The sequence below is a fragment of the Heterocephalus glaber genome, unplaced genomic scaffold (genome assembly GCF_053883595.1).
Source record: "Heterocephalus glaber isolate CG9 unplaced genomic scaffold, H.glaber_assembly_v1.0 deba00001060, whole genome shotgun sequence".
Lineage (NCBI taxonomy): Eukaryota > Metazoa > Chordata > Mammalia > Rodentia > Bathyergidae > Heterocephalus > Heterocephalus glaber.
The window spans coordinates 1,864,814-1,927,607 of record NW_028258185.1 but is presented as its reverse complement, the minus strand read 5'-3'; the positions used below and the strand labels follow the sequence as shown (position 1 = coordinate 1,927,607).

The window sequence follows — 62,794 nt, the reverse complement described above, 5'->3', positions numbered from 1 at the left end:
GTGGCTGCCTCACAAGAGCAAGGTCCTGAGTTCGATCTCTGGCACTAAAAAAAAAAAAAAACTCTTTATGAATATAGCCATATGACATCTGGAGTTTGCCTTCAACATAATTTGGAGGAATGGGAGGAGCAGAGATAAGACAAGATAACAAATCGGTAGTTGAACTGGGTGATTAGAACAGAGGTGTTCATTACACTATTCTGTTTTTATAGGGGGTTTTTGACATTTTCCATGCTAAGACAGTTTTTAAAGAGTCTCTTCCCCAGAAGTTAATTATGATACATCTCTCTCTCATTAAATAAGAAGTTTTTGTTTTAAACATTTTTTTTTTCTTTTCAGGACACTCACATGAGAACATCGTTGCATACAGACTATGCAACTGACCAGAACTTAATAAGAGTAAGAAGTAAGTTGGGGAGCAGGATCAGAATACAAAAATAATTTGACAGTTTGGAATGGGAGCCAAAACCAAGAAAGATTTGATAGAGATTAATATAAAACCCTACACACGTATTCAAACAAAGCAGCTGTGCAGCTCAGCATGGAGACATGGATCCCAGGGTGAGTCAGCAGCCAGAAGGGGCTGCCAAAATCATGAGCAGGCAAAGCCAGAGGATGCGCAAAGAGAAGCCCTGGGCCTACTCCTTCCCTCTGCTAGTCTCACTTCACCTGAAGGGCTGGATCTTTGGCATCCAGAAGATTCTAAGGGAAAGCACACAAGATGGGAGGGATATCCCAATACAGAGAGGAAATAGAAGTATTCCACCTGGAGAAGGAATCTGAAAAAGGTAGAACCATCCTCAGACATATGTAGAGTCTCAGTCACAAGGGGACTTAAGGCTTCTCCCTGTGACCACAGCGGGAAAACCTTGTACCAATCAGTGGAATAACAAGGCAGGGCTCTGCTTGCCATTCTCTCTGACAGAGCAGAGTTCCCACACAAGATCATGGGCTGCCACTCTGGACAGTGTTGTACAGAACTGTAGGTGTCTAAATGAAGACTCCACTTGATGGCTTCTGAAGTTATCTCTAAGCTTGAGATCCTAATTCCTCAGAAATCAATTAACAGTAGTAACCCTAGAAAGAATGATGGTCATATCTCCCATTTATTAAGTACTTATCACATTCTAGGGACTGTGCCAAGTTCTAACATGCATGATATCATTTCATTAGACCATCAGTCAGCAGATGCTTGGTGCATGCATATTTTATGTCCACTATTGTGTAACACACAAACATTACCTGACATGGTCCTTTTCTTTAAGGAGCTTATAACACATATGCTGATCAACACTTAAGGAGCCACCACTGCTCAGGCTAACTACACCTTTCTTCCCCATTATAAATAAACAGCTTTTGCTTTTTTATTTAATTAAATTCTATTATTGGTACATTGTAGGTATACAACACAATTACATTTCTCATTGGGAATTGTACTTTTACATAATGCATCTTGGTTCTTATTTTTTCCCCATTCCTAGCCCTCCCTTCACGCCCTCCACCCTTCCCTATTTACAAAGACTTTATTTCCATTGTTTCCATTTCTCAGCATTTTTCCTTTCCCTTCCTTCCTTTCCCCTTCCCCACCCACTACCCCTACCCCTTTGAACCTTTTCTTCCTATTTTGCATTATCGACTATTCATTCTAATCATTGGTACATTTTAGGTATACAATATAATGACATTCATCATTGGAAATTTGCACCTTTACATAGTCTCTCTTGGTTCTTATTTTTCACCCTTGCCCAGCCCTCCCTTCAACCCCTCCAGTCCTCCCTATTTACAAAGATTTTGTTCCTATTTTGCCATTTTCTCATATTAATCCCATTCCCTTCTATCCTTTCCCCTAGCCCTCCCACTTCCTTCCCCTTTGCCCATTTTCTTCCTATTTCACATTACCTATTATACATTTAGTCCTTATTTACATTTTCAGTTTCTCACACCAGAGAAACTATTCAGTATTTATACATGTGTGTCCTATTTATTTCACTTAAGAGTATTCCCTCAATGTGCATCCACTTAGCTATAAATGTCTCTAATTTCTCATTTTTTATGGCTGAGTAGTACTCCATTTTATAAAAAAACCACATTTTCTTGATCCAGTCTCCAGTTGATGGGCATTTGGGCTGTTTCCAAGTTGTAGCTATTACAAACTGTGCTGCTATGAACATGGGCGCACATATATCGCTGTGGTATGATTCTTTCAATTCTTTGGGGAAGATCCCCAGCAGTGAAATAGCAGGGTCAAATGGGACTTCCAGTCCTAGTTCTTTGAGGTATCTCCATACTGATTTCCACAGTGCTTGCACCAGTCTACACTCCCACCAGCAGTGGAGCAGGGTTCCTCTTTCCCCACAGCCAAGCCAGCATTGGTTATTGGTTGATTTCATGATAGCAGCCATTCTTTCTGGAGTAAAGTGGAATCTCAGCATTGTTTTCATTTGCATCTCTCGAATGACCAGTGATGTTGAGCATTTTTTCATGTATTTATTTGCTATTTCTACTTCTTTGTCTGAGAAATGTCTGTTCATTTCAGATGCCCATTTTAGGATTGGGTCTTTAAATTTGGGAGTTCTGATCTTTTTAAATTCTTTATAGATTCGAGATAGTAAACCTTTGTCTGAGGAAGAGCAGGTGAAGATTTTTTCCCACATTGTGGGCTGTCTGTTCACACTGCTGGTGGTTTCCCTTGCTGTGCAGAAGCCTTTTACTAAGAAGAGATCCCACTTGTTGATTGTTTGTGCTAGTTCATGGGCAACTGAGGTTTTGTTCATAAAACCTTCTCCTACACCGATGTCTTCAAGGGTTCTCCTAATCTCTGTTCCAATTGATTCAGAGTTGCTATTTTAATACTTAGATCTTTAATCCATTTCGATTTTAGTTTAGTGCATGGTGAGTGATATAGATATACTTTTAATCTTTGGCAAGTTGAAGCCCAATTTTTTCCAGCACCATTTATTAAAGAGGCTATCTTTCCTCCAGTGAGGGTGTTTGGCTCCTTTATCAAAGATGAGATGGCTGAGTGTGTCTGGCATTGTTTCTGCATCTTCTTATCTGTTCCACTGGTCCTCAAGTCTGTTTCTTTGCCAGTACCATGCTGTTTTTATCACAGTAGCTTTGTAGTATAGTTGCAGGTTGGGGATTGTGATACCCCCTGCCGTGTCTTTGTTACCTAGAGTTGCTTTGCTATTCTGGGTCGCTTCTTGTTCCAAATGAATTTTTGGATTGTTTTCTCAAGGTCCATGAAGTATGCTGCTGGGATCTCAATTGGAATTGCATTAAATCTATATAGAAGTTTTGGAAGTATGGCCGTTTTCATTATATTAATCCTTCCTATCCAGGAGGAGGGGATGTCTGTCCATTTTCTGATATCATCTTCAATCTCTCTTTTCAGAGTGCCATAGTTTTCAGAGAAGAGGTCTTTGATTTTTTTTGTTAGTTTGATTCCTAGGTATTTCAGTTTTGGGGATGCTATTGTGCAGGGAATTCTTTGCCTATTTCTCTTTCAGTGAGTCTGTCATTTGTGTAGAGGAAAGCTATTGATTTTTGTATGTTGACCTTGTAACCAGCTACTTGACTGAATTTGGTTATTAAATCTAGAAGACTTTTGGTGGAGTTCTTGGGGTCTTCTATATAGAGTATCATGTCATCTGCAAATAATGATAATTTGACTTCTTCATTTCCTATCTTTATTCCTTTTATTTCTTTCTCTTGTCTAATTGCTGTGGCTAATGTTTCCAGAACTATATTGAACAAGAGTGGTGATAGTGGACATCCTTGTCTTGTTCCTGATTTTAGTGTGAAAGATTTCAGTTTTTGACCATTTAGTATGATATTGGCTGTTGGTTTTTCATAGATGGCTTCTATCAGTTTGAGGTAGAGACCATCTATTCCAATTTGTTGTAAGGTTTTTATCATAAATGCATGTTGGATTTTGTCAAATGCTTTTTCTGCATCTATGGAGATAATCATATGCTTTTTGTCCTTGGCTCTATTGATATAGTGTATTACATTGATTGATTTGTGTATGTTGAACCATCCCTGCATCCCTGGGATGAATCCCACTTGATCAGGGTGTATGATCTTCTTGATGATCTTCTGCATTCTGTTTGCCATTATCTTATTAAGGATTTTTGCATCTATGTTCATTAGTGAGATTGGCCTATAGTTCTCTTTTTCAGTTGGGTCTTTCTCTGCTTTGGGGATCAAGGTGATGCTTGCTTCCAGGAATGAATTTGGGAGCATTGCTTCCCTTTCAGTTTCATTGAAGAGTTTAAACAGTAGTGGCAGCAGTTCCTCTCTAAATGTCTTGTAGAATTCAGCAGTGAAGCCATCAGGGCCCAGGATTTTCTTAGTTGATAAGTTTTTAATTACATTTTCAATTTCCTTGGTTGATATTGGGTTGTTCAGAATATTTAGGTCTTCTTCATTCAACTTTGGTAATTCATATGTATCTAGGAATCTGTCCATTTCTTCTGTGTTGTCCATCTTATTGGCGTATAGGTTCTGGAAGTAGGTACTGATGATCGTCTGGATTTCTGCTGGGTCTGTTGTAATTTCACCCTTTTCATTCCTAATTGCATGGATTTGGGCCTTTTCTTTCCTTTTTCTGACAAGGTTGGCTAAGGGTTTGTCAATTTTGTTGATTCTTTCGAAGAACCAACTCTTGGCTTCATTGATTTTTTGTATCGTTCTCTTAGTCTCCATTGCATTGATTTCTCCTCTGATCTTTATAATTTCCTCCCTTGTATGAGCTTTGGGGTTGTCTTGCTCTTCTTTTTCTAGAAGCTTGAGGTGCAGCATCAGGTCATTTAATTGGGCTCATTCTGTTTTCCTAATATGCATATCCACTGCTATGAATTTCCCTCATAAGACTGCTTTCATTGTGTCCCACAGATTCCGGTAGGTTGTATTGTCATTGTCATTTAATTGAAGGAACTGTCTGATTTCTTCTTGAATTTCCTCTGTGACCCATTGGTTATTCAGAAGTGTGTTGTTCACTTTCCACGTGTTTATGAAAGTTTTTGAGTTTCTTTTGCTATGGATCTCCAATTTCATCTCACTATGGTCTGATAATATACAGGGGATAACTTCAATTCCTTTGCACTTACTTAAACATGTTCTATGTGTGAGTATGTGGTCTATTTTGGAGAATGACACATGTGCACCTGAAAAGAATGTGTATCCTGATTTTGTGGGGTGGAAGACTCTGTAAACATCTGTTAAGTTCATTTGTTCAAGAGTTCGATTGAGTTCTAGTATTTCATTACTTATTTTTAGTCTAGTTGATCTATCTATTTGTGACAGTGGGGTGTTGAGGTCTCCCACTACAATTGTATTAGTGCATATATGGCTTTTCATGTCTGTTAGTATTTGTTTTATATAGTTGGACACACTAGTGTTTGGTGCATAGATATTTATGATTGTCATCTCTTCCTCTTGGATTCTTCCCTTTACAAGGATGTAGTGTCCTTCTTCATCTCCCTTAATTAGTGTTGGTTTGAAATCCACTTGATCTGCAAAGAGGATAGCTACTCCTGCTTTTTTTCAGGTTCCTGTTACATGGAGTATTGTTTTCCACCCTTTAACTTTCAGTCTATGTGTTTCCTTTTGAATTGTGTTTCTTGTATGCAGCATATTGTTGGATTTTGCTTCTTGACCCATTCTGCCAGTCTGTTTCTTTTGATTGTTGAATTGAGACCATTAACATTGATGGTTATAACTGAAACGTATTGCCTTGTCATTGCCATGACTTTTTCTTTTTGTTGGGTTCTCCCCCTTTCCATTTAATTTCTTGTCATGCCAGATGGGTTCATTCTGCTTTGCTTCCTGGGGTTGTGATCCTCAATGTCTGTTCCTAGGATATTGTGTAAAATTTTCTGGAGTGCTGGTTTGGTATTCATGAAGTTCCGAAGGTGCTCTTTGTCATGAAAGTATCTTATTTCTCCATCAATTTTGAAAGATAGCTTTGCAGGGTACATCACTCTGGGTTGGAGGCTGTTTTATTTTAGGGCTTGAAATTTGTCACTCCAAGATCTTTTTGCCTTGTGGTTTGTGTTGAGAAGTCTGCTGTGATTCTGATGGGCTTTCCTTTGTATGTGATTTGTTTCTTTTCTCTGACTGCTTGTAGAACTTTGTTCTTCTGTTGTGTTTCTGGAATCTTAACAATTATATGCCTATGTGTAGATTTTTTTTTATCAAGGCTATTTGGAGTCCTATATGCCTCACTTATCTGTATGTCAAGTTCTTTTCCCCTGCTTGGGAAGTTTTCCAGCATTACTTCTGTGAAGAGTTTTTTATGTCATCTGCACTCTCTCCTCTTTCTTCATTGACTCTGATCAGTCTTATGTTATTCTTCTTTGTATCATCTAGCAGCTGCTGGATTGATTTCTCATGTTCCCTTATAATTTTGAAGCAATTTTTCTTTTCCTGGTCACTAATTGCAATCTTATCTTCTATATCTGAAATTCTGTCCTCCTATTGGCTTATTCTGCTGTGTAGACTTTCAATGGAGTTTTTCATCTCCTGGGAATGTATTTGCATCTGTTTTATGGATTCCATTTGTTTTCTATGTTGGGATTCCATCATATTCCTCAGCTCCCCTCTAGATTTATTAATCATGTCTTGCACTAGGAGCACAATTTCTCCTGTTATCTGAGAAATTATTTCTGATTTCATTTTTTCCAGATCCTCTTTTGTTGCCAGTTCAGTGGATCCAGGTGGTTGAGTATCAGAGTGTTCCATCTCATTTCCCTTTGGGGTTGCTGTAGGTGATCTGGAAGTCTGGTTTTGAGACTTATTTACATGTTTTCTCATTTCAACTGGGGGGGGTTGCTGTTGGCGCCTGCAAGGATCACCTCCTCTGAGCTGGGAGAGGTGGGACAGGGGCCAGGAGCAGTGGTAGGGATGATGGCCCAGAAGACCCTTCCTCTGGGCCAGGAGCGGCAGGACAGAAGGCGGCCCAAAAGCCCTTTCCTCTGGGCTGGGGGCAGTGGGAGGGATGGTGGCCAGGAAGCCCCTACCTCTGGGCTGGGAGCGGCAGGACCCAGTACCATGGTCTGGTGGTCCAGTGTCCTCTGTGTCTTTGTAGTGTGAACCAGGTGGCTATCTGTGATGGGCTGATTTGGCGTGTTCTGCATGACTGGCGACCTCGGTAGGGCGTTGGCAGACCTGCCTGTCTGCGGCGGGCTGATTCGGCGTGTTCCGCACAGCTCTTGTCCCTGATTCTTAAACACATATGTACCCAAAACCCAGGACAGAGCTCTGCATACATGACCTCAGAATGGGGGTCTGATAGACTAAGTCAGCTGCCACTCATATGAATGGGTTCCTTCTCTGCTAAAGATGTCCACTTGTGTATGAAACTCATTTTGAGCATAGGAAATGAACAGATAACCCAATTGGAGCCAAGTCAACTGGCAAGGAATTTGGGGAGAGCCACTCTTTTCAAGGCACATAAGACATTATGTGAGCTAAAGTTTAAGCAAGAGCAATTCTATTCCACCTACTGAGAAGCTTTTTGCTTACGTAATAAGATGTTCAGAGGAAGGAGGAGACATTTTTTGTACACCCAGGAAGCAAACAGTCTAACACCATCACCAGGACAAGAGACAGGCACAGATGCAATCAGAAATAGCCACAGTCCTACTGGAGTTACAGAAAAGGATGAAAATGGGAATTGTGGAGGGGAGTTGGTTAAGGAAGGCTTCCCAAAGAGGGAGTCTTGAGCTGAAAATTTGGTGGAAAGGACATGAAACATCCTATGTTAGAATAAAGAAGGTTGAAGGACCCAGTCTGTGCAGCAAACATTACAACTTTATTTGAAGCCAGATCATCAAAAGTTGCTGATGGGGGCTGGGGAATTAGCTCAGTGGTGCTGCCGCCTGCCTCGCAAGCACAAGGTCCCGCGTTCAATCCCCGGAACCAAAAAAATGCTGATGGCAATGAAACAAAGTGTGTTATATGCACAGATGCAGGGGAATGTGCCAGCCTAACTCACAGAGTGGGAAGAAATTATGCTGGTCATAACTGCCTGGCAAATCTCAATGGGTCATGAGGTTGGAGGTTGGTGTCTTCTCTCCAAAGACCCACAGAGTGTCTCACATCTTTCCTTGTTCCCATCCACCCCTACATCACTGCCAACATGATCTTCTGCAAATAACATGTTCAAGATGCCACTCTCCTACCCAGAAAATGACTGGGCTACCTATCCTGGCAAAATGAGCTGCTCTCTTGACCCTTAATACTTCCTCCCCTGCTCTTTTTCCTTCCTCCCTTCTGATTTCACCATTTTAATTCTAAGGCTCTTTCATTTCATCCAAGCCAATCTCCTAGCACCATGTCTGTGAGAAGTTGGGCAGAATTACTGCTGAGGTTTCTTCTCTCCCCAGGAGTCTGAAATACCCACCTTCCCTGGCCATCATCTGGTCAGTTCCGCCTCTGAGAAGATGACCCATTCAGCATCCTGGATTCTCTTGATCTTCTCAATCCCAGTAACATTCCCCTCCACTCTACCTTAGCCACACACTCCAATGCCACACCCTGGATCATCTCCAAAAATTGTTACCTCCTGGAAGCTGAAACCCCATTCTGGCCATAACCTCCCACTCTTCCAGTTCTCTCTCACCTATTCCTACTCTTCACTTATCAATACTGTCAATGTCTCAACCTGTTCATTTTTTCCCAATCTGTCTTTTCCTGCTTTTCCTAACTTATACATTATTCATTCATTCATTCAACAAATACTTTTTAAGAACCTATTATGTACTAGTCATTGACAAAGTGGTGGGGAGTAATGAAAAAAATATATATCCTGTCTCATCCCTGATTGAGGCACAAATAGTCTAGAAAACATCTGAGCAACTGTCTTGCTAGCATCATCAGTTCCCTTAAGCCTCTATTGTTCAACCATCAGCCTAATAAAGCCCAATCTCTAGGTTGAGACTATACCCTTCCTTCCCCCTCCTACCACAGAAGCTGAGCACTGCTGGGAGGGAGATGACATAAGCATCTTATCTGAGACACATAGTCATGACCTCCACCCTCAGCTTGTGCTCAGTCTCTCCTTGTCTTACCAATTTCTCAGCTCGCTACTCTCCTCCACCCTCTTCTCGTTCTCTACCTCCTTACACAGAAGATGACCTGGCTTCCTACTTCCTATATCAGAATCATTGAAACTGTTAGGCATGATCTCCCCCTCAGTATCCCTTCTGTGACTTCACTCTTACATGCCTCCATACCCACCTTATTTTCTTTTGGTACAAGCCTACAAGATGTTCTCCCTGCCTGGATCCTCTAGTTCTTGGCTCCATCAATTTTCCTCCTCCTTCTCCTATCCTCAGTCCTTCCTCTCATGTACAAGTCTTTCCCACCCTTAAAGTACCTCTCATGATCCCATGTTATTGTTTGCTCTCATCCTATGTCTCCTTCTCTGCTCAAATGGGCAACCCACACCACCTTGTCCACCTCCCCACCTTGAATCAACTTCTGAACCCCACAAAACCTGGCTCTGTTCAGAGTCTAGTCATCATGGCCACTACGGAGAGTGCATTTCTCACTGATTTTTAAACACTAAATCCAATAGACACTCTTCAGTGTTCATCTGCCTGCTATCTTTGCTGCAGCAGATACATGGTATAAGCATTGTCACCATATGTAAACTAGTATGTTCAATATCACTACAGTAACTTCCATGAATTTGTTTGTTTGTTTGTTTATTTGCTTGTTGAGACAGGGTCTCACTATGTAATTCAGGCTGGACTTGAACTCACTATGTAGCCCAGGCTGGCCTCAAACTCACAGCAGCTCTCCTGCTTCAGCCTCCCAAGTGCTGGAAATACTGGCACGCTCCACCATGCCTGGCTCTAATTTGCACATTGTTAAGCCTACTTTCCTTATGGGGACACAAATCCAAATAAATAATTTCCCAGTCTTCCTTTCTGGTGAAATTTGACATTTTTTATATGACGAATAAACCAAGGATAGGTCCAGCTTGTACATGATGTGAACACAGTTCTCCTTGCTGATGAGAGCACACATGTGCCATCTCTTGCAGGCTGACGTTAATCTGAATCCATGAGATTCTATGGGACCCTGAGCCACTGGAGAACAGATTTAGAGATGTTGTGGTACCTTTACTGTCTCCTTCTGCAAAGGCACTGCTACCACTGCCCTGAGTAGTATGGAGTCCAGTTGCAGAGACTGGGAACAGCCTGGCATAGAGGCTGGGATAGTTATTCTCTCCAGACATCAGGGCTCAGAATAGTGATAAACTGACACAAAACCACTGGAGCCACCATGTCAGCCATACACCTTGTGTTGTGCATAAGAATTTCAGGCCAAAAGTATGAAAGGAAGCTAAAATCCACCCAGCTCACACCCTGGTCACCAAGAGCTGAGTGCTCCAGCATGGACTGTGTCCACCCAGAAAACCACAAACTCTCCTTTTACTTTAAACAAAGTGCTATTTTTTGCGAACATAGGTGTCTATGAAACTGTGTCTACAGAGTAGATACCTATTTCTAATTCACAGAAAGACCAAGGGGACCAAGAAGAGTTCAAAACCTCAGTTTGACATCACAAGTCTGAGAAGGAGGAGAATCTACTACCAGAAAACCTTTTCTCCTATATATCATGGGTCTTTGTATTGTACAGAGACCAGCTAAGTTTGATCCTGGCTCCCTACCTCCACGTTACATGCTCCTGAGTAAGTCATTTAGCACACTATGCCTTGGTTTTCACCTAAAAGATAAAGAAAACAATAGTAGTCCTTCATGGAGTTGCTGTAACGATTAAACTATTTTAGGACAGATCTTGGTATATAACAAGCACTCAGTATTCTTTAGCTCTTAGTTAACAGTGTCATCCTTACGTACAGTGACAGAAAAATATCTCTGAACATCAACCAAATGACACACCCTATTGTCAGCAAACTCTTATTCTCCAAAGTTTTTGTGTGAAGGCTGTCCAGTGTTTCCTTTTATCAAAAAGGCAAATGTGAAGGCATGAGTGCATGCGCACATGTGTGTCTGGGTGTGGTGAGTAAGGCAAGGATTACAATCAGCAGCCATGCATGCAGAGAGAAATTTTCTGTATTAAAAACCATACCTAATTCTAACTAAACAGCAAAGATTGTGTAAAGCTAGAAAGAACAGTTAGAATTGCCTCAAGTCCTAGATTGTCTCTGTACTTCTATTCCAAAGGATTACTGTAGGCTGGCTAAGATCCTGCATTTTAATTACTAGTTTCTGGCTGGCACTATGTCAAGGCACAAGCAGGTGAAACCCCAGCACATCAACTCCGAGAAGGACCAGGGCAAGCAGCCTCCACAGCATCTGACCCCAGAGCTTGCAGATACGGCCCCAGCGGCGCCAGCGACAGGGGAGCCGGGTGTCCCAATGAGCCACGCAGGGAATGGTGATGAAGTGGATGGAGACAGAACTGCAGGAAAGTGGCCTCGACGGGAGGAGACCCACGTCTGTGACAAGTGCTGTGCCGAGTTCTTTATTCTCTCTGAGCTCCTGGGACATAAGAAAAATTGCACTAAAAACCCACCTGTCCTCATCATGAATGACAGCGAGGGGCCAGTGCCTTCTGAGGACTTCTCCCAAGCTGCATGGAGCCACCAGCTGCCCAGCCCAGGCGGGAAGGACGGCCACAGGGAGAGCAGCGGTAGCTCCGGGGACGCGAAGGAGAAGCTGGGCGCAGAGCCTGTCCTGTACTTAAACACACAGACGGCTCTGCCAGCCGCCCCATAGGACATAAGCTTCTTACCCAAAGGCAAAGTGGCCAACACCAACATGACTCTGCAGGCGCTGTGAACCAGCGCAGCACGGACGCGCCCCCCACGCCCGTGCCCGGCCCTAACAGCATCGCATGGGTCCTGGAGCAGATTTTGTGTCTGCAGCAGCAGCAGCTGCAGCAGATCCAGCTCATGGAGCAGATCCGCGTCCAGGTGAACATGTGGGCTGCACATGCCCTCCACTTGCCTGTGGCCGGGCCGACGCCCTGAAGACCTTGGGCAGCCATGTGTCCCAGCGAGTGTCGGCCACCATGGCCTTTCTCAGCCAGAAGGCCGGAAGCCAAGGCCTGTCTCTGGATGCCTTGAAACCAGCCAAGCTACCTCACGCCAACATCCCTCCCGCCCACAGCTCCTTGTCCCCGGGGCTGGCGCCCTCTGCCCTGAAGCCAGATGGGACTCGGGTGCTCCCCAATGTCATGTCTCTACTCCCAGGGGCTTTGCTACCTCAGGCCTCAGGCTCTGTGGTCTTCCAGAGCCCTTTCTCCACTGTGGCGCTAGACCCATCCAAGAAAGGGAAAAGGAAGCCCCCCAACATCTCCGCGGTGGATGTCAAACCCAAAGATGAGGCAGTCCTCTACAGGCACAAGTGTAAGTATTGTAGCAAGGTTTTGGGGACTGATAGCTCCTTGCAGATCCACCTCCGCTCCCATACTGGAGAGAGACCCTTCGTGCACTCGGTCTGTGGTCATCGCTTCACCACCAAGGATAACCTCAAGGTGCACTTTCACAGTCACTCCCAAGTGAAGGCAAATCCCCAGCTGCTTGCCGAATTCCAGGACAAAGTGGTGGCAGGCAATGGCGTTCCCTGTGCACTCTCTGTCACTGTCCCCACAGATGAATCAAGTCTCTCTTTAGACAGCAAACCTGTCCTTGTAACAGGGACCCCTCCCGTAGGGCTACCTCAACATATCCCCTAGGGGACTAACCCCAAGGACCTCATGGGTGGCCTGCTGCCCAGCGACCTGCAGCCCGGGCCTTTGCCAGAAAGTGAGGGTGCACCCACACTGCCTGGGGTGGGGCCCAACCATAATCCCCCAAGGGTTAGTGGCTTCCAAGGGAGTGGGCCCCATGAGCCAGGGTCAGAGATCCTGAAATTGCAGCAGCTTGTAGAGAATATCGACAAGGCCACCACCGACCCCAATAAATGTATCATTTGCCACCGAGTCTTAAGCCGCCAGATCTCCCTCAAGATGCATTACCACACACACACCGGCGAGAGGCCATTCCAGTGTAAGATCTGTGGCCAGGCCTTTTCCACCAAAGGCAACTTGAAGATGCACCTTGGTGTCCACCGCACCAGCATGTCTGTGAAGACGCAGTATTCGTGCCCCATCTGCGAGAAGAAGTTCACCAACGCGGTCATGCTGCAGCAGCACATTTGCATGCACATGGGCAGCCAGATCCCCAACACACCCCTGCCGGGGAATCCCCGTGACCTTGTGGGTCCCGAGCCCACCATGCTCAGGGAGAACAGTGGTGCGGGTGCCACCTGCCATGACGATGTTGTCGAAAGCATAGATGTAGACAAGATCGGCTCCCACGATGCCCCCTGAGGCTCCTCCAAGGTGCCCGCTCCACTTCCCAGCACCCACATGCCATCGCCCACTCTGGGGTTCTCAGTGGTGGCTTCCCAGGATGCCCTAGGGAAGGTGGGCCCTGCCCCTTTGTGCCTGCAGTGCCAGAGCAGCCGAGAGAATGGCTCCATGGAGAGCTACGGGATGACCAACGATGACTCCTTGCTTGGGGGCAACCAGGAGTATCAGAGCCGAAGCTCAGATGCTGTGGAAACCATGTCATTCCAGCCACTGTCCCCAGCCAATAGCCAAGCGGAAAGCATCAAGTCACAGTCCCCTGATACTAGGGTCAAAGCCGAGAGCTCTGAGAACAGCCGCAATGAGATGGAAGGTCATAGCAACCTCCCATTGACGTTTATCCGAGCACAGCCCACCTATGTCAAAGTTGAAGTTCCCGGGGCATTTGTAGGCCCCTCCACCATGTCCCCAGGCATGACGCTGCTGTTGGCCGCCCAGCCCCGCCGGCAAGCCAAACAGCACACCTGCAAGCGGTGCAGGAAGAACTTCTCGGCTAGCACCCTGCAGATCCACGAGTGGACACACACTGGAGAGAAGCCTTTCGTGTGCAACGTGTGCAGGCGAGCGTTTACCACCAAAGGCAATCTGAAGGTCCACTACATGACCCATGGGGCCAACAACAACTCGGCTCACCATGGGCAGAAGCTGGCCATCAAGAACACCATGGCTCTGCAGGGTATGGATGGAAAGCGAGTGCGGGAAATGTTTCCCAAGGAGATCCTGTCACCCTCAGTAAGCGTGGACCAGGTGGTGTGGAGCCATTACACCAGCATCCTCAATGGCGGCCTGGCCATGAAGACCAATGAGATCTCTGTGATCCAGGGCAGCGGGATCCCCACCCTGCCCGTGTCCCTGGGGGCCAGCTCGGTCGTGAGTAACGCCACTGCCTCCAAGATGGACGGCTCCCAGTCTGGGGTCAGCGCATTGGCAGAAAAGCCAGGTGTTACTGACAGTGTTGCCAAACACCAATTCCCTCACTTCCTGAAAGAAAACAAGATCGCAGTCAGCTAAGCTCAAAGAGAAGTCCGGTGGAAAGAAAATGCAGGCAATCTCCTGTTTGCTTTTTTCTTACTGATATGCAAATGATGTTTACAGTTGTGACCCAACCTGGGGTAATCCTACAATCACAATTGTTGCTGTGCTGCTTTGCAAAACAAAAGAAAAAAGAACAAAAAACAAAACAAAAAACCCCAGAAAATTCATACCAAAACAGACTACATTTTTTTTTAATTTTTTTGGAAGAAGCGGGTCTTGCAAAATAGCTTTATTACTTGCAACAAACTATATACGTAAAAGCTTTGTACAACCTAGAGTGACTCTTTCCAAAGATTGTCACCTGTGTCAAAGTGTGCCAGTTGGAACTTACTGCCCCACAGTGGAAAAGAGGATGACTTAGCCTAATTGTGGGGGTGAGGTACGGTACACTTCCATGCTGACTCTATGCGGGTAATGGACAAAGGTCTGCCATCTATTTAGGGGCCAGTTCGATGTGGCTCCCCCCAACCCCTTACCATCTTTTGTTTCATTTTTGTTTGTTGAATACACTTAAAAGAAAAAAAAAAACAAGGTTGCAGAATTAACGAAATTCCTTCAACCTTAGGACCTTAGGTAGATGCCCTCATGTGGACTTACTGTAGTCTGTAGGGAGCCAGTGTACGTGTTGCTGCTTATTTGAATACAGTTCACCTGGAGCCCCCAGAGTGCCCACTTCGCCCCCACTTCACAGATGCCTTCGTCTTCTGGCACCAGGAGAGGTGGGCGCCTGAGCCAGAATTCTCAGGTGACTTGGGATTCGCCAGTGCCGGCTGTTTTGAAGAACTGCGTTTTCATTCTTGAAACTCATGGAAGATTGAAACTTTATATCACAAGTTCACATGTTTGTTTTTGTTTTTAAATGGTGCAACTTAAGCCAAGTAATAAGGAAGATTTTTTTTTCCCCTGCTTGGGTATCACACGAAGGCTATAAAGTTGGAACAGGCAAGTCCTAGGTGTGAAAGCTTTAATTTATCTACCTCATTTATTTTTTATTTTTGTAGCCATAGTCTCTATTTTCCTATTTGATGACAGCTGAAGTATTCCAGGCTCCATATTAAACCTAAGAGTTGATATACCATGGGAACAGCTGGATGTTCAAGATGTCTTTGATTCCTTTTTTTAACCCCCTTTGTACATGTAATAATATTGAGCAGATGGTGAAACGTTGCTCTAGCAGTTTAATGAGGAAGGAGGAAAAAGACCCGGCTGCTGGTAGAGAAGTCTTTCCCACTGCTGAAGCCCCTGGTTGCAATGTGGATCGAGACTGTTACGCCAAGTTCTGTCGCTTAGTTATCGCACCTGACTTTAGGGTCCAAAAAAGTGTTTTTGCCAAGTTGTGCCTTTCCTTTTGGAATTGTAAGAGAATACAATAACAGTACCTGTTTACACTGTGAAGTGCATACTGTTACGAGAACACCCCAGTGGCTTTCTCACTGTTGAGCTCAGAAAGCCTTGTGAATGTATGATCTATGGAGGACCCCTGTAGTTGTACCTGCTGATGCTGTCCGTCTATTGGAAAATAAATTTTGAATGCTCCCCCCCAAAAAAAAAATAATAATAATTACTAGTTTCTCAGAACTAAACATGCATAAAATAAATTTATGGACAAACATAGACTATGTGGACTTAACTGTAAGTAATTCCACCTTTGACAAGGTTGCTGCGTGTCTTGAAACAACCATATGATGGTCCCAACAGTGGAGTGAGATGGGAACTCCAGAGTACGTACTTGATAACTGTTCTCCCCTGTTGCCAGGTGGATTGGGAGAGGTCACCAGAGCCGCCTGGAGGCAGGGAAGGCAAATTTATCTTGGTCTGCTGGGGGATGAACCAAAAGGAGTCACTTCACAGAACTAGGACTCCAGAGTTCGGTCCTCAGAGACTCCAGTGGAAGAAAGAGCATCCAAAATGAACAGAAAAGGGCAGAAAAGGCTGACTCATCCCTATGGCAATGATTTATTGTTAATCAGATGGCAGCAAGCCAGGGAAGTGCATGCTGCCACAATCCCTGCAGAATTTCCTCATGAATTTTTCTGTACGTACAGTGGGCTGACTGCCTCTGGTTCTTCACGTCCAAGGTCTGCAAAAATCCCCAGGCACCCTCCATTCTCCCTAGGACACCAACTCCTACAAGAAGACCGACAGTCTTCCCACCACAGACCAAGCAAGCAGCCAGCTGGCCAGCTCCCTCTGGCCGTCTCAAGCCAGGTTTCCAGGAAGCAGACTCTGAGACGGAGTCTCATGTGCAGGAAGTTCATGAACTCTTAGGATCAGTTTGTAAGAGAATGAATGAAGCAAAATTGGGGCTGGGAGGTGTTGTTAAGCTGCTACATGGTTAAGTTGGCTGCAACAAAGATCTCAGCCAGTCCCATGGAGAGTAGGAGCTTGAGATCTGCCATGGGGAGTGATCATATTCTTATGAAAGGCAGCTTCACTTAGCCAAGGCAATTTCTGAAGAAGCACTCTACTATGAGTAGTGAGGAGCCCACGCACCCAGGAGTTGGGAGAGTGAATGCTGAATTCTCAAAAGGATGAGAACCCACTGCTGTATTCACTTCAGTCCCTTAAGCCTAGGGCCACTGCTAGTGCTGTTTCTCTCTTGGCATCACCCCATGCTGTCCTCTCATCTAACACTTCTGACAGGATTTTGGATGTGGCTCTCCCCCACAAACTTAGTTCTTCCCTGCAGTCCCTTTTCTAATTCCCTGCAAACCTATTTCCCTGCAATCTACTCTCCCTCTCCCTGCGCTAGCTTCTATCTTTGTGACTCCATCTCAGCTATTCTCAACATCTTTATAAGACACTAATTCTGGCCCAATTATGAATGTTGCTGAGATTCTGGATCTTGAGTGGCTCAGGTAATGTTGGAGTCCTTGCCTTGGACATCCAAGAGAAAGAGCAGCAGCTTCATCCAGAACCAAAAAATGGGACCAGGATAGATGGGATTGGGTGCTGGCTGGCTTGCTGGAATCTATCATGGATCCAAGATTCCACTCCCTAGAGGAAGAGGAGCCATCCAACGAACACCAGGACCACTGGCAAGAAGAAAAGCAAGGGCCAGAGATTTAGCTCAGGTAGAGTGCTTGGAGGGCATGCACAAGGCCCTGGGTCCCATCCCCAGCATGAAGGGGAAGAAAGAGAAAGTGGAGGAGGAGAACAAAGGGTTGGGGAGGAGGAGAAGATGGTGGAAGGGAGCAAGACAGAGTGAAAATTGAAAGATTGCGTACAGAGGTCCATCATCAGGCTCCATGAGGGACTTTACCCCAGTCCTACTGACACTCAGATTATGATGCTGATACAAAATCCTCTCCATCCAGGTCACCCTCTCCCTGTGAACTCCTCTTGTCTTTGTCTCTTCAGGGGGATTCAGATCTAATTAGACCATCCAGGTGTGGTCTAAATAATATAATCTGTCCTGGGAGCCTCTGCTGAGTTTGGGAGTGGGAGAAACCATCAGTTACTCTCTTTTTGCTCACAATGCTGATGGGTCTTTTACTTGAGACCTACCTCAGGGCTGATCACACGGAGATAGCCAACAGAATGTGTCATTCTTTCATCCAGTCAAGACAACATAGCATTAGTTGGATATGGTATCACTTTCATGGAGCTATGCATTTAAAAGAGTTTGTTTCTAATATGTTTTAAAACAAATGCCTAGCTTTAATAATCTATGACAAGAACATACAGATTACTAGGAAAAATAAAATGACCACTCAAAGAGACAGTGGACTGAATAAATGAAGGGACGGTTCACCAAAAAGTGAAAACTGAGTAGCTATATGCGTTTGGGTAATGCTCAGTTCCATTAGGAATTAAAGAAATGAAAAATAAAATCAAGAAAACTGTCGAAAAACAGTAAAACTACATGAGACTATGGGGAACCAGGAAGTCTTATGCATTACTTGTAGAAGTATACATCGGTACAATCAATGTCAACTTTCTGGAGAGCAGTTTGACCATAAAAATGGAAATTTTTAAGTGACCCAGCAATTCCACATCCAGAAAACTATCTTCAAGAATAAATAGGACTGGAGTGGTGCCCATTCCTGCCATTTCAGCTACTTTGGAGGCTGAGGCAAAAGTCCTGAAAGTTTAAGCCCAGCCTGGGTTACATGGTCACTTAACAAGCCCCTGTCTCAAAACAGAAAATTGAAAGGGCTGGCAGTGTTGCTCAGTGATAAAGTCCCCCTTGGTTCCGTCATCAGTATTGGGGGAGGGGGGATATACAAGTGTTGAGAAAAGTCATGCTCATTACAGGAATGTTTTTTATAGTGGAAAAAATAGAAATAACATATCCTTCAAAATGTGCTATATTCATATAATGGAATATTATACAGTCATTATAATGATGATCTTGGCCATGGTGACGGGTGACAGGGAGTGTCACCTAGAGGTCAGTGACCCTGGCCAAACTGGGCATGGGGCACAAGTAGGACCGTGGTACGCACAAGTGCAGACTCCATCAAGCTGTGAACTGGCAGAGGCCTGTACCCCGCCGCAAACTGGAAGTTTTCCCCCGACGGTGTCAGAATGGATGCAGCATCGAAAGTGACGGAAGCCCCGGAGGAAGAAAGCTTCACTTTTTTCATCTCTTCAGCGACAGAAACTGAATTTGATACTGTGGTTGGGTCCATAGAGGACATTATCATGGATACCAAGTTTCAGATACTGCAGACAAGTTTCATGAACAAATACTACCAAGAGTTTGAAGACACAGAAGAAAATAAACTCACCTACACACCAATTTTTAATGAATATCTTTCTTTGATAGAAAAATACATCGAAGAACAGCTGCTAGAACAGATTTCCAAATTCAACACGTCAGTTTTCACAACAACGTTAAAACACCGTAAAGATGAAGTGGCTGATGACATATTTGACATGTTGCTCACATTCACGGACTTTCTGGCATTTAAGGAGATGTTTCTGGACTACTGAGTAGAAAAAGAAGGCCGAGGACTAGACTTAAGCAGTGACTTAGTGGTGACTGTGTTGTGCAAGACATCTGCCAAGCCAGCTGCCCAGAACACTCTGCAACACTAGCTCCCACCATTAGACAATGGGAACTTTCCGGACATCAAAGTAGGCTGGCAGAGACTTCTTTTAATGGTAACAAGAGAACACGTCTTGGAGGAACTAACTTTGTTCAGCAGCTCTTCACTAACGTTAGTTACTAATGGATAAAAATATACACCTGACCCTCCAAGGACCTCAGCTTTCCCTTAAACACCTTCTTGTATTCAGTAATCTCCGTGGGCCTGCCAAAGTAGATACACTTCTCAGGTATTTTTGCAAGTCAGACTACTCTGGGACACTTGGAAGACTCCTTTCCTTGGTGTATGAGTCCCTGTGTTGACAACGTGGAAAACATTAGTACCAGCCTTCCCTGTCCCAAATACCACAGGCAGGCTTTGCATCAAACTTCATGTGCTCACAGCAGTCACTTGGGTAAGAGCTCCAGTCCTTCAACCCCAGTGACCCACCTGTTTGAGTATTTTGACTACTTGGGAATGTTTACCTAGGATATTATTCAAGCCAGCTTACCCCTGTTTTGAGATTTCTGAAGCTCTTATTTTCTGCCCAATATTATGGGAGGGGGAGCTAGTCTTGGCTATAAGAATCAACTGAAAAGTATATCCTTAACCAAAAACTACCTATGAAAATCAACTCCTGGTCTCGGGATTACAGTTCCTTTATCCCTGCCTTCTCCTAGTCCTGGTGTAGTCCCACTGTTTCTATAAAAGCCTCTTTTCTTTTAAGCATCATTTTTGTGAAAGTGTTTTTACTGATGAATACTAAAGCTAATACAGTAAACTAATCTCAGAGCTTTGGGAATTATCCACTTAAAAATCTAAGTATTAAATGTGTGTACTTTTTATTTGCTAATGCTATGAAGATAAAAATGGTGGCTTCATTAAAATTACCATTTTTCCAATGAAAGTATGTTGTCTGCTAGAAATTGACCAAAAGGTAGCCTCTTCTTATAGCATGCCAAGTGTATTTGGGTAAGTTTGTTTAAAATCTTTTCTGTACAAATCATTTTGTTAGGTTTTTGGTTGGGTAAGGATTGGTTTGCTAAAATTGTGATTCTTAAAGCTCTGCAGTACCAACTCTATCCCTCTTCCTGTCGAAAACTTTCCTATCAAAAAATGGCATTCCACTGGTCTGACTCAGCTTGAGTATGAGAAGATACCAAAGAGCTCTAATGGTCATCTCTCTGGTTTTGGTTTAATAAAATGTTTGAGGGCCGGGGATTTAGCTCAGTAGTTTCACCGCCTGCATCGCAAGTTCAAGATCCCAAGTTCGATCTCCAGTACCAAAAAAAAAAAAATGTTTGATAGGACATTACTGATCAGAAAAAAATGTATGTTACACCTCTAGAAAGAAGAAAAACACCATAGCTTAATTCCCAATACGCACCTTTAATTTCTTTTTTAAAATAAGAATCTGTACTGAAAAAGAAAATGATAGTCTGCATATACATGTTATCATGGAAATATGTTAATTGGTGAATTTCTTCCAAGCTAAACTGTAAATTCTATGAGAGCATAAACTATATGTGTTCTTCTCTTTATCCTGGGGCTTGGCACAGTGTCAGGAAAATGATAGATAATCTAGTTGCTGAATGAGTAAAACAGTAATGACACAGTAAAGACACAAAAAGTTAGGTTTTTTAAAAGTCCAGTTGGAAAGCAGTATATATTGTAAGACTCTGCTCTGTAAATTATATAAGTACATATCTCTATGTATATGTGCCTGCACATCACATGCATGAATGTAGGAAAATGTCAAAAGGTGGCAGAATATAAGGAAAGAATATTTTCTGTTTTATTTTGCTGAATTTTATACATTTTTGCTATACGTTGCTTTTATAATCTAGGAAAAGAACTTTTAAAGAAGAGGGGGCAGAATGAAGAATAAAAAAGGATAAAGGATGGAAAATAAAGAACCATTTGCCACTATGAGATGAATTTTTTTAATCCTAAAGACATGACCGGTAGGATTTGAAGTGTCAGTTTGATAAGGCTCCTGTCACCTCCCCTGTCCATGCCATTGAGGTAAATATCTACTCTGCCAGTGTTGGCTCCCTTCAAAGATAAAGAACCGCCCCCCTTTTGTCTTCAAATTGGAAATGGATTTGAGGAATTCCACAAAGCTGAGAAAGTCCAGAATTGCCAGTCTTCCATAGGCTTGGAAATATCCCATCCTTTCCAGCCCGTAGCTTGGCCTCAGATACAACGTCCTTCCCCTGAAAGCTTCTGTGGGACTGCTCCACTGGCTTATAGTATGTCTCAGTCTGTGTCAGGAACATGGAACAGGATGCTGGTCAAGGAATTCTCCTGGGATTTGGTCTGACAGCTGAACCCTGTCCCCTTGCCCTTCCTGTACTCTGCCCAGACTCTCCTTCCCAGGCCTGCCCCAGGCTTCCTCTCCAACATGCCATTCTTAATTTACCCCACCCCCAGTTCCAAGCATCCTTCAGTCTTTCACTTCCTCCCTCAGTAGCTCCCTCCTGGCAACGGTTCACAGGAGTCAACTTTCAGCTCTGCCCTGCCCCGCAGTTTGACATATCCCAGCTTCCTTCCAGTTTGAGGGAAAGGGGGATCTCACTCTCCTTATTCATCTCTATTCATTCTAACTTTAACTGAGCTCTACACCCCTGTGAAGGTCCCTGAGATAGCACCCATGACTGAGTTCTTGATACAGATGGATAAAGAGACTGAAGTGCCTGTCCCCTGGCCCAACTCCTCCAGTCTAGGGAGGATTGGGTTGGATCAAGATAGTCTGTTCCTGTTAAGCTGAGCAGCACATGCAGCAGACCTTCCAGAGTGTTTTCCTGGGGGTTGGTGATGATTCTTACAGTGTCCCTATTTACATTTTCAGTTTCTCACACTAGAGAAACTATCCAGATACCTATATTTTTTAATGCCATCCCCTGCTCCCATTCTCTAATATCTGCTTTGTTGGTAATGAAGGCAATATTAACTTTCCTTTTGTTTTGTTTTGTTTTGTTTTGTTTTGAGTTCTGGGAACCAAAGCCAGGACAAGTGCTACCATCTCTAGCACACCATTTGTTCTTTTTGAAAATTGGCTCAGAATCTATGCAGAAGAAAGAGGCTGTTATGTGTTGACCCTTTGAGATCTGAGGAGCTGTGTTTGCAGAATTTCCTGTCTGGCTGGGGCGAGATGGAGCAAAGAGGCTAAGGTCCCAGTGGAATCTGTTTGCTCCACTTCCAAGGCCAGATCCTGGAGGCTTCCTTGTAGGCAAGAGGGTGGGTGAGACGATCTCCTTGGGAGTGGGAAGGTCCCCAATTTAACAACATGAACACTCTACGGCAGACCTGTTATAGAACCCAACTAAGTGGATAAAGGAGAAACCAAGGCTCTTCAGTGTTCCTTATTATCACCACTTCACTTCTAGAACCTGATTTCCCTCTACTCTTGGGCCTTGGTCTGTTCTTTGACTCCTTAAGTGAAAGGCAAACACCAGAATATGACATACCTGCAATTTATTGGGGAAAAAGATACAATGTACTAATCACTAGAGGATCCACAGCTCAAGGCATTAAAAGGACAGAAGTGAGTGGGGATATGATACCTAGATACGGGGAGGGTCCCCTGAGAACCAACAGCTTAGGGATCTTGACCTTCCCCCTCCAGCACTGACCCCACCATACTGCCTCCCCACGCAGTTCCAAGCCATGAGAGGGAGGTGGGCCAGGCCAGATGGCTCAGATGGTCCTTGGGCCCCCAAAGTCAGGGCCCACTGCAGGGGATCTTTCAGGAGCATTATCATCCCAGACTAGTTGCTAGATCTCCTTGGCCTAGGAGAGGACTTATGGATGGAGGAGCCAGGAGTTCAACCCCTTCACCAGGAAACTTGAGGGAAAGCATAGTTGAGCCATGTGCATCCATTGATGCCAAGCAAAGAGTGGAAAGTGCAGTTGGGGACAGATAGAAGCAGGCGGGCATGGAAATTGGGCCTGAAGGGTCACTTGGAGCATTGCTGGCTGGAGCTGGTTGTCTGAGAGAAGTGGACACCAATGTTGCCTCCATTGCCAGGCTTGTAGCCACTGCCTACAGAGTTCTGGGTGCCACCAGAGCTGAAGCCTATTCCACTCTGGCTCACAGAGCTGCTGCCTCCACTGCCAAGTCTGCTCCCACTGCTGGCACTCTGGTAGCCCCTGTTGTTGCCCCTTCCCCCACTGCCACTGCCACTGCTGCCTGCTCTGTAGCTGCTGCCACTGCTGCTGCTGCTGCTGCCTCTGGAGCCACTGCTGCTGCTGCTGCTGCCACTGACCCCTTTGAAGGCTCCACGGCTTCTTCTAGAGCTACTGCTGGTGCAGGTGACATTGTTGACCACAGCTGCAGGAGAATAGACACTGCATTCAAGTAAAGGTTTGGGATCCAGAGGCCCTCCCCTGCTCAGGCTCAGCTGTATAACGTACAGCCTCAGTTTACACATAAAAAGAGTGAACCCAGCTCTTGGGTGCCCTTGTCTAAGAATGGGAACCAGATGCATCCACAGAAATTTCAGGTTCTTCAACCTATGGCACACCCCACAACCACAGGGGCTGGAGCTTTGGCCCTTGAGACTGCCACTTACACAACGGACAGACTGTGTGGCCATGCCAGAGATCTTAGCTGCCTTGCAGTGACCTCTTAGATGAGTCAAGCCCTCTTGCCTGAAGATCAGTTAGTGAGGACATTTTCAATTGCCCATTTTACATCCCAGGGAAAAGATTTTTTAATGCGTTACTTACACATGCTCACAGCATTCTGACACTCTCCAGACATCCTGAAAAAGAAGAGATGGAGATGTGAATTATTTTTGCAGGGAGTCAATAGCCAAACAGCTGAGGATCCTTAACCTACATTTTCCCATGTACCTTACTATGGGTCAGGCTTCTGGGGGAAGAAAGACTACACCAAGAGTTTGTCTCCCTAGAAAAGGAGGCTGACCCACATCTAAAACATCTAATACCTCTGCCAAGGGTACTCCGTCTCCCCATCTTCCCACCCTCTTTCCCTTAGCCCTAATATCTGCTCCAAACTACCCACTCCCTCTTGATTATCCCATCCTCACCTTTCACCCCCACTGAGACAATTTTCCCACCCTAACACACCCTTCCCAGTCTTTCTGAGATTTTTAGTCCAACTTTCCTTTTCAAGAAGCCTTCCCCAGTGAGCTCTGGCAGAGAGATGCAGTGGTGGTGATGGTGGTGGTTGTTCCAAGTGGAGAAAATAAGAGAGAGGCTGACCCTCAACACATGATGAATTTCAAAGTGCCCCTGCTCTGCCCACCATCCTGGGCTTTGGTGTGGCTCATGGAGCAGGCCTGTCAAGTGTCTGAGTAGACATGGCCTGAGTATACATGGCATGGAGCATATGTATGTATCAACCACTTGCCCATATGGACTCGGCTTCTGGGATGAGGGGTTACAGCACTGTCCATGCTGAACTCTCCAGTATGGTAGCCACTAAGCACATGAAGCCACTTAATTTGAATTCAATGTCAATTTTAGTTCCTCCATTACACTGGCCACATTTGAAATGAAGTGGCTAATGGTGACTGTACTGCACAGCACAGGTATAGAACATTTTCATCATCTCAGAAAGTTCCAGTGGACAACTCTGATCTATAACTCTTTTTTTTTGTTTTGTACCGGGGATCCAACTCAGGTCCTTGCGCTTGCTCAGCAGGCAGTGAAACCACTGAGCTAAATCCCTGGCCCCTTAACTCTTATCATAACTCCAAAGCACTTTTTCTAACACATTGTACATAGCAAGCATCAATAGACATATGTAATTCAATATTGATGTCCATGATTAATCAGAGAATTAGATGGTACCAGCTGATGAAAAGTAGTAAGGTTTAAATCCTTAACTTTGTCATTCAGAAGACTCTTTGCCCTTTGTCTCTTCTATCATCTTGGCCCTTTCTTCTTCTCCTTCTCCTTCCCCTTCGCCTTCTCCCCCTTCCCCTTCCTCTTCCCCTTCTTTTTCTTCTTGTTTTTTTTTTTTTTTTTTTTTTTTTTTTTGAGGCAGGATCTCACTCTGTAGTTCAGGCTGGCCTTAAACTCACTATGTAGCCCAGGCTGGCCTCAAACTTGCAGCAATCCTCCTGACTCAGCCTGAGATTACAGGCATGCGCCACTATGCCTGTCCCTCCTCCCTTCATTATTAAAGATCACTCTAAAATCGTATCTGAAGGATGCTGAATCCACAGCCCCTCACCTGCACTCCTCGCCCTCCAGCAGCTTGCGGTAGGTGGCAATTTCCACATCCAGGGCCAGCTTGACATTCATCAGCTCCTGGTAGTCACATAATAACCGGGCCAGGTCATCCTTGGCTTTCTGTAGTGCAGCCTGTAAGTCTTGGAGCTTGGCATTGGCATCCTTGAGGGCCATCTCCCCCCGTTGCTCAGCTTCTGTGATGGCTGCCTGCAGGTTGGCATTCTGGGATGAAGGGTAGGAAGAGTATTAGCATAGCCACTAAGAAATAGGAAACAAATACCTGGTTGTTCCTGTGAGATCTCTTCCCCTCATCTAGCAATCTTCCTTCCCTTTCTTAGACATCCCAATGGAACATGCTCAGAAAAACAATGTTGCCATTGGTTACTTCATCCTTGGTCCACTGAAATCAACTCATGGCTCATCAAGAAAAGGAACACAGATTGGCCTTCCTAGGCTGGCAGAGGTCGTAATGGGTTGTTAGACAGTGATCTTTCTTGCAAGACTGTCAGGCTCCTTTGCCTAATTACTGCATTCCAGTGATAAAAAGAAGCCATCAAGATTATGTGAAGAGTATGATAAGTATCTCTGCTGAGGGAAGATTCTGCACAGAGCTTCCTAGGTAAGACCAATACCACAGTTGCAAAATTTGCTAGGCAAATCAGCATGGGAAACCATCTCTCCTTAGAGAGCACCCCAGGAGGCCTAGTCTCTGAGTGAACATCTGGAAGAACAGAGATTCCCAAAGACTGCTAGTCCACAACACCATGGAAGCATGTGGCACAAGAACCCGGCTGGTACTTCTCTTTCTCCCCAGGCCCAGAAGGCCTCCAGGATTTCCTGATTGAGCCCAGACCCACCTGCTTCTTGACATTCTCAATCTCTGCCCGCAGCCTCTGGATCACCCTGTTGAGCTCCTGGATCTCTCTCTTGGTGCTCCGCAGGTCATCCCCATGCCTGCCAGCCGTAGTCTGCAGCTCTCCGAGCTGACAGAGGACAAAGCAGTGAGCACGCCTTTGCATAGCATTGGCCTATTCTTGATGAAGGTCATCAGGACCTAAAACTAGAGTTTAGGGGACGGGGAAGGTTCCCACCTTGGTCTGGTACAGCATCTCAGCTTCAGCCTTGCTTCTCTGGGCAATCTCCTCATACTGGGTGCGGACCTCAGCAATGATGCTGTCCAGGTCCAGATCACGGTTGTTGTCCATGGACAATACCACAGACATGTCACGGACATGGCTCTGCATCTGGGACAGCTCCTGCCAGGAAAATGGATGGTCACTGGCCCCAGAGGATGCTGGAAATCCGCTACTAGCAGAGATACCCCAAGAATGGAGCCAAGGAGTAGGATAGTTAGAAAAATATGCTTACATTTCAGGCCAGGCTAGAGACTAAAGAATGCAAGACAGCAAGGCTAAAAGAAAAAGGAAATGTGCAAATATGATCAGGTTATTGGCCTGAAAGTATCATCCAGTGAACTCTGCTGTGTAGGTCTCCAAGGAACCACAGTAGGGAGGGGTATTATGAAGAAGCTAACCTAGGAGCCAGAGGGGAAGATATAGAGCAAAATGGACTGAGACAGAGAGGGGAACTGGCCCCAGAGACCCAGAATACACAGGCTGGGGGAGCTAAGTTAACATATCCTGGGTGGAGCAGAGCTGAGTACTGAGCCGTGTTCTAGTGTCCTATTACTCAACCATCCTCTAAAGTTACACTTGGGAGGCAGGTTTGGGAAGATGCCAATGGGCAGTCTCTGGAGCTTAGCAAACCAAAGAATCACCATGTCATAGAGGGTCCTCGGGAAGTTGACTTCATCTGTCAGGCTCTCCACCTTAGCCTGCAGCTCCACTTTACTCATGTAAGTGGCATCCATATCCTGAAAAAGATGGCAGAAACCCAAAGAATGAGCCTCTCCCACCCACAGACCTCAACTCCTGTGTGTCCCTCCCCCAGCCCCTCTAAGTATGACTTCTCACTTCCCCTTTTAAAAGAAAGAAAATTCAAAGTGGTTTTCTTCCTTTCAATAACTTTGACAGATCAAATCAGTTCTGTAACAAAATACAAACCTTATCAGCCAGGCACAGAGCACCCATGTAGTTTGAGGGTAAAAAACATTTACCCATATATATGTGATTTGGTTATATAGTACCAAAAGCCCAACCTCCTGAATATAAATGAGGGTGTTTTTACTACTTCATCTTTATGATGATATTGGTTTAAATAAGCAACAGTTGAATATAGTTATTAATAATATCTTGGATACATGTGAAGGCTGAAGATCCTGATTAATGCTACACATAAAACATCCATTATTCGTTCATATTACTAATTAGTTCATTAGTCACAGTAGAGTTCAAAGATGTCTTCCCCACCAGCAATGTACTCAGAGCAGTTTCCTTCTTCAAACATTTCCAAAATTGTAAGGAAAATATCAGCCGCATCCACAGCAGCTCTGTGGATCGGTGGCTCTGCTCCCTCCATGCGGAGGAAAGGAAGCTTGGTCTGCTCATTCTGCTCACCCACCTTCTTGAGCCCCACAAACTCATTCTCTGCCACAGTGCATTTGTTGACCTCATCTTCATACCTGCAACAGAGAGAGACACATATCTGGACAGTGACATTTCAGAATCTCCTCATCCAGAGACAAGATCTGCTTTGTGGGTGTGCGACCTGTGCACGTACACAGACCCCAGGGCTCACAGGTCCTCACACTTGGTTTAATGCTCTGTTTAAACTTGAACTTCTTCATAATTTCTTAACAAGGGTCCTGAGTTACCATTTTGCATTGAGACCTGAAAATCATGCAGCTGATGCTTTCCAGAGTTCTCTCAGTGCTCAGGCTGCTGCCTCACCTTTTTCCCTCTAAATTCAGTAGACAAGCTGAGACATGGGCAGTCAGGATGGGGGAAGATGTCAAGGAGCGAACTGCCTTCCTGGGCTCTTAGGTGGACTTCACAAAACACAACGTGCACATAGAGGACCCAAAGGGATGTTTCCTCCCACTGGGTATTTCTGTCTGTTTGCTCTGCTTTCCTTAATTACAAAAGTTTCTTATAGGAACTTGGGGTAAGAATGAATGCATCGAAGTTGTAGGATCTCTGCCTGTTAAGGACTCTCCTGCCATGAGTTTGGGTTTCATGAAGACTGGAGAATAGGAACCATTCCAGGAACAAAGCTGTTTCTGTGATTTATGAATGGGAGTTGCCACTGGATCCTCAGAACCCAGAATGAAGCCTGCCAGAGAGCCAGTGGCCACCAGCTTGAATAGTGGAGTTGGAAGGTGACCTCGCCAGAGCAGCTGTGCCTGTCCCTATGGGTCCTGACCCTGCGGATGTCAGGAGTCCCCTCTCACCTTGAGAGGCCCAGTTCACCCTTCATGGACCAGAAAGAGTGTGAATTGTAACTTGGAACCTGCAGGAGGAAGCTGACTGAAGCTTCAGATACAGGGGATTGGATGTGACACATTGCAAGAGCACTTTACAGTGTACAGCCCTAGACTCTCTGCCTAGAATCCCAGGAGATGGGAGCAACAGACTCCTGGGGCCTGTCCACACCTACTGATTCAGAGTATGAGGACTGGAACAGCGGAATATGCACTTTTGACAGCTTTCAAGGAGACTCCCATGTAACATAAAGTGTGAAGGCTCCCCATCCTACAGGGTTTAACTTTTGGGAAGACTCCCATCCAGTTGGGCTGGTAAAGGAGAGGGCCTGCTGGAGATTGAAAAATATATAATAATCAGCCCCACCCTGTCAACTCCTTCTGCTAGGTCATGCCTGCTCGATAAAGCCATCTAAGAGTTGACTGAAGGCACAGTCAGGAATCATTGAAATCCCAAATTAGCACCACACCTTCCTGTTAATCCCCCAGAAAGGGAAGGAAGAGAAACTCCCCCGTTGGAGCCCTTACTTCTTTTTGAAGTCTTCCACCAGGTCCTGCATGTTCTTCAACTCTCCCTCCAGACTCCCTCTCTCCCCCAGAAGTGAGTCCAGGCGCTTGCACAGGGAGCTGATGTGAGATTCAAAGAGAGGCTCCAAGCTGTAGGGGATGGAACCAGAGCCCACGGTCTGCTGCTGGAGCAGCTCCCACTTGGTCTCCAGGACTTTGTTCTGCTGCTCCAAGAAGCGCACCTGTGTCGGGGGAGAAGGGAAAAGAGCCCCCTCGGTTGGGCAGGTAGAGCCCCTATCCCAGAGAAAATGTGGAGAATGAACCCAGTTCTTCAATCCACAAGTGCCTCTATGGATGAGAATGAGAAAAGACAAAACTGTGCTTTGTTGAGTATTTATGCTATTACTTGCTATTCTCACATATTCTGTCTCATTTACTCCTACGCCTACAATCACTTGTACAAGAGGTGGTATAATCCCCATTTTACAGACTAGGAAACTGAGGTGCAAAAGCTTAAATTGCCAAAGTGGCATAGACACTGAGTGACAAAGCTAAGAGCTAACCTAGGCCTATCTTAAGTCTTTTGGGACCTTTCAGAACACAGCTAAAGGAAGTTAGCATGAAGTTATTTTAAATTGTTTTTTTAGATGTCAGCTTCTTTCACCTTCATAAAAGTGATGAAAATAGTTCACAAGGTCTAACTTTTCCCTAGATGTTTCACATAATAAGACCTCTTTTCAGGTACTCAGATTCCAGCTGACCTAGGTCCACTTCACATCCTGGTTTGTTCCCCCACAAACTACACACAACTTTCTCTGCTCCAGCATGGGCAGCTCAATTTAACAAGGGCTGAAGCACAGTGTCATTCAGGAGGTAAGCCATCTGCCAGGTTGCATCATGGAGGAGAAGTCCTGGGATACAAGATTTGCACTGATGCAAGATTGATTCCCAGCTATTTTGGGTTAGCAAGAAATTGCATCTCAAGAAGAAATGAAAGTGAACTCTACAGATTTTGTGGCTATGACCTCATTCTTCAGAGTGCTAAGAGCATGCCTGGACCCTCACCTCATTTTCCCCCATCTCATCTCTAGGGGGAAGTTAGGACCAGGAATCCTTTCCACACTTCACAGATAGAAAAATGGCCCAAAAGGCAAGTGCAACATGCTCATTGTTCTGGGAGGAGCGAGGCCCAACTCTCACTGTCTAGCCTGGTCTATGCAGGACACATTTGAACACTGTCTAAAAGTTAAGTTCAAAGTCCTAGCCTAGAAATGGGTGCCCAATCAGTCCCATTACCTTATCAATGAAGGAGGCAAACTTATTGTTGAGACTCTTGATCTGCTCACGCTCCTGGGCCTTTACTTGCCCAATTTGGGGGTCAATCTCCATATGGAGGGGATGTAGGAGGCTCTGATTGACAGTCACTTCCTGGATTCCCCCAAGAAAGCAGCCGGGGCCAAAGCCCCCAGGCCCACCAAAGCCAACAAGACCACCCAAGCCACCAGCCACTCCAAAGCCACCAGCTCCACCAAACCCACTTCCCATTCCTCTGCTACCACCAAAGCTACTGCCAAAGCTGCCTCTGTAGCCACCCGCAAAGCCACCTCCATAGCCACCCCTGAAGCCACTGCCACAGCTGCTGTGCCCTCCACCAAAGCCACCAGCCTGGGAGCCACCGGCTGCCACACTGATAGAGATGCTCTTCCTGCCACCCAGGTTATAGAGGCTGCAACTGCCAAAGCTGCCTGCTCCACTCTGGAACCCACAAGCCCCTCCACCAGAGCCCCCAGTGCGGGCCACACAGCTCATCCTACTGCCACCAGAGACCGCAGCCGAGTGGCCAGAGAAGCCCTGGCTCCTGCCTCCAGGTGCCTTGCAGGCTTGTCTGTTCATGGCGAGGAGCTTGGAGATGAGCTAGTGACCCTTTAGCAAGAGCTGAAGATGAAAGTTCAGAGACAATAGAGTAGAGTGGCCTTTATATCCCAGGCCATTTGGCTTGGCAGAAGGAAAAGCAAGCAATTACCTGAGAGTCATCTTGGGTTTGGTTTGCCTTGTAGGCAATAAGTTACTTCTTGGTTCCCAGCACACCTCAAACATAATCCTCTGGACCAAAATGGCTTTGCTTTCTTAGGTTAATCACCCAAACATGCCTCAGTTAACAAAAGATGGAGCTCTCCTCCCTTCATGTGATTTCCTCCAGGGTCTTTAGGAACCCAAGGAGCATCTGATCCAGCAGGATGAACTGACTTTAGACCCCAGAGATTAGCAGCCACTGAGCTCCATGACACAAGCTAAAGGCCAGGCAGCCACTTCCAGGTGGGCTGAGTCCTTCCCTGTGGTGCCACCATGCCCAAGGGCTCCAGCAATGGCTGAGCAATTTCTCTCATTGTTAGGCATTATTCCTAGTGGCATGGCACCTGTGCCCAACTCTTCAGAGAGGGCCTGGGGTAGAGCAGGAGATAAGGGGTGTACTGATCCCATAGGATCCAATCTGCTACTACTTCAGCCAAAAGGATCCATCTAAGCAGGCCTGAGAAGTGCTGCTTATGAGAAAGAAACTAAAGTAGAACCAATATGTCTGGACCCTGGGGAAAGCGAGGCTCATGATATGAAGCAAACAAGTGTGATGCTTAGAAAGAACAAAGGGACATGTACAGAAGAGAGGTCTCAAGCCAACTCCTATACTCACCATCCTAGACAGACAGAAGTGATTTCTACATTCAGAAGCAAGGGGAGACAGAATAGAGGGACCCTTAAGATGGCTAACAGAGTCAGCTCATCTTAAGATGAGATCTGGAGGTAAGGGTCTCCTTCCTGCTCTACTGCCTGCTCTATCTCCATGTCCCTATTTTCCCACCATGCTGGATTTTTCCCATCATGGCCCTGATCACTTGTCAGTGCCCCTCTAGGCCTTGAGCTCCTCAAGGGAAGGGCTTGAGTCCTCCCCATTCTTCTGTCCAGCTCCTAGCTTAGGGCAAGTATCCCACAGATATGTGTTGACTGAACATAAATATCTACACACAGTTCCCACCCTAGTCCTGTGAATGAAGATTTCCAAAGAACTTGGGACCTTGATGGCAGAATGGGGACACAGATGAGCTATTGCTCTAACTTCCAGGAACTCAGCTGTCTCCCAACCCCACAACAACCCACCTCCACACCCAGCCACACTACACATAGCAAGAGCAAACTCCCTGGTTGTCATCCATATAGAAGCCTTCACGTGGCACAACCAGAGCAGGAGGGAGTGACTTTAGACTCCCCACGAAAGAGGTGGCTGCTGTGTCTTCAGAATCCCTGTCAAACTGGCAGCTGGCACTCTGTGTTTCTGGGATAGTTTTTGGACAAGCCAATCTAGGACAGATGATTGGTCTGAAAATTGTGCAGGACCTCAAGCTGAGTGATTTCAAAGGCTCTGCTGTTAATTCTCACTTCTCTGCTCCGTGGCTTGTTTGCAGCCCAGCTTTACTACACACTAGTTCTTTGACCTTGGACGAGCTACTTATCTTTAATGTGTCCAGTTCATCAACTGTAAAATGGGACCGATAATAGCAGGTACTTCATGGGGTTTTGTGAGCATTAAACAATAAATATAAAATGCTTAGTGTAAAGCTGGACACATAATAAATGCTGTACAACTAGCTACTGTTAGTTGTACTAACATCTAGGGCATCTAGTTGTACTGTTAGTTGTACTCCATCTAGGGCAGAGAAGGAATGGTTATGTTTGACCCTGGCTGTTCAAAGGGGGACTTCGCACCCCCAGGAAACTCACCGCAGAATAGTAAGGAAAGGAAGCCAAATATGAATGGAGAGTAAGAAAGCACCTGGAATAAGAGAAAGTGAGACTATCAGTGGAATGGTATAGAGTTGGGGAAACTTAGACCATGGTATAACAGATTTAGCCTGTGTTCTAAGCTGTCAAATTATTTCCTACCTCACCGGTTTGTGATGAGACTCGTGGAACCTACTATAAGTAACAGTCTTTTGAAAATTACAAAATGCCACACAAAAATAAACATGGGGCTTTGTCCATGCTAGGCCAGTCCCTCCTGGTGAAATCTTTATGTATATTTTTGGGAATTCCTTTAAAAGCAGCTGTGGTCTAAAAGAAAGCTGTCATTAGGGCCAGGGATTTAGCTCAGTGGTTCCACCACCTGCCTAGCAAGCAGAAGGACCTGAGTTCGATCCCCAGTACCAAAAAAAAAAAGAAAGCTGTCATCATGGAATTCAGAAGACCTGGGCTCAAGTGCCATACCTACCTCTTACCACATGATGACCTTGGGCAAGGTACTTGACTTTTTATCTTTCCTTATTTGCAAAAGGAGACATTTACCCTATGTACAGGATTTTTTTTAATTTAAATGCATAGTGTCCACCAATAAATGTGTGATGTTTTGGTTTTTGTTTGTTTGTTTTTCAGTCCTGGGTGTCAAACCCAGGGCCTTTCCCATGCAAAGCAAGCACTCTACCACTGAGCTACATCTTTGGCTCTAAATGTTTGGATTTTAAAATCAAATTATCCATCTGTAGACAATATACAAAGGGGAATCTGTGTCAGGTCCTTTGCGACATTAACTTCCACCCAACCATTAGGTGCCAGTCCCTCCTGGTGAGGTTTTACTTATATTCTTCAGAATTCTTTAAAAGGAGGTCAAGTCCCCTCTCTGGGGGGGTGGGGGGGGAAGCTCAGCGCCAAGGCTGTAGCTCAGTGGTTCCGCTACCTGCCCTGCAAGCACAAGGACCCGAGTTCGATACCCAGTACCAAAAACAAAAAAGCTGAGCCAGCTTCACCTGAAGCCCCAGGTGAGAGACCAAAGCAAACAAGGATAGACATCAGCATCTCCCATTCCCTTCCCCTCCCCCAGGTTCTAGTGCTAAGGCAGTGGGTGGCAGCCCCCTGAGTGTGTGTGGCTCATTGGTGTCACCCTGGCATGTGCTGGAGGAGCAGGATGGAGCGAGGTGATGGGCAGATCAAAAGAGCACATGTTTGGGTTGGGTTCCCCTTATTTGTGTCACTTGAGCTTGTCAAAGCATTACCTCCTGACTTGGCAAGTCAGAGTGGTGTTCTCAGCAGTTAATGAAGCTTCAGAAAATACCCAGAGTTGCTGTCAATGGCAATAGTTCCTATTCTATGTAGGATCTTATAGAGAAGTAGTGTCTAAGTGCGTTGCCTGCTGCCAGCAGTCTGAGTGCTAATCCTCACCTACCAGAGCCTTCTGTGTGAAGATTTCCAGGTAGCTGAACACTCTGGGCTCTTACTTCTTCACACATAAAAAAAGGGAAAGTGTCACCAAATAGTTATTTCCTCTAACAAAACTGCTCTCTGGTATTCAACTCCAGTAATAAGGCTTAAGAGTTGCCTATAGTATAATTGTGAGTGGAAAAACGAATCATGAAACAGTAGCCATTTCCCCTAGGTCAAAGTGGGCAGGCAACCTTCCCCACCCAGACTTGCTGAGGATAAGGGGGCGATGGTCACTGCCCCTTCATACGCGTAGATTCACATATCCCACGTCAAGATAACCACCGATTTGCTAAGAGAAAGGAAAAATATGAAATAAAATAAATCTGGGTGTACAACACCTAGGCTAAAAATTAATATTCTTTCTTCTTTTTACCATGTTGAAATAAAACCTACAAACTACTAGAATAACTACTTAGCCACCACATAACAAAAATGTCACCATACCAAGCTTTGTTTATAACTAAAGCTTTTTAATGAAGTAAACATCTAAGTACAATTAAATCCTCTTGTTTCTAAGTCTTACCTGTTAACAATCACAATTTATTCTAATTATGTCCTAAAGTACACTTCAACTCACCCCTAAATCTTTGCCTGGTTCTTAGGTCCCTCCTAAGGCTTGTCTAGGGCAGAATTCTATCCCCAGGACTACCTGATTAAACAGTTCCATGTGAAATAAATTCGGAGAATGAAAATTCTATACCCTGTCTTGGGTGTTTGTTTGTTTGTTTGTTTGTTTTTACTATGAGGGCTGAACCCAGAACCTTCACCTTCACATTGAGTTTGTTTGTTTTTGTTTTGAAACAGGGTCTCACTAAATTGCCCAGAGAAGCTCAAACTTGTGATCCTCCTGCCTCAGTCTCCTGAGGAGCTGGGATTAAAGGCCTGCTGACTCTTGAGATTTTAATAAATCTCAATAGAATATGAAAAGCCCTTAGAAGTCCTATAGGAAATAATCCTCTTACCTTTATTTAATCCAAGCTTCTCAAACAAATTTAACAACAAATCTTTCTGTCTTAACCCCTACTAGCATGCTGTTGAATATACTTAGGGAGGCACTAGTCCAACTACCCACCCAGAGCAGATGAGAATGACAGACCAGCTGGGGAATATAAGCATAAGGTCGAGGAGATTTGCCTCATCCCTGTAGAGAAGGATTTGCTGCAAGTGAAGCAGCAGGAAGCTGAGAGCAAACTGGGGCCTGGGCTTGAAGAAGCAGAGAGAAGGGCACTGGGACACTAGAAAGTGTGCAGGTTCTCTAAAGACCGACTGTCAGGTCCATGCACATTTCTCACCAGCCATGGACATTTCCAGGTCTTTCAGAAAGCCATCAGCATGCTGGGTTTTCTGGAACTCTAATGGCTGGCTGCCTCTCCTCCATCTCTTCCTGTGCAGCCTGGAAGAGGGGGAAATATGGAGATCTTGGAGGTAGACAGGCCTGTGAATAAGTCTCAACCTTGCTACTCTCCGAGTGCGTGGACTCAAGAAAGTTGTTTTACCCTCTGGCTCTAAATTTTCCATTCAGAAAATTGGAGTTAGCATAGCCTCCTCACAGGGAGACAGTGGGGACTGTTGGAGGTGAAGTTGGAAAGCCTTCACGAAGCACAGATGCTTGGCATGTGGAGCCCTTGTGATGATGATGTTGAGTTCTGTAGCCAAAGAGTGGGGAGGAGTTCTGAGAGGCAGCCCAGTTAAGGGTCAATGCAACACTGAAGTCTGATTTTTGCAATACGTTGCAAGAAATCATAATGTCTGTAGTAGACATTATCCTCTTCCACGCCTAGCCAAGCCACTTCTCACTACATGGGCTCATCAGGAATGCAATCCATCAATCGACAAATAGTTAAACTGGGTGCGTGCCTGTAATCCAGCTACTCAGAGGCTGAGTCAGGTGGATTGTAAGTTCCTTATGAGCCTAAGCAATTTAGCAAGAACTTGTCTCAAAATAAAATTTTAAACAAGCCAAGAATGTAGCACCTAGGTTCAATCCTCAGTACCACAAGAAAGAAAGAAAGAAAGAAAGAAAGAAAGAAAGAAAGAAAGAAAGAAAGAAAGAAAGAAAGAGAGAAAGAAAGAAAGAAAGAGAAAGAGAGAAAAAGAAATAAAGAACTGCAAACTTCCCAGAAGTATGAGGATAATATTCTAGTGAAAAGAAATTTCCCTTTTCAAATACTTACTTCTATCATGTATCTGTGAAAAGAATATAAAAAACATTTAACATTGATGGAGCACCTACCATATATAAGGCACTGGCCTAAGCTGTTTACAGCTATCATTTCTGTCATAAAACTTCACAAGGTTGAGCTGGGCATTTAGCACATTGGTTCCACCACCTGCCTCACAAGCGCAAGGACCTGAGTTTGATCCCTGGTAACAAAAAAAAAAAACCCACAAGGTCAAATCTTTCATTCACATTTTACAGCTAATTAGCTTTTCCAAGTGAATTAGCTTAATAAGTTGAGATTTTAATTAGACTCCAACTCCAAAGCCTGACATAAATCTATGGAAACTCTATTTCTGTGTGGATTTCAGCAAGTCAAAACACATCATCTCAGAGTGAAAAATTCACTTTGACATTTAAAGAACTCACCCCCAGTATAGAATGGTTAGATCTGCCTTGAAGTATCAGCTTGTGTTCATGAAAATAGATTTAAACCTTATGAATGCTTCTCTGGCATCAAAGAGAAATACCCATCATTCTCAAGGTACTTCCTTCCTCCTTCGGTGTCTCCTGCTCCTGCAGCTGGAGAGCAGAGCTTCGGGGAGTTGAAGGCATTGCACCCACCCTCACTGGCCTCTGCTGAGGAAACCTCTCTTGCTCACATATGAACATCAGGTTTGGTTTGCAGCTCCCTGTACTCCAGAGAGCTGTTAACACCACATGCCAGGGATACAGAACATACCAGAGAGGTATGGCCAAGAAGAAGCTGGCCAACCCCTAGTTGTCAGGCTAGCACAGTGGTTACAAGTGTAGGCTTTGGACTTGAGGCCTAGATTTGCCTCTTCCATTGGGCATGTCACTCTTCCTCTAGCCCCAGTATCCTCAACTAGAAAATGAGGATAATTACTACCTACCTCCTATGGCAATTGTAAGGATTAAATGAGATGACATGCAAAACACCAGTGTATGACTTACACCAGTAACAAAACTTAGTTGTTAATTGTGTTGTTTTTGTTAAGTATGTCAGGGCAGCAATTCACCCTACCCTTTTGCAAACCTCATTAGCCCAGGGAAATCCACAGTCTCTGCAATGTGCCAGGCCCCATCTGGTCACAGGGGGCACAAGGATGAGTGAGGTGCATCCATGTCCCTTCAGGAAACTTCCATCCTGGTGTCAAGAGCAGACACTGAAGCTTGTCATTTTGAGAGAGCATGACACACGATAAAAGGGAGTAAATAAGTCCTGGGAACCCAGGAAGCAGGCATTCAGCACCATGGAGATGAAGACAGGGCTAGGGAGGCCATGCCGAGCAATCTCCAAGGAGTAAGTGATGGAAGGTGGAGTGAGCATTTCTGGCAAAGGGAACAGAGTATCAAATTCACAGCTGCATAAACCCACAGGATGATACCAGAACCACACACCCATCAAGGGCCATTTGCTCAGGTCTTAAAAGTCCCCACCTAAAGCCACACCAATTTCCTGGCTTGTTTCTTATGGCTTTGTCCAGAATAAAAGGACATGTCCATTTTAGAACAATCTTCTCTCAAATCCAGGATTTCTCTTGCTAAAGATTGGCTCCCAGGGAGCGGGTTGTGGGATGGCCCCTTGCCTTGGTGGAAGGTTCTCAGCAGCAGCACTGTTGACACCTTAGGCTGGCTATTTCTTTGCTGAAGGGGATTACCTGTGCATTGTACGATGTTTAGTAGCATTCAAGGCTCTGCCTTCTACATGCACATATTACCCCTCCAGCTATAATAACCAAATATGGCACCAGTCATTGCTGTGTTGGCAGAGGGGACAGAATCACCCCTACCAAGAACCACAGCTCTTTTTTGTTTTTGTTTTTCTTTTAGTTTTTGTTTTGAATTTGACTTTTGTTTTAGTGGTGGTAGTACTGTGAGTTGAACATAGGACCTTCATACTGAGCTACATCTCCAGTCCTTTTTTTAATTTTTACTTTTTATTTTGAGACAGGGTCTCACTTAGATGCTTAGGGTGATCTTCCTGCCTCAACATCTCACAGTGTTACAGGTGTGCGCCACCACACCCAGCAAGAACCACAGCTTTATTGCCATCTACAGCCATCTTATCCTGCCCCTGACTTCTCAGGGGGTGATGGAGCTGTCACCATGTGGTCACGTCACTGAAGATTCCAAAGGTGTCAGACTGCTCCCACTACACCTCTATCAGTGGTTTCCTAGGAGAGTCAACCCAAACCTCCAGCCAGGACTAGAAGGGTTGGTGGTGATTAGCTTGCTCTTAGGCATGACAGTGATGTGAAAATTGTGCCCTTTGTACACCAGAATGGTTTGTAAGAAAATATGACAAAATATGTTTTCAGTACTGAGTTTTCTCAGCCACCCCAGGAGTATTGCAAGGTGTCCACGTGTCTGGCCTTTGTCAGCAGAGAGAGAAGGCCATTGGGCTAAAGTGCTGAGAAGGCAGAGAGAAGGGGAGGCCAAATCCCAGGAGATGAGTTTTCTGATGATTGGCTAACAAACCTCCACCTAGCTCTAGGCAAACCTGACAGGAGTCCTGTAGAGATTTACCTCCAAATTACCCAAAATGTTACATGCAAACCTTCATCAGTAGCAGTCAGGTCTGGATTATCCATGCCCAAGTGCTGATCTACTTTCAGATTCCTGTGAGAAACCATCCCAGTTTCCCTGAGTTGTCTGTGGATGTGTCACCAACACTGTTGATACTTGCTTGGGCTTGCAGCCTGGATCCTAGAAGATAGAGGGAAATAACCTGAAATCTACAAACAAACACACCTTAGTCTCCTCTCTGTCGAGGGACATGTGAACAAGTAAGTCACAACTCTTGGAAGAGGAAGGTAGTCTTTTGGGTATTCCTTCCAGTAGGGGGGGTGGGCAGGGGGAGGTCAACAGACAGAGCACGGTTGGAGGTAGAAATTAGTTCCTCTATGTCATAACAAGAGGATGTACCAGTCCACACTCAAGGAAGAAGAATAGAGAACAGAGCAAAAAGCACAAGAGATTCTTAATCATTGGCCAGTGGCCCCAAATCCCAGCTTAGGGACCAGTAATCAAGTTGGCTAACTCCAGCAACTTAAGAGCACTTAGAAAGTCAACATAGAATAGCACAAAGAAATGGTGTAAATGCCAAGGCAAAGAGAAGAAAGGACCACTGCAATAGTAAAGCATCCTGAAAGTGTTTTCAGCCTGGATTAGAAAGGATTAGAGCTGGGCTGAGAATATACAGCCAAGGGTGGAATTAACTCCTTCAGTCGAAGGTCCTGGCACAAGGTCCTCTGGGAAATGACACCTCCAAGACAGTCTCTTCACCACCCATTTCTCCTGGTCCAAGCTCTCCCTTAAGAGGTTTATTCCCCAAAACCCCACCACTACAGGGCTACCTGGGTAGTGGGGTCTCCCCACCAAAACAAACAAGGGCCAGTGGACATAGGTTAGAGCCTGGAGAGGAGCAGCAAAGGACAGAGGCCACTGTCTGAATGTAAGATGTGACACCAGGAACATTGTCCCAAGAAACTTGGCCCTGACTCTGTTGCCTGGTTGACTGTCCTCCTCTCCCTGGCTCTAGGTGCTAGGCTCTTAGATCTCAGCCTGAGACCTCTTTTCTTTACTCTGTCTGTAAAGAACTCATCAGTCTCCATGATTTGAGGAACCACCTTCACCATTCAAAAGGTGATGATGTCCACATGCGAGTCTAGCCTGGCAAGCCTCCCTTCTGACCACACTCCCATCCCCAGCTGTGGCCTGGACATCTTCACTGGCTCCTATGCAGCTCCAACCTGTCTAAAGCAGAGTGCCTGGAGTTCTTCTTCATGCCCATTCCACCCTCCAACCCTCTCAGAACACACACACACACACACACACACACACACACACACACACACCTGGGTAAATGGCACCACTGTCCACCTCATTGCTCCTACTAGGAAGCTAGGCATCAGGGTTGAGCCTTCCCTTCCCTTCCCCTCCTATTAACAGTCTTGTCACTTGTTCACCTCAACCTCTGTTTCTTTTTTTATATACCCATTACAAACTAAAATTTTTTGTATTCATTTATTTATTTGCTCTTTTGTTGGTAGGCTCCCTAAAGTGAGACGCTCTCTACAATGAGGCAACATTTGATCTTTGCTCACCAATTTATCTCCAGAATTTAAACTCATTGCCAGGCAGAGAATAAAAGCTTAAATAGGGGATGGGAATGTGGCTCATTGGTGGAGTGCTTGCCTTGTTCCCCAGCATCACAAGGTGGGGGAGGAGAAGGAAAAAGAAGACAGAGAAGGAGGAAAAAGGGGGGCAGAAAGGGTGAGGAGGAGAGGAGGAGGGAAGTGAAGAAAAGAAAAGAAGCTGAGGCAGGAGGATCACTGCAAGTTCAAGGCCAGCGTGAACTAGATAGTGAGAGCCTGTCTCCAAGGAAGGAAGGAAGAAGGAAGGAAGGAAAGAAGGAAGGAAGGAAGGAAGGAAGGAAGAAAGAAAGAAAGAAAGAAAGAAAGAAAGAAAGAAAGAAAGAAAGAAAGAAAGAAAGAAAGAAAGAAAGAAAAGGAAAGAAATAAATTCATTAATAATGACTCTCCAGAGTGAAGCAGCGGACCCACCCCTGGCCTGGCATGTTCCCACGAGGCCTGCCTTGGAAATGGTGAAGCACAAAGTCTCCCCACCTCTGTCTCCTGTCTGCTTTACACAGAGGGATTAAAAAGTCAGAAAAGGCACATTCCTGCTCAAACATGAGCCATTAGCTATGAACTTCCACCTCCAAAAAGCCTTCCTGGGCTATCAGAGTGGACATGGGGGCTAGATATCCACCCAAAATCTCCCCAGCTCCCAGGTGCAAGTTTTCCTTGTCTAACTGCCATTCCCCACCTTGGAAATAAATTCAGCTTTGGCCCAGGCTATAAATGCATCCCTGGCCTGCCTGAATGTTTCTGTCCACAGCCTGTGCGTTCCCTGGGTGCCCAAGCCATGGGGCAGCTCAGAGATGGTATGAGAAAGTGGAAGGGCCTAGACTCAGGTTGCTTGAGTCCTCTCCTACCTCAGCTCCTCATGTGCCATGAAACTTTAAGTGAGTCTCCCCACCCCTCAGTTTGAATGAAGACCTTGGACTTCCTGCTCCTGAGTCCCTGTCAGCCATGGCCTTCTGGGTAGCTTTCCAGTGGCCAACGAACATTGGTCAGGGCTTCTTGGTACAGGGCAGAGGCAGAATGATAGAGTCTCTGTGGCTGGTACACTCCTTGAGCCCCAGAGTCCATGGGACAGTATTCAGGATGCTCATGGGTCAGACACTGAGTAGGTTGCTCTAGGAGAATCTTGCAGCCCTGGGCTTCTAGCAGTGTGCCTTAATGGGGGACACTTTCAGGATGCAAGCCAGAGGGGGACCAGCACCAAGGGAAAATCTGTTTCCAATGCTCTCTGACTTCCACCAAATGAGTGACGGCAGAGGAGATAGGTGTCTGCCTGGGCCAGCCTTCCCCCCCACCCCAGGAACTGTGAAGCCCCACCCCACAGTGCTCCAAGAATAAATGAACAGCCAAATTTTGCCCATTTAAATCCCATCCAATGGATGATGAAAAGGAACAGCCCTGTTTTGGAACAGAAGTATTCCAGTTGCTCTGTGGACCGTGGGGCCCACGAGGGAGAGGTAGAAGACATAAGCCCAGGGAGCTAACCAGAGGGGTCAGTCCAGTGGGGAGATGGATGTGGAGAGAATACTCAGAGGCCTAGTGTGAGACACAATGCATTTTATTGGTGACAGAACATGGGGGCAGAGGGAGCTGCATGTTATATACACCAGAACTGTGGTGACTCTCCCAGCCAGGGAGGGGACAACCCCAAGGACAGCAGGAAGTGGCAGCTGAGGCCACACCTGGATAATCACAGGCATACACTTGGACCAGAGAGGAGAGAGCTTGAAATCCTCATGGCTGGGCTCAGCCAGGGACCCACATGAAAAAGCAAGAGTCCCAGCCCTCCAGCCCTAGCCACTCCTTTAGAGGCAGGGTGACATGACACTGGGAAGGGAGGAGTGGGTGAGGAGGGAGGCGCTGAGGGACTGTGATGCTGGTGAGCATGCTCGTTCTTTATCTGGAGTAGCGCTGGGAGGACTGGGGGAGCTTGACAGTGCCACCCCAGCTGACTCCACTGTGACCCACAGAGCCAGAGCCAAAGCTTCTGCCACCACTGAAACTGTTGCAGCTGCCAAATCCACTGCTGCTGCCAGATCCACTGCCACCTCCCAAGCCAAAGCCACTGCCTGTGCCACCTCCTACGCTAAAGCCACCACCATAACTGCCTGCCAAGGCTGAAATCGTACCACTGCTGTTGACCACAGCTGTGGAGGAGGAAAAGACAGCAGTGCCCCAGTGCCCACATCACTGTGTTATAATTAGTTAATGTGCCACTGGGTCAGGAAGATTGGGAGTGATAGGGCAGCTTTGCAGCTGACAATCATTGGGGGCATTCTAATGTCATCCATCATTAAGAATGACTCAATGGCTCCTTCTACATATGGACAACTCTTAAAGACCTCCTTAGAGATCATCCAGTGTTTGAATTCTTCCTCCATTAAAGGGCTCCCTATCAGATACTTCCCATTGGCATTCTATACCCATTAAAAGTGCTCTGAACCCCAATTATAGAAGCCAATCTTCTGCCCCTCCATCCTCAGAAGACCCCTCCAACTTTCACAGGAATATTCTCTTAATTAGTTGCTTCTTCCCTGTACAGATATTTGGGGAGAGATATTTGGGGACCAGCTCTGACTGTCATGGTTACTTTGACCACTTACAGATGCTGACAGCACTCTGGCATTCTCCAGACATCCTGTTTGAAAAAACAAGAGAAAAATGGCTCTGTCACAAAGCATATCTGCAACCAACCCATGAACTGAGAAGCTGGGAAGGTCAGTAAGCTTTATCCACCCTGCTCTGGGTCATAACAAAAGGCCCCAGTGCACTGGTTGCAAACGCACTTGGGCAATCTGTGGAGCAAGAGCCCTGGTAAAAATAAGTGTTTCTCTGTAAGACCTATGGAAGGTGAGGGCCTCTCTCTTTTCAACAGGTCTCCATCCCCATTGTTTGGTCACTTATCCAGCCCTCGGCATGTGACATGCCTCAGGAATATGGGACTAGAGGCCCATCTGCCCTCCCCACCCTCCAGCAGCTTTCGGTAGGTGGCAATCTCCATGTCCAGAGCCAGCTTGACATTCATCAGCTCCTGGTAGTCACGCAGCAGCTGGGTCAGGTCATCCTTGGCCTACTGTAGTGCAGCCTGCAAGTCCTGGAGCTTGGCACTGGCATCCTTGAGGGCCATCTCCCTCTGCTGCTCAGCTTCTGCGATGGATGTCTGCAGGTTAGCATTCTGGGACATGGGAGATGGATGGGATAAGGCCAGCAGGAGGGTCCCAAACTTTCTTCATCTTAGAAAGAATTATCCCATCTTAAAATCAGGAAACATTACTCCTCCCTCTAGCACCTCCATATTGTCTCATCCAAAGAGATATTTCCCTGCAGGTTAGCCAGCCATCTAGATTGCCTTGGTCTATGAACTCTGCAGAAGCCAATGCTGCCTGAGATGACCTCCAAAAGTCCTGCCTGGGAGCCCTGAGACTCTGACCCTTACTCCTGACCAGTCAGCCCAGGCACCATCCCACCTGCTTCTTGACATCCTCAATCTCCGCCCGCAGCCTCTGGATCATCCTGTTGAGCTCCTGGATCTCGCTCTTGGTCTGCAGCTCTCCCAACTAGAAAGTGAAAGGGAAGATGAGATTACTCTGGCTTTGCCTAGCTTGTTTCTATACCACCCAACGCCACCCACCAAACCTTGACATTCTTAGTAAGCATTTGTTAAAATGGTATTGATGTGTTTCATCAGGGAAGAGGACATGTGGGATGTTGTGGTAGAAGAGTCTTCCAACCTATAGGCCCTGAGCAAGCAAGAGTCAGTCTGGCAGGGGGTAGTGCAACAATTTCCCCCTCAGCAGACAGACATTCTTCAGCTGAACAACCATTAGAAGGATATCTCCAGAGAGTAGAACCAAGAGGGATCCCTGGGAACTCACCACTTAGCAATCCCACAGGACATGGCCTCCTGAGACTCACTGGATCCCCTGAGAGGTACTTACGTCCACCTTGGTCTGGTACAGGGCCTCAGCCTTAGCCTGCTCCTCGGGGCAATGTCCTCGTACTGACCATGAACCTCAGCAGTGATGCTGTCCAGGTCCAGATCGTGGTTGTTGTCCATGGATAGGACCACAGAAGTGTCACTGACGTGACTTTGCATCTGGGACAGCTCCTGCCAACATAGAGGGAGACTATTCACTTTCAGGGTCTCTGCCACAAGAGCACAGGCCTAGAGAGACTCCTGATCAATATCCCCACTCACTGACTCTTAGCTCTAAATGTCCCAGGTGTCTCCAGCCAATCTGCAGAACCCCTACCAAAGGGCATCATCTCTAGCATGACAGTCTTCTAGGACCTACATACCAAAATACCCAGCCTCAAATCTGAAAACAACTCACCCTCCCGCTCTCCCCATGCTTAGCAGGAAACATCCTCACTGCATCATAGGGAGTCCTCAGGAAGTTGATCTCATCTACCAGGGCGTCCATCTTGGCCTGAAGCTCCACCTTGTTCATGTAGGCAGCATCCACATCCTGAGAAAGACAGAAACATAAAGGCCTCATTTCCATAAGAAACAAACAACAAACTGTAGCAAGGGAGTCTGGGGGGACCAGGGCTGGGGATAGTACTTGTCCAAACAGAGACTGTGTGATTTCAATCCTACTCAAAAATGAAAGACCAATTAACTGACTCTTAGGGATCTTCCTAACTAAGAAGCCCCTGGCTTCTTTTTATTGCTCCAAGGGCCTGAACATGGCAGCCTTGAGGAAGTGGAGTAAGGAGATCCCCCAACCCCACTGGAAAATTGCCAGGAGCCTCACACATGGTCCTTACCTTCTTCAGGGTCACAAATTCATTCTCAGCCACTGTGGTCTGTGGAAGTAAAAAAGAAATGGCTGTTTGGTTCTAAAGTTGTCATAAATACCACTTTTCTCTAAAACCCTGGAAATTTATCTCTTTCACCCATCTGTCTTTATCCCCCTCTCTTTAATGAACACATCCTCTTGCCCAGCTCCCTATTAGTTAGGGAGACCAGGCATTCCAGTTTTCCATGGCAAACTATCTTGATTTTCACACTAAAAGTCCCACATTTCAGGAAAACCCTCAGTCCCAAACAAACCTCCAGGACGATTAATCACTCTACCTTGGGTTGCCCCAGAATCTTTCACATCCTAGAACCAGAATTTTCCCCAACTTGGTTCAGGAGGAAATGCTTCAGCTCTAAACTCCTGCCTCTTGCCACAAGTTCATTTGTAAAGGACTGTGCTTAGAGAAGGAAGGTGAGGGGGAACCTCACTACCCAGCTGTCCCCTGATGGTAAAGAGAGTAACAGGCCAGGCAACACAACTGCACAGCAGGCAGGAGGGACACAGGTAGGGAAATTCTGAGAAGGGTGGCTCAGGGCATCTCGCCCTCCTTCCCTTTTGCTCACTTCTTCTTGAAGTTCTCCACCAGGTCCTGCGTGTTCCTTAGCTCTGAGTCCAAGTGGCCTCTCTCCCCAAGGATCCCACCCAGGTGACTCCGCAGGTGGTTAATGTAGTTCTCAAACAGAGGCTCAAGGTTGTTGGTGCCAGTGGTGGAACTGGTGCCCTGCTTCTGGAGTAGCTCCCACTTGTCCCCAGAACCTTGTTCTGTTGCTCCAGGAAGTGCACCTGCAGCACAGTGGAGAAGTGTCAGGCAACACTGGCGGTGAGCAGGGAGGGGAGTCCCTTGGCAGCCCAGGCAGGTCTGGATGTCTGTATCTCCTGCTTCCCAGCACAAAGGCCTAGAGCAGATGTGAAAGCAGCTCCTGCTGCAGCTGCTGGGACTGTGATCAGCCCTGTGAGTCAGGGCATTAAGGAGGCAGCATGACTTGGAAAGTTACGAAGAGAAGAGAGACATGCAGTGGAAACAAGAAAGACACCTGCCTAAGTGCAAGATTATAAAGATGACTCCTTGGTGTTCCTAGGGACCTCAGCACTATCCCAACTTCCCAAAATATAGTACATTCTGCAAAAATGTACATGAAGCCCAGCAGCACCACTCCATCTAAGACTCCAGGGACACTGCCACCTTTCAAAGGCTGTGAGTCTCTGGGAACTGACACTTGTTGGCATGTCATAGTCAGCATAACACTTCTCTTGGGCCTCACAGCCCCACCTCAGATGTTCTGGTCTGGAGAAGGTCACTGAGCACCCTTCCTTTCCTGCCTAGGTAGGAATGCGAAGGAAGCCATCAACTTCACACAGCCCCTTGAGACTGGGATTCTGCTTAAGCCTCTTAATACATCTCCATGGCCTGGCCTCATTGAAAGCCTCAGAGGACAACTCACATTTGCAATTTGAGGTCAGACCCTTCTTTGCCAGTGGCCATGGCCCTTGTCCCGGGCTACCAGCTCTACCAGCCTAGGCCTAGCTAAAGAAACAAGCGGGAGACTAGAGCAGAGGCTCAGACAAGCAGGGCGCAATGGTGTTGGATCCAAACAGGGCACCATTTTCTTCCCACACATGCACCACTTGACCATAAAGAGAAACTAATCAGCCAGAGCTAAATATCTTCCCAGACCCCAGTATTTTGCCCAACTCCTCACTGTCTAGCCTGGTCTATGCAGGACACATTTGAACACTCTCTGAAAGTTAAGTTCAAAGTCCTAGCCTAGAAATGGATGCCCAATCAGGCCCATTACCTTATCGATGAAGGAGGCAAACATGTTGTTGAGAGTCTTGATCTGCTCGTGCTCCTGGGCCTTTACTTGCCCAATATGGGGGTCAGTCTCCACACTGAGGGGCTGTAGGAGGCTCTGACTGACAGTCACTTCCTGGATTCCCCCAGGGAAACAACCAGGGCCAAAACCAGCAGGCCCACCAAAGCCAACAAGACCACCCAAGCCACCAACCACTGCAAAGCCACCAGCTCCACCAAACCCACTTCCCATTCTTCTACTACCACCAAAGCTACTGCCAAAGCTGCCTCTGTAGCCACCCACAAAGCCACCTCCATAGCTACCCGCAAAGCCACTATCACAGCTGCTCTGCCCTCCACCAAAGCCACCAGCCTGGGAGCCACCGGCTGCCACACTGATAGAGATGCTCTTCCTGCCACCCAGGTTATAGAGGCTGCAACTGCCAAAGCTGCCTGCTCCACTCTGGAACCCACAAGCCCCTCCACCAGAGCCCCCAGTGCGGGCCACACAGCTCATCCTGCTGCCACCAGAGACCGCAGCCAAGCAGCCGGAGAAGCCCTGGCTCCTGCCTCCAGGTGCCTTGCAGGCTTGTCTGTTCATGGCAAGGAGCTTGGTGAAGGGAAAAGAGTGAGACTTAAGCATCAAGGACACTGAGCTCACAGGCAGGAAGAGAAGGGGACTGACGACTGTACAGAATGAATCCCTTTTTGATACATTGCAGGAGGTTGTTGGGCTCAAACAAAGGAGAAATAATTAATCCCAAATATTCATGGGCTGGGTTTGCCTCCAAGGCAGAAGTTTGTTCCAGGCTACCAAACACCTTGAGAAATATTTGAAACGGTAGAAGTGCTAAGGTGGCAGGCTTACCTGGCAAGGAGCGGTGCCTGGCATTGCCCCATGCTCAGCACTGCTACCTCCTAGATTTTTGTCCTACAAGCCCCAGGAAGCATGCTGACCTGCATCAGGGGCACAGCTCAGGGCCATGTGCCTGTTGCCTGTCCCTGTGCCCTGCCAGAGCAGGGCTTAGCTCTAGAAAGGTGGGTGTGGGGTGCTCTGGTTCCCTTGAGCAGTGGAAACAACTCTGGAAAAGCGTCGCTGTAGAAAAGGTGACATTGTTTACTCCATAGTCAGCACATGGTTTCAAGTGCCTAGTGTGTGCCCGGAGCTTCCAGTCTTGGTCACATACTGGATATCTTGGTCCTTAAGAGAGTACTTTGCCAATAATAGATGTGAAATGAATGAATGAGTCAATCAATTATTGATGAATCAATGGATTAATGAAGCTCTTACACTGAATTATAACCAGATAAAACTGGTTAAAAGGTGGTTCAACTCCCATTACAAGAAGTAGCCCAAGCTAATTGAGATCATCTTAAAACAAGAAATCCACTGACTCCTCAAATTTAGTGTTCAGATTTAGGAAAATATATGCAAAAAATCAGGGTCACCTTCTTCTCAAGGGGAGATTTGAGGTCACATAGTTGCTCCCTGTGCATCGCTACGATTCCCTTTCTGACATCTCTGATTTATACCCCTGATCTTCCACTACTGCTGCCCACAGCTCTGAGGGATGCGAAATGAGCAGAGGCCCAGGGAGTGGCCACACAGACCCCTCTCAGAGCTCCTTGCTCCCTCAGAGTAACCAGAGTTTGAAGGATGAACCAACCCCAGGGGTCCACCAGACTCTCCCCATGACGAGGCATGGTCAGGACTGTTTAAATTATGTGTGTTTCAGCATCATTAACCAGCAAAGATGATCAATCTTCTCCACCCTCTGGATCTCTCAGGAACCTAGCTAGGTGAATGAAATCTTTGCCAATGTTCCAAACAACACGTGTCACAAATTAGGCTGTATGTTTTCTTTTTTAATATTTTGTTTTTTAATACTTAAGAGAGCTGAGTAGCATAAAATTCTCCTTAAATATGTTGTTACATTATATCACTACTGCAAGTTATTTGCATCATAATAAATTTTTTACCAAGAAGTACACACACACACATATGCACACTTCTTTGGGTCTAAAAGCCCCTTTTAAAACACACCACAAAAATCTGTATTGACCCTCACACATGTCAGAACTTATACTTTCAGTATCCTTTGAAAACATACATTTCACTATGAATTCAGCAGTACCTGTAATGCTGTCTGAGAGAGAGGGGTCCTGTCCCCAAAGAGATTCTTTACTGAACCAAAACCCTGTGTGTGCCGTCCACACCAGTCTCCCTTGCCTTTGTGTCCATCAGCCTCTGCCCAGGCAGTCTTTCCATGGATGGGAACTGAACCAACATGAATTTGTTCTTGCCTGGCCTTCACAGAAACACACACAAACATCCCTGCTTCTGTGTGGCGATGCCTGTGGAAACACTACTGCTTTCCCAGAAACTGTCTCTATGCTAGGTGCATACACCCAGCTCTTTCTCCTGGTTCTCAGGGCACATGGTTTCTGAGACCCTTCCCTAAACCTATTCCAACCTATTGATGTGCCTCTTAAATGACAACACCTAGTTGGGGCATAATACTTCCAAGTGGCTGAACATGCATGAAAACTAGGAGACTCCTGCCTGTCTGTGATGGGGACACTGTGCTTCTTCCCCTGAAGGGTAAGATTCTGTCCCTTTCCTTAATGTTGGGTCATCTCTATTCTGCAGGCAGAAGACATGGCTTTAGAAGTTAGGCCCTCCTGGGTTTGAATCTCAGCTCTGCTTCTGGCTAACTATGTAGTCGTGGACATGTTGCTAGTCCTCTCCAAGATTAAATTTCCTCATCTATAAAATAGAACCAATAGCAGATGAATCTTCCCTAGCTCTTGTGAGAACTGAAGAAAATAACATGATAAACACCTAGGAATGGTGCCTATACATAGTTAGTGCTCAGAAAATATTAGCTACTATTTTGTCTTTTACTATTTTGTGTCACTTTGAAACATGCTTCTGACCTAACTTGGGATTAGGGCTTCTCTATTGCTCAGGGGAAATTGCAGGTGCATGCAGTGAATCAATTGCCCTGTGACTCAGGCACCCATTCCCTTCTTATTTTTTCTTAATGTCCGTCTTCCTCAGAAGCAAAGCATCAGCCCTGGTCAGCTTGCCCTGCCTCTCTCCATTCAGGTGATGACTCCTTATTAAGTACTCACTGTCCTCCAAACACTGTTCTACAAATTAGGGACACAGTACGGGACAGATTGGATGAAACCCCTGCTTGTCTAAAGTTCTCGTGCCAGCAGGGGACAGACAGTAGAGAAACGAGCACATGATGGGTCAGGCAATAGAAGACGCTATGGAAGAAGTGCAACAGAGAAAGCGGGCCCAAGGGTGCCTGCCTGGGCTGCCATTTCATGGAGTGGCCCAGCGGCCCCAAGCAGATACCTGAGCACAGAGAGAACCAAGCATGGTAAAGGAATTTCTCCCCATCCTCAGGGCAGAGGTTCCAGGACTCAGACCCACTCCAAATTCTTAAAAGAGGAGTACATCTGGGTAAAGGGTGACACAGGTAGAGGGAGCCACAAGTGCAAAGGCCCAGCAGCAGGAGTATGGAGAACATGTGAGGAACCACAAGGGGCCAGTGTAGCTGAAGCAGAGTGAGGGAGGAAGAGCAGTAACCAAGATGAAGACAGATCACACAGAGCCTCATAAAGCCAGCTTTTCCTCTGACAGTGAAAGCCGCTGAAGGGTTTGTGCAAAGGAGAATGTGAGCTGACTTTGCTAGGCTCCATCTGGCTGCTGTGTAGAAAACAGACTGCAGGGGTCACAGGGGAGAGAGGTGAGATGCTCTCCACCTTTCTTTCTCCCATCCTAGTTATAAATAACTTGCTTCCACCTCCTGCTGTAAGAATAAGCTGAAAAAGCAACATCCTCAAAGCACTTAAGGAGTTTAACATGACTGTGAAACTGAAAAAGGGTTTGCCCTGAGTAAGTCTTTGTTTGAATAAAATCCCTACATGACAAGAGATGTCCACTTGTATTTGTGCTGAATCGTGTGTGTGCGCACGCACGCTCGTGTGTGTGTGTGTGTGTGTGTGTGTGTGTGTGTATCACCTGACTTCTCAAACCAGAGGCCAGAAAGAGCAGGAACCACTACCTCCTTCTTAAAGGAGAATTCACAAAGACCTTAGGATATTATTAAATAGGTTGCTGGAAACAAAAGAGAAAAAGAGAAGTAGAAGGGCCATGCATGTAGCTCAGTGGCAATGCACCTTCCTTGTAAGCGCAAGGTCCTGAGTTTGATCCCCGGTACCAAAAGAAAAGAGAGAGAGGGAAGCAAAAAAATCATTAAATGGTCATTTAAGCTGAAGAAATTAATAAGCAGTTTAAATTTATTTTTCTATGAAATTATTTGCAAAGTATGAATCTCTCTCCATGGAGGAATTTGAGACTCCTTTTGGACATTAAACCAGAGAAAGTGATTGTGGCAGGATGACAGTGGACACTGTGGGTAATTTAAGGAGATTTAGAAATAGCAGCTTATAGCCCCTAGCATATAAAAGGTGCTCGACAAAGCACAAGAGTCAACACCAGTGTGGGGCATGAGAGAAGATTCTTCCAGGAGACAAAGAAATGACACCAAACCTCTTGCTCCCAGCAACATGGCCTCTTAGTAAACAAGAGTGGGCAGGGAAGTGCAGCTGTCACAAGGTGTGGTGTTGCAGCCATGGGGAAGGAGAGTGAAGTGCACTTGTGCTGGGTCTCAGGAGTGTGTCCAAAGTATGCGGGCCTTGAGGCCTCACCCAAAAAGCCGGTGGCCCCAATTCCTCCCCAAATCCTCATGAGCTCATTTAGTCTTTGAATACAAAGCTCAAATTCTAAACAAATTGGACAGTGGCCCAAACCATGATCCTCCACAGCCTGGCCTCAACCTCCCTCTCCAGATTCCTCCCACCACTCCCTGCCCTGAGTCAGGATTGATGCTAAACTGCTTTGCTTTATGCGCATACTGCTCTGAGCCTTCACTCTGGCATTCTCACTGCCTAGAACCCTGCCCTTCCCTCCAACTCCGGGTGTATACCCCTTTCCTCACTTCCATCATGGATCTTTCTTTGAATCCCTGGCCAAAAACTGCACTTCTCCTCAGTGCTTCAAGAGCTCCATGGCTCCATCTGCCATTGCCCTGAACACTCTCCTGTAAAGACAGAACTCTCAGTATTTTGCATGTCTGCAGGAGAACACTTGCCTCCATCTCTACATCCAAGTCCTGCCTATTCTTCAACACCCCACTCAGATATCACCTCCCTCATGAAGGCTTTTATGATTGCCAAGCCCTCACGCGAGAGAAGCAATTTCGCTCACCTCTGAACTGCTGTGACCTTTGTCTGCAACTCCCAAGGTATTCATCCATCTGTCTGATTACCAATCATTTGTGTCTCACTATGACCATCTATATTGAAATCGTCTTGAAAGCAAGTCCAATTCTTGTTTATATTTGGGTCCCCATTGTCTAGTACAGACTTGGCACTCAAATTTATTCATTCACTTAATAAAATTTTTTTAAACAGCCACCTTAAAGTAAGCACAAGCACAAAGACCTTGGCATATCAAGATGAATATAGCCTTGGCCCTTGCATTTAAAGAATTCATAGACCAGTGGTTTGTTGAGTAAGTGAATGAGTGGGTGGATAAATGGGTAGGTGGATGGATGGATGGAGGATGGATGCTGGTCAGATATCTGGCAAAAGGCAATCAAAACCCTTTCTCAGGAAATCCTCTTCCTGGCTTATTTAACTTCTCATCGGCCTTGAAAATATTGAGGATCAAATTCACAGCTCTTGAAGTGGAAAAATTAAAGATGCAAGCTCCTCATGGTGGCAAATGCCTGTAATCTCAGCCCTCGGCAGGCTGAGGCAGGAGGATCGGTGCAAGTTCAAGGCCAGCCTGAACTGCATAGTGAGATACTGCCTCAAAAACAAACAAAAAAAGTGTTTTGAAGATACAAAACAAACTTGCCTCAGCCCAAAGTCAACCAGGAAACCATGGGCAGCACTGAGCCTGAGTCCTGGGACTCCTACCACAAACAAGACTCTATATGGCCACACTCTCCATTCTCAGTGTTCTCTCCATGAGATCAAGATGACTGCTCAGTCCCTACCTACAATGCAGCAAAAAATAACGATAAAAAACCTGAAGCAAGTGCTAAAATGGCTTCTTTCTCTCAGCTTGCTCTGTCCCTTTGTCCCTAGTTTGGCCCACTATGATCGTGTCCTGAGGGGCACACAGGAACACAATTCCCTCAGTTACCTCCATAGGTAGCTGAACCCCTAATATTTGACCATCCAGAACAAGACCACATCTTATTCTGAGATTCCCTGGTTTTAGAACCCAGAGGCTGGATCCCAAAGCTAAACCAAAAATCCTATAGTGAAACATTGCTAAATACACCCTCTTTACTATATCCTTCTGGTTTTACTAGCAGAGGGAGGAAGATTCAGAAGTGTCAATGAGGATCTTCTGGAACTGAGAGGGCTTGACCTAGCACAGAGGGTCTTGGGGAAGGAAGACTGATTCCAAAGTAGTAGTGGCTTAGAAGCCAGGAGGGACCTGAGTCAAACCAATTGTGGGACCATGGCCAGGGCTGGAAGCCTGAGCCTAGGAAGTGAAGAGCAGGGCAGACCAGCCCTGTAAATTGAGTTGAAGCTGTGCCAACCCACAGTTGGACCCTTCTGCTGGGAAAAGTGACTTCGATATACCTAGAAGGGACAATTTAGAATAAAAAGGATAGGCCCTGGGGATTTAGCTCAGTGGCCCCATGCCTGCCTCGAAAGTGCAAGGTCCTGAGTTCGATCCCCAGTACCAAAAAAAAAGAAAAGAAAAAGAATAAGAAGGATCATGGGGTCTCCACCAGGCAGTTAATGCAACTGTGTCTCTCTAGTTCCCACAAACATGAATTGCTGGCCAGAATTCAGTTAGAAGGGTCTGAAAGGTTCTCAGCAGTGCATTTCCCCCCAAACAATAGCCTTTGGCTGGCCAGCCAGCTCCTAAACACTTGATCCTGGCCAGGATCCACTTCCATGGACTGCACTGGAAGTAAAGGCCAAGGTGGCTGGTGGGGGGGCTCTTTTATGCCAAACAGGAGGCTTCTTATATAAACAGAAAGCACAAGCACACAGCCACTTGCCTGCAAGTATAATTACATTGATTTGGACACATGCTGACACAAATCTCATCTACAGCCGACTGCTGGATAAACATTTCAGTGCAACTAAAGAGGCCCTGAAAGACCCAGCAGCCAGCCCCACGAAGGCTGGCCACTCCCACACTTCCCCTGCTCAGGGAGCATAGAAATAGGAGCCATCACAGCTGCAGTTTTGATGGGTGACCTGGAAAAGTGCCACTTCTGCTTCCAACCTTTATCTCTCCTCTCCACCCTCAGAAACTCAAAAATGAGCCAAGCTGGATATTTTCCCAAGACAGGGGTGCAGTGGTAGAAGTCAAAGTCGCCTAACTGGTTACAAAGGCTGCAAACTCTTCCTGTTCTGACACACAGGGCAGTGAGCCCAGGGCAGACAATGCAGCCAATAGAAATGGGCTCTTTTTTTTCCTTAAATTAGTTTATTGGTACATTTTAGGTACACAATACATTTACATTTATCATTGGGATCTTGTACCTTTACATGATTTATCTTGGTTCTTATTTTTTTCCCCATTTCCTGTCCTCCCTTCACCCCCTCCACCCTTTCCTATTTACAAAGACTTTGTTTCCATTTTTTCCTTTTCTCATAATTTTTCCTTTCCTTTCTTTCCTTTCCTCTACCCCTCCCACTTCCCCTACTCCTTTAGACCTTTTCTTCCTATTTCACATTATCAATTATTCATTTTAATCATTATTTACACTTTCAGTTTCTCACACCAGAGAAACTAGTCGGTATTTACACTTGTCTCCTATTTATTTCACTTAAGAGTATGGCCTCAATATCCATCCATTTAGCTATAAATGTCTCTAGTTTCTCATTCTTTATGGCTGAGTAGTACTCCATTTTATTTTTTTAAAAAATACCCACTAATCTGTGGGGCTTGTGCTCTCAGTGCAGGAGCCTTCTGCCAGAAGGAGTGGCTCTCGGGCCAGATGGCTCTGTCCTTCAAAAGCCCATCCCTATTACAAACTGTGCCACTATAAATGTAATAGGGATGGGCTTTTGAAGGACAGAGCCATGTGTCCTGAGAGCCACTCCTCCTGGCAGAAGGCCCCTGCACTGAGAGCACAAGCCCCACAGATTAACCCTTATCTCTCTGCACCTGCCCCTGAATGGCCAAGGGAAAGAGTAAATTCTACACCTGTAACAGGAGGCATTTAGGTCAGGCTACATATGCGAAGCTATGTGGTGTTTCTCTGGAAAAAGGGAGACTGCACCACTCTTGGAATTGGCCCAAGAGGAAAATAGGGTGTCCTCAAAGGCTAGACCCAAATTCCCCCCCGACTGTCCTCTTCCACCTTCAGCAATGTGCCAGCCAGAATCTCTGGCCTTCCTAGACACTGGATAGAAGCATTCTCCATGAGTTCTACAACTCTTCCTCTGCATTCAGTGAAGACCCCAGACTGCCTCTTGTCAAATCTGTCAGACGCCTGCCTCCACCTCCACACTTGACCTCTTTCTCCAGGCTCAGCCCTGAGACAGTGCTGTTCCAGGTTGCCCTATACTGGGCATCTTTTGTATAACTGTTGTTTGTCTCTTGAATCTACCCTGCCCTGTAGGCAGGCTTCAGGCTCCATACACTGTACTCTACCCTCAATAAACTGTGTAACTAGGAAGGAAAGACATGAAAAATTAGTAGATGGCCTTGATCTGTATAGACAGATCCTTCAAGATGCCCAGTTTCCACTTTCGCCTAGATAGATGAGTCTAGAGACTTCTCCCCAGAGAACAAAGACAATTTCTCAGAATGAATGACAGAAGCATTTTATTGAAGAGTCACCTGAAGCTGGACAGAAAGAATGAGAAGAGCTGAATAGGACACTGAGCAGTTCTTGTCCTGACCTTGTAGATCCAGGTGCTGCCAGGTGATGGAGAAAGAGTTTGAATCTGATGTCAATCAATATAGGGAGCGGGGGGGGGGGGGTGCTGGGATGGGGAGATGTATAACGCTGACGGTCCTGGAGATGGAGCTCCCGATCATTTTCTCCTCTGTCGATGGGAGGTGAAAGCTGAAGGTGCTCTCATTCCAGGTGGGTCTTGAGCCCCAAGTTGAGAAGAAGCCACCAAACTCCAAGAGGACAGAGTCCATGTCCCAGGCAAGAAGAGCATCTTGGAGCAGAGAGAACCCAGGGGAGAGTGGAGGTGACCTTGGTAAGATGAGTACCAGGAAGAGAAGTTGGAGTTGAAGCAAAGAATCACAGACACAAGTGCTGCACCCGGCTGGACTCAGGAGCCTGTAGGGACCTCATCTTCTCTATCGTTGGGATCTTCTGGTCAAGGTAGTAGTGGTAGAGATGATCTTTCCGCCAGAACTGCCACCGACACTGCCACTAAACCCAAAGCCACTTCCAGAGCCAGAGCCCAAACCAGCTCCCAGGCCAAATCCTCCGCCGATGCCTAATCCTCCACTGATGCCTCCAGTGCTGACGCTACCACCAACTACCGCTGCAGGAGAGGCAAAGGACACAGTTATTCCCCAGTGCCCATAGCCCTTGGGTCAGACCAGAGTGAAGGAACAGCATGGCAGGGGCAGAAGGTACTTACAGATGCTCACAGCACTCTGGCATTCTCCAGACATCCTGTGGAAGAGAAAAAGCCATGAGTCACAGCAAGCCACGAGCTATCCTATGCTCAGTAATCAGGTCTTGTGCACCTACCCAGTCCCTGACCAGCCAGATTCTAAGGCTGAATGCAATTCTGTTAACTGCACCATCTTGATTCTTAATATACCAGCACAGCACTGATGCAAGCAGCTCAGGAGAGGCCCAAACTCAGGGCCCTGGGTCTCTCTGTCCCTCAGGTTCCCATCTGCTTTCCCCCTTCACCTGCACTCCTCTCCCTCCAGCAGCTTGCGGTAGGTGGCGATCTCAATGTCCAGGGCCAGCTTCACACTCAGGAGCTCCTGGTACTCGCGAAGCATCCGGGCCAGCTCCTCTTTGGCCTTCTGCAGGGCAACCTCCAGCTCTGTGCGCTTACTATAGGCATCTTTGAGGGCCAGCTCCCCACGCTGCTCTGCATCAGCCACAGATGTCTGCAGAGTCTGGCACTGTGGACAGTGGGCAGTCAGCATCAGTGCCTTGCTCTCAAGATCTTTGCGCCTGTCCCCTCTTCTGGCCCACCCATCCTTGTGTTAGGACATTAGAAGTCTATTTGTCCTTCTCACCACCTTCCCTAACTCTAAAGAGTTCCATTCATTCCAACCAGAGCCCACCGATGCCTCCATCATACTGACAAGGTAAAGATGAGCAAAAAAGAATAAAGAAAAGCAAGGAAACCTGTGTCCTAGGGTGACATGTCACATCAGCTAGGGCACCGCTGAGAAAATCTAGATGTGACTTGTGTAATGAGCTACAAATGCCCTACAGACAAGCTCAGGTTCTTTTGGCCCAATGTTCTATCTATTTGCCCACCATAAAGACATCTACCCTAGGCCTTGGGCCTGTGCTTCAGCAGAGAAGAGCTGGTACCTACCTGCTTCTTGATATTCTCAATCTCCACTCGCAGCCTCTGGATCATCCTGTTGAGCTCTGAGATCTCATTCTTGGTGCTTTTCAGGTTGTCCCCATGTTGGTCAACTGAGGTCTGAAGCTGCTGGACCTAATACCCAAACAGACACAGGGAACAATAGGTCAAGGGTATCTGGGTGGGGTCCAGTAAGAGTCCCCACAAATGGTAGGGATAACACAAAATGTCACGCAAGTCCAAATCACACCAGAATCTATGATACCTGGGAGAATCTGCTCATCTCTGACTTAGTTCTCTTGAGTTCCAGCTGATGCTCACCTGTTCAGTCCCGAAAGCAGAGCCCCAGAGCCACCCCAACCTCTGACACATCCCATTACCCACCTTGGTCTGGTACCAGGCCTCCACCTCCGCCTTGCTCCTCTGGGCAATCTCCTCATACTGTGCCCGGACCTCAGCGATGATACTGTCCAGGTCCAAGTCACGGTTGTTGTCCATCGACAGGACCACTGATGTGTCACTGACATGGCTCTGAATCTGAGACAGTTCCTACAAGGAAGATGTTTCACGTCAGCCCCCCAGGAGAGTCCATCTCTCCAGATCTCTGTTGTCATGCAAATGGCTGATACAGACTCAAAGGGAAGTAGCTTCCCATTGTGTGGGAAGAGGTGTAAATTTCTAAGTAGAAATCAAGTGGCTTGTGACATTTCAATACAGAAAACAATGTTTCTAGTCTTTACTGCTCCCTGAGGACCACAAGTATTCCATGGCTAAGGCAGGGGCTACCCAATGTGTTGGATGGAAGGAAATGGAATCAATCCGCTTCATCAGAAAAATGGTAGAACACAATGAATTCCATCCCACACACTCTTTGGGATAGACAGCATCTGGTTTTGAGAAGGTCTGAGTTAGATCTTTCTCTTCATTCCAACCCTTCCCTCCTAGGGCCTTGCTGAGAAGCTACTGCCAGAAGGAAGCAAGGAAACTGAAGGGTTTTTTGGTTTTTGGTTTTGTTGGTACTGGGGATTGAACTCAGGTCCTTGCGCTGCGCATGGTGAAACCACTGGGCTAAATCTCCAGCCCGGAAACTGAAGTTTTGTCTAAGAACTGTGACTCTTAACCAACCCACAGGCTCACAGATAGGGGATCCCTTTCCCTGGAATGAAAGGAAAAGGGGGTCCTCACCGCTTCATAGAGGACCCTCAGGAAGTTGACCTCATCATTAAGGCCGTCCACCTTTGCCCCCAACTCCACCTTGTTCATGTAGGCAGCATCCACATCCTGCAACAGAAGAAGGGGGAGGAGAGACAGGACATAGGAATTACAATGGGGACAAGGGATATTATTTGACCCCTAAAGGTGTTCTCAGCTGCATTTAGGAAAGGCTATACAGTACACAGTACCAGGTAGAGTGCCAAGGGTCTGATCATTTGACATGTCCTGCCCCTACAGCTACCTGAAGACATGGAAGTTTATTGTCCAAATGAGAAAATTTCTGAATTCCTTAGAACTTGGTTCTGTCACCCATTTCCTTTGACAGGACAGATCTAGATAGCACCAAGTGAGATGGAGATGAGGCAGAGATGGACAAACCCATGACTACAGCCAAAGAACACTGCCAAAGTGTTCCCTGGAAGCACTTCCTTGTTTCCCCTTATTTCTTACCTTCTTGACCACCACAAAGTCATTCTCTGCAGATGTACGTTTATTGATCTCATCTTCATACCTGGGGGTGAGGAAAGGAAGGAAAACCCCACCATGAGATAGTGTTTTTCGGCCGGGGATTTAGCTCAGTGGCACTGTGCCTGCCTCACAAGCACAAGGTCCTGAGTTCGATCCCCGGTATGAGATAGTGTTTCTCAGCTCTCTCCTACTCATTTTCAATTATCTGTGTGGAAATATCCAGGTAATGAGCTATGTTTCCCACCAGTCATTCAATATACATGGATTGAGTAATTGCCACACATGAGGTTATAGTCTAGGCTTTGGTTTATTCAGAGACCTAAAAAGACTATTTTTAAAACAAAACTTTAAAAAGAAATAAGGGGTGAGGAGAGAAATCACCAAGGATCTAACTGATTTTCTTTCCATGGAAGGACTCTTCTCTGGGCATTTGGGCAGGTTAAATTCCCAGTTCCTTTTGTTTGGTGTGTGAATGAGTTGAGAGAGTATTGCTATTTATTTTCTCAGCTCCATACTATAGTGAGCAAAATAACAGCTACTGTGTATCAGTGTTCAGTCTATGTCTAGTTCTATGCTAGATACTTTCTCTATCACATTTAATTCTATTCATTTCTCACAATCCCTACTGTAGGAATATTTTTCCCTTTTAAAAATTAAAAAAATATATCCTCATTAAAGTTTTTTAAAACTGAGACTCAGCTAATGAGCAACCTACCCAAGGTCATACAGCTAATAAGCAAAGAATCGGTATTCAAGCCAGCTCCACCTCTCTCTACAACCTATGTACTTCTGATCATGTGTTCTGGTTTTCATCCATTCAGTTTCCAATACCATTTGTGTATGGCAAACCCAGTTCCCTGAATCTATCACTAATTATTTGTTTGGTACAACCGGGCTTTCTAGACCTCAGCCTATGGAAACCTGACTGTGTGGGCACAGGAGAACAGAGTAGAGGACCTTCCTGGCCCCCTTGGGAGTTCTTCAGACCCTAAGATTCTAAACCACTGGAGAGAAGCCAGGGATCCTGGACCATGGGAAAGCAGCAGGTGGGTGGGGGGTCCTTCCTGCTCACATACTTGGTCTTAAAATCCTCCACACTGTCCTGCATCATCTTCAGCTCTGACTGCAGACGACCTTTTTCATTGACCAGGGCATCCAGCTGCTTCCTCAAAGCACTGATGTAGGTCTCAAAGAAGTTATCCAGGTTTCTACTGGATGTGGTGGTGGTCTGCTGCTGGAGGAGCTTCCATTTGGTCTCCAGAACTTTATTCTGCTGCTCTAAGAACCGCACCTGTGTTGGAAAGGAAACCAGCCAATTGATAAGGGCCTGAAGTTCAGGTAGGAGGGTTAACCAAGGGCAGCACCAGCCCTGTCAATCCAAGGCAACCAAGTGGGCCAAGAGCCACCCATGTAAGGCCACCACATTGCAATTCCAAGGCACCTCTCACTAGAGTCCACAGCAGCTCCATTGACATGCTTATATCAGCAAAGGCCCCGATGGGCTGTGTAGAACAGAGCATAACCAGGGCAGGGCCCAACAGAACAACAAGGTCAGCTTCCCAGCACAGGAACCTACAGGGCCTTGAAAGAAGCTACTAGCGAACAACACTGAACTTCTACAAATTAATCAAATAAAATGAAGTTAGGAGATACAACCAGAGTCTGGAGGCCTTGGCATTCAAGTGATCCAGACCCCAGGCAAAGAAAAGACACACTCACTAAAGACTTTTGAAGTAAGTTCATTATCAGCGGACCTGGTGTGTCCCTGAACCTGTGCACAGCTGGCCATTTTCAAAGTCTTGATGAGAAGCCATCCTCCTGGGAACTTCTCAGAACTTCCCCTCACTGTGTGAGAAGATTCAGCCAGAGAAGCCAAGTAAGTAGCTTAGAGGACATCTCTACCTTAGGAGCTTCCCAGTTAAAAGGAAAGCAGCTAAAGGAGACTGATCACCTTCTGAACCCAAGGTAAGATGAGGGGAGAGGAGACAGGGAAGTGCTAAAGAACCCTTAGTCTTGCTTTCGTATCTGCCTGTTCTCCAGGATATTCACTTTTGCCCCAAACAGGTAAGAGGCCTAATACTTTGATGAACTGTAACCCAAGACAGCCTGGACCCAAGTGCTGCACTCATCCACCCCATCATCTTTGGGTGACTCAGCTCCCCAGGCTGATCTGCTCACTATCACCTATCATACTTAGCTGTCATTGAGTTTTCACAACTTCAATCTCCAGGCTTTGCATGAAAAAGGAAGTTAGGCTCCACAAAGAAATTATTATCCAGGCATGGACATGCCTGTAGCTCTGGGAAGGTGGGGCAGAAGGATTGAGCCCAGCTTGGACAAATAGCAAAATCCTGTCTCAGAATTTAAAAATCTTAAAAGGAGCTGGGGATGTAGTTCAGAGCAAAGGCCTTGGGTTTAATCCCCAGCACTGGTAGAAAAAAAAAGACCCATTTCCTTTTCTCTTTCAAGAGACCCAGAAATGAGAGGTTTTTCCCAGAGTCAGGAGACTGAAAGAGGAAGCCTCTCAAGATTCCTCTGAGACCCAGAATCTGTCATAGAAATCAGTCACTTTTTCATCTGCAAAACCTGTTCAGTTTCTTCTGCTCTCAGAACAGAAGTGCCAATAGTGAAATTATTAATGGAGTACATTGCTATTTCCAAAACTAAAAGCAAAGAAAAAGCAAGGCCCACTTTACAGCTGGGGTGACAGAAAAGTCAAACAATTTGCCCATTATGTGCAACCTGTTGCAGGTTGCAGTTGCAGGCCTGCTTTGAGCATCCTGTCTGCCCACAGGCATGGAGC

General features: G+C 46.2%; 3 protein-coding genes and 2 pseudogenes across 4 annotated transcripts in view; 2 read left to right on the top strand and 3 right to left on the bottom strand.

Moving 5' to 3' along the window:
• Window positions 1–11,258: 11,258 nt before the first annotated feature.
• On the top strand, window positions 11,259–14,403 carry LOC101713247 (sal-like protein 4 pseudogene; annotated as a pseudogene).
• Window positions 14,404–18,987: 4,584 nt separating this feature from the next.
• Window positions 18,988–19,470, top strand: LOC101696641 (ADP-ribosylation factor-like protein 2-binding protein pseudogene; annotated as a pseudogene).
• A 3,466-nt stretch (window positions 19,471–22,936) lies between these two features.
• On the bottom strand, window positions 22,937–31,443 carry LOC101713604 (keratin, type II cytoskeletal 2 oral). 2 transcript variants are annotated; one of them, XM_087209680.1, is made up of 10 exons: window positions 30,847–31,443; window positions 29,572–29,792; window positions 28,185–28,245; window positions 27,442–27,537; window positions 26,756–26,920; window positions 26,522–26,647; window positions 25,666–25,886; window positions 24,192–24,226; window positions 23,719–23,793; window positions 22,937–23,652 (listed from the first exon to the last, which is right to left on the bottom strand). In XM_087209680.1, the coding sequence occupies exons 1-10, from the start codon at window positions 31,441–31,443 to the stop codon at window positions 23,420–23,422; spliced, it is 1,830 nt and encodes a 609-aa protein (XP_087065806.1). In that variant the 3' UTR covers window positions 22,937–23,419. The 2 variants fall into 2 exon arrangements, with proteins under 2 accessions (XP_087065806.1, XP_004872755.1); XM_004872698.3 differs by having other exon boundaries at window positions 22,937–23,793.
• An 11,580-nt stretch (window positions 31,444–43,023) lies between these two features.
• On the bottom strand, window positions 43,024–48,361 carry Krt3 (keratin 3). The gene is given in 12 exon segments (XM_004872823.2): window positions 43,024–43,274; window positions 43,731–43,763; window positions 44,080–44,302; window positions 44,595–44,684; window positions 45,072–45,103; window positions 45,106–45,235; window positions 45,501–45,596; window positions 45,898–45,929; window positions 46,005–46,030; window positions 46,496–46,682; window positions 46,685–46,715; window positions 47,729–48,361. Coding segments are annotated over 12 exon segments (1,728 nt in total). The 5' UTR covers window positions 48,326–48,361.
• Window positions 48,362–56,590: 8,229 nt separating this feature from the next.
• Window positions 56,591–62,794, bottom strand: part of Krt4 (keratin 4) — a 6,954-nt gene continuing 750 nt past the window's right edge. The window contains exons 2-9 of the mRNA XM_004872824.4: window positions 61,068–61,282; window positions 59,974–60,034; window positions 59,494–59,589; window positions 58,693–58,857; window positions 58,318–58,443; window positions 57,672–57,892; window positions 57,391–57,425; window positions 56,591–57,291 (exon numbers count right to left, since the gene is read on the bottom strand). Coding sequence (XP_004872881.2) covers window positions 57,101–57,291; window positions 57,391–57,425; window positions 57,672–57,892; window positions 58,318–58,443; window positions 58,693–58,857; window positions 59,494–59,589; window positions 59,974–60,034; window positions 61,068–61,282 — 1,110 coding nt within the window. The 3' untranslated portion in view covers window positions 56,591–57,100. The remainder of the gene's footprint in view (window positions 57,292–57,390; window positions 57,426–57,671; window positions 57,893–58,317; window positions 58,444–58,692; window positions 58,858–59,493; window positions 59,590–59,973; window positions 60,035–61,067; window positions 61,283–62,794) is intronic.

Bases quoted from the DNA above. Each gene is read 5' to 3' on its own strand.
- LOC101713604 (XM_004872698.3), bottom strand. From the start codon at position 31,443: ATGAACAGACAAGCCTGCAAGGCACCTGGAGGCAGGAGCCAGGGCTTC. The intron at 26,921-27,441 runs GTGATTCTTTGG...TTTTCCTGGCAG, and splicing joins CGAGGACCCTCTATGACATG to GAGCTGTCCCAGATGCAGAG. The intron at 24,227-25,665 runs GTGAGGGGCTGT...CTTCTTTTTCAG, and splicing joins CTGGAGGGCGAGGAGTGCAG to GATGTCTGGAGAGTGTCAGA.